The sequence below is a fragment of the Squalius cephalus genome, assembly GCF_949319135.1.
Source record: "Squalius cephalus genome assembly, chromosome: 24".
NCBI classification, from domain to species: domain Eukaryota; kingdom Metazoa; phylum Chordata; class Actinopteri; order Cypriniformes; family Leuciscidae; genus Squalius; species Squalius cephalus.
The window spans coordinates 8,102,369-8,163,316 of NC_137145.1; the positions used below are offsets into that span (position 1 = coordinate 8,102,369).

At 35.7% G+C, this 60,948-nt stretch overlaps 4 protein-coding genes and 1 pseudogene across 7 annotated transcripts in view; all 5 read right to left on the minus strand.

Annotated features, from left to right (window-relative positions):
* The window catches only part of dscama (Down syndrome cell adhesion molecule a), a 79,040-nt gene extending 78,599 nt beyond the window's left edge, over nucleotides 1–441 (minus strand). The window contains exon 1 of the mRNA XM_079861783.1: nucleotides 327–441. Coding sequence (XP_079717909.1) covers nucleotides 327–369 — 43 coding nt within the window. The 5' untranslated portion in view covers nucleotides 370–441. The remainder of the gene's footprint in view (nucleotides 1–326) is intronic.
* A 22,796-nt stretch (nucleotides 442–23,237) lies between these two features.
* tmprss2 (transmembrane serine protease 2) lies at nucleotides 23,238–34,329 on the minus strand. 2 transcript variants are annotated; one of them, XM_079861467.1, is made up of 14 exons: nucleotides 34,198–34,329; nucleotides 33,980–34,079; nucleotides 32,336–32,612; nucleotides 29,121–29,213; nucleotides 28,927–29,043; nucleotides 28,684–28,813; nucleotides 28,017–28,124; nucleotides 27,557–27,600; nucleotides 25,712–25,874; nucleotides 25,470–25,639; nucleotides 24,436–24,531; nucleotides 24,146–24,288; nucleotides 23,875–24,027; nucleotides 23,238–23,736 (listed from the first exon to the last, which is right to left on the minus strand). In XM_079861467.1, exons 2-14 carry the CDS (start codon nucleotides 33,995–33,997, stop codon nucleotides 23,728–23,730), a joined length of 1,521 nt encoding a protein of 506 aa, XP_079717593.1. In that variant the 5' UTR covers nucleotides 33,998–34,079; nucleotides 34,198–34,329; the 3' UTR covers nucleotides 23,238–23,727. The 2 variants fall into 2 exon arrangements, with proteins under 2 accessions (XP_079717593.1, XP_079717594.1); XM_079861468.1 differs by lacking the exons at nucleotides 32,336–32,612; nucleotides 33,980–34,079; nucleotides 34,198–34,329 and adding an exon at nucleotides 30,110–30,164 and having other exon boundaries at nucleotides 23,405–23,736.
* Nucleotides 34,330–36,958: 2,629 nt separating this feature from the next.
* Nucleotides 36,959–43,943, minus strand: acat1 (acetyl-CoA acetyltransferase 1). Of its 2 annotated transcripts, none has more exons than XM_079862022.1 (12): nucleotides 43,778–43,943; nucleotides 43,523–43,570; nucleotides 43,299–43,416; nucleotides 41,724–41,819; nucleotides 41,483–41,583; nucleotides 41,248–41,391; nucleotides 40,919–41,069; nucleotides 39,922–40,017; nucleotides 39,479–39,592; nucleotides 38,408–38,472; nucleotides 38,172–38,329; nucleotides 36,959–38,075 (listed from the first exon to the last, which is right to left on the minus strand). In XM_079862022.1, exons 1-12 carry the CDS (start codon nucleotides 43,847–43,849, stop codon nucleotides 37,955–37,957), a joined length of 1,284 nt encoding a protein of 427 aa, XP_079718148.1. In that variant the 5' UTR covers nucleotides 43,850–43,943; the 3' UTR covers nucleotides 36,959–37,954. The 2 variants fall into 2 exon arrangements, with proteins under 2 accessions (XP_079718148.1, XP_079718147.1); XM_079862021.1 differs by having other exon boundaries at nucleotides 43,523–43,573.
* A 673-nt stretch (nucleotides 43,944–44,616) lies between these two features.
* mmp30 (matrix metallopeptidase 30) lies at nucleotides 44,617–48,107 on the minus strand. The gene is made up of 10 exons (XM_079862285.1): nucleotides 47,969–48,107; nucleotides 47,633–47,877; nucleotides 46,448–46,596; nucleotides 46,205–46,330; nucleotides 45,957–46,118; nucleotides 45,648–45,816; nucleotides 45,449–45,576; nucleotides 45,202–45,361; nucleotides 45,005–45,108; nucleotides 44,617–44,893 (listed from the first exon to the last, which is right to left on the minus strand). Exons 1-10 carry the CDS (start codon nucleotides 48,068–48,070, stop codon nucleotides 44,790–44,792), a joined length of 1,449 nt encoding a protein of 482 aa, XP_079718411.1. The 5' UTR covers nucleotides 48,071–48,107; the 3' UTR covers nucleotides 44,617–44,789.
* A 2,879-nt stretch (nucleotides 48,108–50,986) lies between these two features.
* Nucleotides 50,987–60,697, minus strand: LOC307152092 (collagenase 3-like; annotated as a pseudogene). The gene is made up of 13 exons (XR_013824116.1): nucleotides 60,623–60,697; nucleotides 60,225–60,463; nucleotides 60,012–60,146; nucleotides 59,847–59,887; nucleotides 58,549–58,653; nucleotides 56,182–56,358; nucleotides 52,391–52,444; nucleotides 52,087–52,248; nucleotides 51,887–52,003; nucleotides 51,660–51,787; nucleotides 51,397–51,556; nucleotides 51,190–51,293; nucleotides 50,987–51,109 (listed from the first exon to the last, which is right to left on the minus strand). The product of XR_013824116.1 is annotated as a collagenase 3-like (transcript).
* Between the last annotated feature and the right edge of the window lie 251 nt (nucleotides 60,698–60,948).

The following is a 60,948-nucleotide window of genomic DNA, read 5'->3' on the forward strand; positions in this document are numbered from 1 at the left end:
GTAATAAAGTGACTAATCATATAAAACAGACGATTTAAATGCCTATTTAGGAGTCTGCTGCTGTACTGGTTTCACCTGAATTACTTGCACAAATTAATTTGCGATATAACTATTAAGGAGGGAAATTGCATGCATGATATTTATGATAAGCACTGAATTATATGTGTAAACCTTTTAAAAGAATATACAAATGGTGTTGTGAATGAAAGAGAGACTAAATCGACTGGACCAGGATGCATCGTATTTCAAACGTGCTTAAATGTATTCCTAGTGCATTGCGATGTTAATTAATTTCAACGAAGTTACAATAAAAAAATAAAACTCACCATTCAAAATGCACTGGAAAAAGATGATGGCCAATATCCACATGCCCCGCTCCTTTCAATCTCCAAACTAAGATTTTTCTTTGCCCACTGCACACTTTTCCTCCAAAAAAAGAAAAAGAAAAAAAAAAAAAAAAAAAAAAAAGAAAAAAGAAAAGAAAAAAAAAAACCGTTGCGCAGGAATATGAATATCTGTAATTAGTAGTTCCAGTGGAGAGGGTGCATATCGCTCGCGTGCGCTCCCAGGCTGATTGTCTCCGAGCTGGGATCCAGCTGTGGCTCGCGCGAGGTGGTGAGCGGCGGGCAGGTGCGATGCTGAGTCAGAGCGCGCGCTTACTGAGAGGGCACTGCGCACAGGTGTAGTCTCGTGCGAGGAGTAAAACAGCGGGAAAGTAAATCCACTGAATTATTAATGATTACAAATCATATCGGAAAAGTTTACAGAAAGGAAAAAAAAAAGAACAAAAAACAAACTAAAAAGAAAAAGCTCTTAAAGTCCAGCGCGTGAAGGGATCGAGACGATGGCTGTTAGCTGTACTCAGAGCAACATCCCTCTTCACCACCTCGCACCGTCCAGCAGTCAGCAAGCACGCGCATCTTCCCCTGCTGCACTGATCACTCCAGAGCTCAGCATCAGCACCAGAGCATCACACAACACAACACCCCCCTCTACTCTCTCTCTCTCTCTCTCTCTCTCTCTCATCTGCAGCCTTAAAGGTGCAGGGGTCCTGCTCTTAAAGAGAGAGTCCAAACACACCAAAAGCAATCCTAAGAAATCATGTGATCATTAAGTATCATCACTCACATGCAATAAATTAGGGTCAATGATGAGGTTCGTTTTTATTTTCAAGCTATTTAGTTACATTGCATTGCAAAGGATACAAACCATATGGTGATAAACCTTATTTAAATGTTTTTTTGAGTGTGCGTGACAAGTAAAAGAAGTTTTAGCGTGTAGCATCTCCATATTGTAAAAAAAGAAAAAAGCCTAATTAAAAGGAAGCCATCTTGTTGTCATGTGACAAGAAAAACATAAGACCACCAATAAAAATATAAATATGAAAATGTTTTGTTCAACTCTTTTTAACTTAATATTCATGAAAATAATAATAAAATCTCTCTCTCTCTCTCTCTCTCTCTATATATATATATATAATGAATAATGTTTCACATGTATCCAAAGTGCAAGAAAAATGTTACAAATTTATTTTACTTTAATTTAATTACACCACTGAAAATTTTTTGCAAGATTTGTTTAGTAACATTTTACAATAAGGACTCATTTGTTAACATTAGCGAATGCTTTAACTAACACAAACTAAAAACGAGCAATATATTCTTACAGCATTTATTAACCATAATGTTAGATCATAAAAATGTTCATGCTCACAGTAACTAACGTTAACAGACACAACTTTTGATTTTAAAAATGCATTAGTAAATGTTGAGATGAACGCAGGTTTTTGAGTTTTATTTGACCCGTTAAGAAATTGCACACCATACATGTATAAAAGTAAAAACTAAACAGCGTGGAATGAAGGTAACAGTAACATCACAGTTGTGTATGACAACTTCCAAATGATCTTAATTGGATGACATGAATTCATGTCATTTAATGCGGTTTATGTTAGGATTCAGGACCCCTGAGGGCGTGCGAGTTTTTTTTTTTTCGTCCCTTAAGCTGGCTCCATTAATTGACCTTGACAAATCAGAGCATTTGCCTCCTGCGCAGTGAGGCGTTGGTGCGACTCATTGCGTTTTCATGAAAAACATTAACCTTTCATTAAATTTGAGTAGCCTATGTTCTGTCTAATAATAACACAATAAACTTGATGTTTGTATATATTATTAAAAATAAAGAAATAAATGTGATAACTATTATTATTATAACCTGCAATTACAATTAATAATATTATTTTAAGTAGGTAACACTTTATTTTAGTGTCCTTGTTACACGTTACATGTAGTAACTATAGTAATAACTATAAATTATGCATAATTGCATGCAACTAACCCTAAACCAAACCCTAATCCTAACCATAACACTAAGTACATGTAGTAAATTAATATTACTCAGTCCTTAAATGTATAATTACCCTAAAATAAAGAGTAATCTTTTATATATATTAAATTCTACATAATTTTTCATATATTATATTGTATTTAAAAAAGAAATACACTAATGTGATATTTATTATTATTGTAATTATTAACTAAACAATTACTACTGCTGCTACTAATATTGTTTTAAGTGTTATACGTGTGTGTGTAAGTGTAATACTTAATTCATTTTATTATATTAAAAATAAAGAAAATGACAATTACTGCAATCACTATAGTATATCCCTTAACAAGGCCACATATTAAGGTCCGGGTAGATAAGATGGTGAGCAAACAATCAGTTTTCGTATTGGATGCAGGAGAAATGCAGGAATAAAGATCTGAGCGACTTGGACAAGGGCCAAATTGTTCTAGCAAGGCGACTGGGTAAAAGTATCTCTGAAATGGCGGGGCTTCTGGGTTGCTCACTACCAACAGTGGTCCGAGGAGGGACAAACCACAAACCGGCGACAGGGTGTTGGCCGCCCAAGGCTCGTCGATATGTGAGGGCAACGAAGGTTACCCCGCCTGGTCTGAGCCAACAGAAGGTGTACTGTGGACACACAGTCACACAAAAATGGTTATGGGAGGAATGCGTCACAACACACAGTGCATTGCACTCTGGTGCATATGGGGCTAACCAATCAGAGTGCCTATGATGACCCCTGTGCACTGACGGAAGTGAAACTTCTCTCTAAAATGCTTTATTCTGAATGGTAAAATCGTTTTTGTATAAATCAACCATTGTTGTTAGTTTCACATGTGTCTTATCACGTGCTCTCTTACTTCTTCACAGTAAATGATAGTAATAATTCAATAGCATTTCTATCTTTCTTCAACTGCAGATCTTCTATCTAGTGCGATTTGTAGACAATTTGCTCTTTTCTCGTGTGTACAGGCTCTGCCTGTGGTTTTCAGATTCAGCACAGATCTTTGCATGCTGCAGAATACAGGAGCTGTCACTCGTCACTGCCAAAACCACGGCACATCATTAGACTCAGCCACCGCAACACGACTAACCCTCCGCTCCAGGCTGCTTCTCCTTTATCCTGATACATTTACACAAATCCCCTCCAAATACACAACTTACTAGAAAGTGTGCTGTTATGATTAACTCAACAGGCAGCGTGAAATACAAATTCCGGTGGCAAATGAAGCCAAAAATCGGAGAATCGGTCCAATCTCTTCTAGCCCTGTGATTTTTAAGGCGCCCGTATTGTTCCCGTTCACAGTGTCCGGTAGTGGGTTTTTTTTTTTTTACACGGCTGCCTGCTGTCTTCATGAGCTGCACAAGTCATTTCATCCTCCTCGGATCTTCCTATCCCCCCACCCACCGCCCAGCACAACCTCTGCACCATTTACTGAATTAGAGATTTTTTGTTTCCTCAGGATTCCCTTTAGGTGTCATTTTTGTCTTATCTTGTTTATAAGACATGTCGATATCATTTAGCTATTTATTTTATGCGTGAATGACAAGACTTGTGCTCTACCTTAAATGGCAACACATTCACTCTGATTCTCTCCATGCATGAGGCGCTTCACTGCAGCATAGCTGAGCTCCCACATGCATGTTGTGCACTGTAAGCTTGTCTAAAGCAGCCATTGATTCACAGAGCATCCGCTCAGACCAGACAGGCTTTTGTCACGAGATGCGAAACAGAGAAAAAGCAATGGTTTCGTGTGCCTTTGTAGCCAATAACAATGTTGGCGCTCGGTTTGCACAGCCCACGCGAGACAGCCGCAGTCGGTACGGGAGTCATGTTGGCTGCTATCACAGAGCAGATATCAGGGCGGCTCTCGCTGTTCTTTCTCAGGGGGCGAGTCATGTGCACCAGGCACGTCGAGGAGGTTGTGTCCACGGATAGGCGTTGCCCATGGACACGTCTCCTGCGGTTTGCTCTCTCGGAGTGACTCCAGCCTAGAGGATGGGAGAGAACCTCGGGGAACGGATAAAACAGAACAGCTAATTATGAGCAGGACAGGCAGTGGTCAGGAGGGATATGGGATGATGTTTGCATGTGCTTTAGTTTTGTAAACCATTTTATGCATTCTAAAATAAAATAAAATAAAATAAAATAAAATAAAATAAAATAAAATAAAATAAAATAAAATAAAATAAAATAAAATAAAATAAAATAAAATAAAATAAAATAAAATAAAATAAAATAAAATAAAATAAAATAAAATAAAATAAAATAAAAAATACATTTGTTTATAGAATAAAGCAGAAAATAGTCCAGGAAACATTTTCAGGATTCTCTGGGATTTGGGATGTTTGCATGTGTTTTAGTTTCGTAAAAGGTTTATGCATTATTGAAAACTTTATATTAGTTCTATATAAATAACATTTTGAATAAAATAAAATAAATCATCAAATAAATCTTTTATAGAATAAAGTAAAAAATAGTCCAGGAAACATTTCAGGATTCTCATGGGATTTGGGACGATGTTTGCATGTGTTTAGAGAAGAATAGAATAGAATAGAATAGAATAGAATAGAATAGAATAGAATAGAATAGAATAGAATACAGTAAACATTTGCAAGATTCTCAGGGATTTGGGACGATGTTTGCATGCGTTTAGAATAGAATAGAATAGAACAGAATAGATTAGAATAGAATAGAATAAAGTAGAAAATAGTCCAGGAAACGTTTGCAGGATTCTCAGGGATTTGGGACGATGTTGCATGTGTAGAATATAATAGAATAAAATAGAATAGAATAGAATAGAATAGAATAGAATAGAATAGAATAGAATAGAACAGAATAGAATAGAATAAAGTAGAAATTAGTCCAGGAAACATTTGCAGGATTCTCAGGGATTTGGGACGATATTTGCATGTGTTTAGAATAGAATAGAATAGAATAGAATAGAATAGAATAGAATAGAATAGAATAGAATAGAACAGAATAGAACAGAATATAGTCTAGGAAACATTTGCAGGATTCTCAGGGATTTGGGACGATATTTGCATGTGTTTAGAATAGAATAGAATAGAATAGAATAGAATAGAATAGAATAGAATAGAATAGAATAGAATATAGTCTAGGAAACATTTGCAGGATTCTCAGGGATTTGGGACGATGTTGCATGTGTAGAATATAATAGAACAGAACAGAACAGAATAGAATAGAATAGAATAGAATAGAATAGAATAGAATAGAATAGAATAGAATAAAGTAGAAACTAGTCCAGGAAACATTTGCAGGATTCTTAGGGATTTGGGACGATGTTGCATGTGTAGAATAGAATAGAATAGAATAGAATAGAATAGAATAGAATAGAATAGAATGGAATAGAAAATAATCCAGGAAACATTTGCAGGATTCTCAGGGATTTGGGATGATGTTGCATGTGTAGAATAGAATAGAATAGAATAGAATAGAATAGAATAGAACAGAATAGAATAAAGTAGAAATTAGTCCAGGAAACATTTGCAGGATTCTCAGGGATTTGGGACGATATTTGCATGCGTTTAGAATAGAATAGAACAGAATAGAACAGAATAGAATAGAACAGAATAGAATAGAACAGAATAGAATAGAACAGAATAAAATAGAATATAATAGAATATAGTCTAGGAAACATTTGCAGGATTCTCAGGGATTTGGGACGATGTTGCATGTGTAGAATAGAATAGAATAGAATAGAATAGAATAGAATAGAATAAAGTAGAATATAGTCTAGGAAACATTTGCAGGATTCTCAGGGATTTGGGACGATGTTGCATGTGTAGAATAGAATAGAATAGAATAGAATAGAATAGAATAGAATAGAATAGAATAGAATAGAATAGAATAAAGTAGAAAATAGTCCAGGAAACATTTGCAGGATTCTCAGGGATTTGGGACGATGTTGCATGTGTAGAACAGAACAGAACAGAACAGAACAGAACAGAATAGAATAGAATAGAATAGAATAGAATAGAATAGAATAGAATAAAGTAGAAAATAGTCCAGGAAACATTTGCAGGATTCTCAGGGATTTGGGATGATGTTGCATGTGTAGAATAGAATAGAATAGAATAGAATAGAATAGAATAGAATAGAATAGAATAGAATAGAATAGAAAATAGTCCAGGAAACATTTGCAGGATTCTCAGGGATTTGGGATGATGATGCATGTGTAGAATAGAATAGAATAGAATAGAATAGAATAGAATAGAATAGAATAGAATAGAATAGAATAGAATAGAATAGAAAATAGTCCAGGAAACATTTGCAGGATTCTCAGGGATTTGGGATGATGTTTGCATGCGTTTAGTTTCGTAAACTGTTTTATGCATTAAAATGTGCTCTTTATTAATTCTTATTTTGTGCTTGTTCTGGAGAAGAGCAACAATGGTAAACCTCTTGACGTGATATTATCTGTATACAACGGTTTAGAATTATGCTTTTGGACAGCATTTTTTTTTTTTTTTGATACAATAAGTGTTTCCCATAAATTTGTATTTTCAGCACATCTCTCGCTCTCTTTCACTTGCCTTTTTTTTTTTGTTGACGTGGTTGATACCCATTACAGTTATGAATAGTCACTGTGTCTGGATGGTCCCTGGAGCTCTGGCTATATTCTGCCCTAACAAGCATTTCTGTGCCGGAGCATCAGCACCGGAGCTGCCGCTCTTGCAGCTGTTGGGCTGGAGAATCCCTTACAAAAGCACACATGCCTGCAGCTCTCCCCGGACTCTTCTCACATGCTGCTTTATTTCATCTAGAATGTGGCTTACAATAAATGACAGAATCCTACCGGATGTCCGGATGTTCCTCTGCATGTGGAGTGGTTGTTATCTGTGACAATAGAGATAGAAAGTACAAAAGGAGTCAGAATCCAATCCAACCACTAAAGTAAAGAAATCTTATAATTGTAAAATCGAAAGAGATAAAAACGTTTGTCTATATTCATGCTATAAAAATATTTTAAAATCTATAAGAAATGTAATTTCGCTAAACATATATTATAGATACAATTACAAAACAATGTAATTTAATCAGGGGTTAAAGCAAAAACAAATCTTTTGACTGAAAAATGTTTTTTCTTGGCCAAATCCCATTCCACAGCCAGTCACACACCCAGTTTAAGAGCACTTTTTTTCTTGTAATTAGGAGAATAGTGAGTACATGCTTTACCTTCACAAAAGAAAAACTCAAAGAACATTTGCATTTAAAGAAAATTTCTATTATTTACACACTTTTATGAAATGTCAATGTTTTCAATCTAATGCTTTTACCAGACTCGCTGCAATTAGCGGAAATCCGTCGTAGCGACGGAGAACTTTAATCCCCGTTTAATTTAGTTGTTACATATACTTTCCCTAAAAACATACAGACGTTGTAAATTAGAATTAAATGCAATACATTTTAGTCAATATGGATCTCTTAATGTTTTAATATTTCCTGACAATCAGAAATCATGCAGTAATATTCTACATTATTTTACTGTATATTATCAATAATATTCTAAAGTTTTATATAAATTAAATTGAACAAAATTATTAAACGTTTAATTAAAGTTCATTAAAAATGGACAGAATACACTTTTTTCCAATGTGGTGGAATATTTACTATACATTATCAATAATATTATATAGCTCTATATAAATTAAATATAATAAAAATAATTACAAATAAAATAAAATAATCAAATTTAATTAAATCAAGGAATCTTTTAGAATAAAGAAGAAAATACTCAGGATTCTCAGTTACACTTTTTAGGGAATATTTCATTGTCATAGAGATTGAATTTTAAAGAGATTACATACATCTTCTGAATAAAGAACTGAAGAAATCATGCTCAGATGACTGTAAATGGTGGCTACAGTCTGTACTTTTGTATGGTATGTGCTGGCATTAACTAATACGCTATCCCTCTCTCCAGCATCGCCACTTCTGTGTTTCTCACAGAAAATGGAAGAACTGGTGTATGCTGGAACCAAACTATCCCACTCTTTTGCTGCAAGCCCCCAGATACCAACCAAAAAACGGCAGGCACCATTACCACCCGCACCAAAGCCTGCAGGCCCAGCTCGCCCTCCCCCTCCTGTGAGAGCTCTTCGGCCTCTGCCACAACGCCAGGGCCCACACCCACCTACATCTGCTCGAGGTGAACCAAAAACAACTGATACCAGCTCTCAGTGATGTGTTTTGGGTCCCCGCTCTGATAACAGTAACTTTCTCAAATGTTTACAGAACAAGCGGGAACCCAGTGTGCCGGTATCTTTCTCTATTGCTGTTTTATTACAAGATAGAAAATCTAAGGCCTTCAATAGCCGTGCAGCAAACCTAACTAATCTGGTGCCTATTACACGTCAAAGTAAGATTGATGTGGGGACAAAAAGTAAGACTGTTAAGTTAGCACTTTTAAACATTCGTTCACTTAAAAATAAATCACTTCTAGTCAACGACTTAATAACCACAAACAACCTGGATTTTATGCTTCTAAATGAAACCTGGCTAGAAGACAGCTGCAGTGCAACAATCCTCAATGAAGCAGCCCCTCCTAACTTTACTTTTATGAGTGTCTGCAGAGCTGTTAAGAGAGGTGGGGGTCTAGCTGCTCTTTTTAAAGATATCTATCAATGTAAGCAAATATCATTTGGGAATTACCCTTCTTTCGAATATCTGGGTATTGTGTTAAAAGGTGCTCCACGCATTTTACTTATCATTATTTACAGGCCTCCAAAATTCTCTCTAGCCTTTGCTGAGGACTTTACAGAACTGTTATCAGCAATTACCTCAGAGTTTGACTGTTTTGCCATTGCTGGAGATTTTAACATCCACATAGATAGTGCAGAGAACAACATGGCTAAAGAAATCAAAACTGTTTTAAAAACTTTTGATCTGACTCAGCATGTACATGGACCCACACACAATCGTGGACACACTCTAGATTTACTTATCAGTAAGGGTCTTAACATTTCATCGATTGTTATTAAGGATGTAGCACTGTCTGATCATTTCTGTATTTTCTTTGATATATTGATCTCTCCTGCCACTGAAGCTAGATCTGTGTCTGTCAAGAAGAGATGCTTAAATGAGAACACTAGTGTACTATTTATGAAGGCTATATCCTTAACACCAAGCATATCTGCAGACTCTGTTGATTTTCTCCTTGATTCTTTTAACTCAAAAGTTAAAGGTGTAATTGATGATATTGCTCCTGTTAAAGTCAGGAAGAAGAGTGGCAGACAAAAAGCACCTTGGAGAAACTCAACAGCAGTGCAAAATATGAAAAGACAATGCAGAAAAGCAGAGCGCATGTGGCGGAAGACAAAACTTGTAGTCCATTATAACATCTACAAAGACAGCCTTCATGCTTTCAATATGGAACTAGGCAAAGCTAGACAGACTTTCTTCTCAAATATTATAAACAGTAATTTAAACAACACACGCACTCTTTTTGCTACTGTAGAGAGACTGACAAACCCCCCAAGCCAGATTCCCAGTGAAATGCTCTCAGAGAACAAGTGCAGTGAGTTTGCTTCTTTCTTCTCTGAGAAAATCAATAATATCAGAAAGGTGATCAGCACATCCTTGAGTTGCCCTGGGGTCAGACAGATCAAACCACCTGAGAAAGTAGTTACTATGTCTGACTTCAAAGAAATTGATGGCAAAATTTTGGAAGAAACCGTACGACACCTTAAAACATCAACCTGTGCTCTTGACACACTTCCCACATCATTTTTCAAAAGTGTGTTAAACAGTTTAGAAGCAGATCTTCTAGAAGTGGTAAATGTCTCAGTTCTCTCTGGGAGTTTTCCAAACTCCCTAAAAACTGCAGTTGTCAAGCCCCTCCTGAAAAAGAGCAATCTGGATAAGACCATATTAAGCAACTATAGGCCGATCTCAAATCTTCCTTTCATAGGCAAGATCATTGAAAAAGTTGTCTTCAATCAGCTGAACAAATTCTTAAGCTCGAATGGATCCTTTGACAATTTTCAATCTGGTTTCCGACCGCACCACAGCACAGAGACAGCGCTCATAAAGATAATAAACGATATTCGCTTAAATACTGATTCAGGCAAACTATCAGTGCTGGTGCTACTCGACCTCAGTGCTGCATTTGACACTGTCGATCATAACATACTTATTGACAGGCTGGAAAACTGGGTGGGGCTTTCTGGGATAGTCCTAAAATGGTTCAGGTCATACTTAGATGGGAGAGGTTATTATGTGAGTATAGGAGACCATAAGTCTGAGTGGACATCCATGACATGCGGAGTCCCTCAAGGCTCAATTCTTGCGCCACTCCTGTTCAACCTGTATATGCTCCCAATGAGCCAAATAATGAGAAAGAACCAAATTGCTTACCACAGCTATGCAGACGACACACAGCTCTACTTAGCCCTATCGCCTAACGATTACAGCCCCATTGACTCCCTGTGCCAATGCATTGATGAAGTCAAAAGTTGGATGTGTCAAAACTTTCTTCAGTTAAACATAGACAAAACTGAAGTCATTGCATTTGGAAACAAAGATGAAGTTCTCAAGGTGAACGCATACCTTCACTCTAGGGGTCAAACAACTAAAAATCAAGTCAGGAATCTTGGTGTGACACTAGAGTCAGACCTTAGTTTCAGTAGTCATGTCAAAGCAATAACTAAATCAGCATACTATCATCTGAAAAATATTGCAAGAATTAGATGCTTTGTTTCCAGACAAGACTTAGAGAAACTTGTGCATGCTTTCATCACCAGCAGGGTGGATTATTGTAATGGACTCCTCACTGGCCTTCCCAAAAAGACCATAAGACAGTTGCAGCTCATACAGAACGCTGCCGCCAGGATTCTGAGCAGAACTAGAAAATATGAACATATCACACCAGTCCTCAGGTCTTTACACTGGCTCCCAGTTAAATTTAGGATTGATTTTAAAGTATTATTACTGGTATATAAATCATTCAATGGCCTAGGACCTCAATACATTGCAGATATGCTCACTGAATATAAACCCAACAGATCACTCAGATCACTAGGATCATATCAGCTAGAAATACCAAGGGTTCACTCAAAGCATGGTGAATCTGCTTTTAGCTATTATGCCAGCCGCAGCTGGAACCAGCTTCCAGAGGAGATCAGACGTGCTCCTACAGTAGTCACATTCAAATCTAGACTCAAAACACATCTGTTTAGCTATGCATTTACTGAATGAGCACTGTGCCAATGTTCGTCCGACTGTTTGTACTGTACTGTATTTTATTTTTTTTATTTTTCTTAACTGTTTTAATTAGTCTTATTTCTTTTTATTATTTTAATTTCTTTTATGTAAAGCACTTTGAATTGCCATTGTGTATGAAATGTGCTATATAAATAAACTTGCCTTGCCTTGCCTTGCCTAATATTATCTGTGTCACCAGCTTTCAGACACCAGAATATGATCAAACCAAAAATATGTAACGTACACAATGATTTCTCTTTCACTTTCTTGTCTAAAATGCTTAAGATGTGACGCGTGTTTGACTTCATTAATACCAGCAGTCGGGCGCTCATGTGAATGAGCTCGTTTTACAGGAGAGGTCCTGCCTAATAAGGTAACTCCCATGAATCACTGGAAGCTAAATGAAACAGCGAATCTCTCCCACACAGGAGAATAAGCGCTTGATTGGGCTGAACAGTCTTAATGACCTGCTGTTGGGAATCCATGTATTGATCGTATATATTGAATGCTCAGAGTCTAAAGGCTCAATGCAGCATCGTCTTCATTCAGATCTCATCCTCTCAAGCAGGACATCCAGTGCAGAGCTGAATAAAACCACTTTCATCTGTAAAATCATCTTCTTTGATCTCTGTTCAAAGGAAAAGGTGAGAGAAACCAACTAAGATCTGTCGTTTTGCCCTTTTGGAATTATTTTTTTATGATTATTTTGAGTGTGTTTTCTGTGTATGAATAAAGAACTGCTGACCCTTTCTTTAATTCTGATTATGACACCCCACCCTGCCTCATTGGCCACTGACCACCACCCGCCCGCCGGCCTGCTATTGGCTGTCCACACCGATCCACGCCCAGCAGGACTCTTCAGGCGCAATGCAATAAAACAGGGCACTGTAGGGGAGAGAGAGAGAGAGAGAGAGAGAGAGAGAGAGAGAGAGAGAGAGAGAGAGAGAGAGAGAGAGAGAGAGAGAGAGAGAGAGAGAGAGAGAGAGAGAGAGAATGAAAGGAGCCATTGAATGAAAGAGGCATTAAAAAGCATCATAATAGTACCTTTGATATGTCATTGCAGCTACAATTTCATTTTGTGACACAGGCTCCATGTTTCCACTACTGTTTCAAATGCTAAACAAATAGAAACATAGAAACATATAGAACAAATAGAAATATAAATGTAAAAAATAAATAAAACGGCAATCAGGTAAATGTAGTAAAACTAAATATTTTTACGTTGTGAATTCATAAGCGCACTATTATTTTGGGGGTTGATTTTTATTTTCATTTGATTGATTTTCTTATTTTTATTAATGGTAATGCCTGCATCGTTTATTTTTCCTATTCAGATCTTTAATTTAAAGATATCATTGTTTTACCCTTGTACCAGACTATCTATCTACTGAAAAAAATAAATAAATATGGAAATTGATCACAAAAAATATTTATTTACGACTATTATAATCTTAACTAAGGGTGCAAATCATTTTAATAGTTATTTGAGAAAATTAGATATAACAATATTTACATACATTTGCTCCTAAAATATTTTTTACCTTTTGAAACTTGAAAATCTGAGACATATGATGAGGAAATGACAAGGGAACGATTACTTTTTTTTTCTTTTTTTTTTTTTTAATCATACTGTATCTTGCATTTGACTTATTCAAAATGTATGAAAAACTATTAAATGTTTGTATTTAGGATACATAAAACACTAACTATGAAATTAGCCTCGACAAAGCAATTTTGGACACTTTATTTTTAAGTCTGCTTGTTATAGTGTAACTATACATTAGAACTGAGTCATTTTAATTAACAGCATGTACTTACTATATAATTAGTTGCCTGTAATTATGCATAATTTACAGTTATTACTGGAGTAAGTACATGTAACAAGAATACTGTAAAATGAAGTGTTACCACAAATTTCTGCCTGAGAATGCTATTAAACACAAAACATAATATGGTGGAAATTACATTTATTAGACTGCATGGTTCAGAAACAAAAAATGACCAAATTGACCAGTGATGTCCACTATTCCTTAATAATTTGTGAGGTTCTAGTGAATTTTTGAGCAGGAGACAGATAGGCTCAGATGAGCTCATAGGCAGCTGCTGTCGGGCTTGACACTGCACAGCAATCAAAGCCTGATTGTTACTCTCACAGCCGTACAACACATCTGAGTCAACTTCTGACAAAACCCTCACACAGGCTTGCAGTGTTGCTTAGTAACCAAAGCACATGGCTGACCTTATATGTGTGGTCATAAAAATGTATGAAGTTCCTTTATTTATTTATTTCTCGATTTTGTTTCATTTTCTCCAGCTGTATATCACCAGAGGCAGAAGCCCTGTGTGCACATCATCATTGACTGATTATATTTTTATATACATATTCATTACTGAATATTACTGTTGCATTTCTTTACCTCTAATTTGAACACAAAAATAATATACACGATTTTCCTAAATAATTCTGCTCATATTACATTATATTATATGCTACTGTTGTTATTATTAAAGGGGTTCTTCACCGCTGGCAAAATGGCCTTTCAATAAAAGTTGGATGCCTACAGTAGGCTTTTTTTTATTTTTTTTTTTTTTTTTTAAATCGGTGCTACCTGACAAGAGAAAACAGAGAAAAAAGGCTGTTGTCTTCCCTTTTGCAAATTTGGTAGGAAAACTTCAACACCCATAATGCACTGGGCATGTTGCCGTCCAAGGCCACTCCCACCAGTCTGCTACAGATAGGCTTACATGAGTTAAATATAGCTTTGCTTTAGTAGGAAATACTTCTTAGCAAACTTTTAGTTATAAACTTTTACTTGTATTGTTCCGGGGTGCAAGAATTCTAAGAGCACATGTTTACCGGGAGTGAGTTACATTCAGTTTCCAGTGAAGGATCTTCCAGCACATTGTGCTTTTTAGTGGCTAAAGGGAAAGAGTCGTAAAAACAGAGAGAACAACGTGACAGACAATCTGAAAAACCTCAGTGTTTGTAGTCAATATTTCAAACTGGATGACCACGAACAGTGTGTTATGCCAAACGGAGGGGTGAAACTGAAAGAAACTGCAGTTTTGTCAATTCCGCATAATACCCGAAGCAAAACGCCCTTGCATACAGGTAAGAAAGCTGTTGCATAGTGTTACATTTTTACTATAATGCTGTTTAAAGGAGCAGATATACCGTAGTACAATAAAATTTTCAGTGATAAACCTACTCTTACAATAACTGTTCTGTTAATAACCCTCTGTTGATCCGACTGTCTGTGGGTGTAGATACAAAAATGCAGAAGTATAATCTGTAGTTTTCACGAAATCTCTGGAGCCGGCTGACTTTTGCTGACAAATAAACATGAATTTCTCTGTCCAGGTCAAAGCGTGTTGAAAATTGGCAAACTTACAATTTAATTCTTAATTTTCATGTTTTTTTACTTATAAAACCATATAATATATAAAATCAATTTTCCTAAAATAATTCTATTCCACCGGACGGATGGACAGACAGATGGACGGGATAGAAAGATTAGATAGAACGATAGATATAACGATGGAACGATAGATAGATAGAATTGATAGATAGATAGATAGATAGACTATTTTCAACTATTTTCAACCTTGATAATAATAATAATAATAATAATAAATGTTTCTTGAGCACTAAATCATCATATTAGAATGATTTCTGAAGGACCATGTGACACTGAAGACTGGAGTAATGATGCTGAAAATTTAGCTAAATTACATTGATAAATACACTCACCTAAAGGATTATTAGGAACACCATACTAATACTGTGTTTGACCCCCTTTCGCCTTCAGAACTGCCTTAATTCTACGTGGCATTGATTCAACAAGGTGCTGAAAGTATTCTTTAGAAATGTTGGCCCATATTGATAGGATAGCATCTTGCAGTTGATGGAGATTTGTGGGATGCACATCCAGGGCACGAAGCTCCCGTTCCACCACATCCCAAAGATGCTCTATTGGGTTGAGATCTGGTGACTGTGGGGGCCATTTTAGTACAGTGAACTCATTGTCATGTTCAAGAAACCAATTTGAAATGATTCGAGCTTTGTGACATGGTGCATTATCCTGCTGTAAGTAGCCATCAGAGGATGGGTACATGGTGGTCATAAAGGGATGGACATGCTCAGAAACAATGCTCAGGTAGGCCGTGGCATTTAAACGATGCCCAATTGGCACTAAGGGGCCTAAAGTGTGCCAAGAAAACATCCCCCACACCATTACACCACCACCACCAGCCTGCACAGTGGTAACAAGGCATGATGGATCCATGTTCTCATTCTGTTTACGCCAAATTCTGACTCTACCATCTGAATGTCTCAACAGAAATCAAGACTCATCAGACCAGGCAACATTTTTCCAGGCTTCAACTGTCCAATTTTGGTGAGCTCGTGCAAATTGTAGCCTCTTTTTCCTATTTGTAGTGGAGATGAGTGGTACCCGGTGGGGTCTTCTGCTGTTGTAGCCCATCCGCCTCAAGGTTGTGCGTGTTGTGGCTTCACAAATGCTTTGCTGCATACCTCGGTTGTAACGAGTGGTTATTTCAGTCAAAGTTGCTCTTCTATCAGCTTGAATCAGTCGGCCCATTCTCCTCTGACCTCTAGCATCAACAAGACATTTTTGCCCACAGGACTGCCACATACTGGATGTTTTTCCCTTTTCACACCATTCTTTGTAAACCCTAGAAATGGTTGTGCGTGAAAATCCCAGTAACTGAGCAGATTGTGAAATACTCAGACCGGCCCGTCTGGCACCAACAACCATGCCACGCTCAAAATTGCTTAAATCACATTTCTTTCCCATTCTGACATTCAGTTTGGAGTTCAGGAGATTGTCTTGACCAGGACCACACCCCTAAATGCATTGAAGCAACTGCCATGTGATTGGTTGATTAGATAATTGCATTAATGAGAAATTGAACAGGTGTTCCTAATAATCCTTTAGGTGAGTGTATATTAAAATAGAAAACAGTTTTAAACTGTAATAATAATAATAATATAAGCAATAACTACTAATTTTTCATATTGTAGAATTGTGCAAGGTTGGGAAAAGTTCATTACCAAATACTGAACAGCATTTCAGTGCCTTTCCGTTTTACACTTACATAGCGGAAACCCGTCTTGTCCGGGGAACTGCCGGCCCGTGGCTGTGTTTAAGGCCGGCAGCAGCTGAGTAGATCAGCGGGACATTCCTCCCCGTCTTTCCCACAGGACACACAGATGTTGGGCTGGCTGTCTGCACAGCTGTAGGCCTGCCATGCATGGAGGAACCTGCAACTGTCTGACGGAGAGACGGCAGGTTGGCACAGATGGCGAGGAGGTGTACGGAGGGAGTGAGCTGGCAATGGAAATGGGAGGGCAGGTACCAACATAGCCTCCATCTGGACTCGTGACTGGAGAACAGCCACGGGACGTTAACATCGCTGCCGCTGAAGACCTGTCAACATGACAGACAGATGAATGTACAGCGCTGCGTTTGGTATGTGCAGATGCTGCTCAGTGTAGACGGTCTCAGCTGTGAACTTGAGCAGAAGAAATAATACTCCAATTATCCTCATGAACATTATAATGTGCTGCACAATTAGGGGGTTTTCAGTTGGATTGCATACAAGCTCCAATTTTAACTCAATTAGAAGTAAATTGAAAAATGTGAAATGTTCTGTAAAAATCTGTAAAATAAAATAAATGAGACAATATGCAGTTGCACAACTAACTTGTTCTTGATAGTGTTTGAATTCATCTGGCAATTTCGGATTTATAATATAATTAATTTAATATAATATAAATTAAGAATAGTAAAATATAATAAAATAAATTAGACAAATAATGTGAAGCAGTTGCACAACTAATTTGTTCTTGAAAGTATTTGAATTCATATGGCAATTTCTGATTTATTATTATTAATAATATAATATAATTAATATAACATAACATAATATAAAATAATATAATTAATATAACAATATAATATAACATCATATAATTAATATAACATCATATAATTTAACATAGTATAATTAATATAATACAAATTAAGAATAGTAAAATATACTAAAATAAAATATAAATGATACAAATAATGTTCTAACAAAACTAACTTGTTCTTGAAAGTGTTTGAATTCATATTGCAATTTCTGATTTATTATTATTACATAAATAAATAAAATAATATCATGTAAAATATAAAATAAAGATAAAAAACCTCTAGAATTCATATTGCAATTTCTTATTTAGTATTATTAGCATTATCAAAATAAAATAAATGATGTGAAGCAGTTGCACATCTAATTTGTTCTTGAGTTTGAATCCATATTATTGCAATTTCTGATTGCAGACTGTTGTATTTTGGTTAAAACTGTGTACAGTGTGAGACATTAATGAAACATTTTCTAGAACTCTAGAGGAGAGACACATTAGGAAATTATATGGAAGGAAGGAAGGAAGGAAGGAAGGAAGCATTTATATATATATGATCTATTTCTCAGGAGGAAAAGCTGAGAAGTAAAAGACAAAAGTCTCACATTCTTTCCATTTAATCTCATTGCTGTCGAAGAGACACAATGAGAGATTGAAAAGCTCTTGTACGATTTTCCTTTCACACAGAAACACTGGGAGAGTGAGATTGACATGCAACGCCACAGCTTTTACTCTGATCTGAAACCAGATTCTTCTTCCCTTTCATCTTAAAGCAACACAGACGGACTTCAGATCAACAATAAAAGGCCATTCAAATCCAAGCTAGTCTCTCTAAAGAAGGGAAATTACATTTTGCAACAGAAAGTCTATTGTTCTATAGTCCTAAAAGACTTTCAGGTGTTTGCAGCTGAATATAGTGCAAGATGATCTATATACCAAACTTCTAAAACGGGGTATAATGGGCTTAATGACACCATGTTTAATCTATTTTGGGATTATAGCTGATATGGATAGTGTAAATTGAAAGGCAGATGATGAAGAATTCTGGTGAAGTCTAATCTAGATTTAAAGGTCATTTACGTGGTGGTTACACACGCCAGGCTACAGCACAGTGTAAATATGCGATGTAAGATATTCTTGTTTTTATTTGTTTACCTCTCAATTTAATTCACAATCCATGCTGTTCGGTTCAGTAGGCCATAAAATGAGGTGTTGTTTCATTAAAGGGAAATAAAAGATGATTGCATCCTAGAGGAAAAAAAAAAGAAACACTAATTGTGTTATTCTACAACTGTCTCAATTTATTTGCCTCAATTACAATGCATCACATAAAACATTAAATTAAAAATATGAGATGAGGATCGACCGTCAGTGTGCAGCGCTGGTTTATTATTGTGGCTGGAGCCCAGAGAAGCTGGAGACTTCATTCGCCATCAGAGAAGGTGTCAATCACTCCTGTAGAGGACATGCTTTACTGCTGCCCGAGGGCTCCTGTGTGACCTAAATACAAAACTGTCAACAGAAAGACTGACCAACACAGAACAAGCTGAAGAGAATCGCAAAGAATATTCTGTCTTTAGACACTCACATATCCAAAACATACACTATTTATATTGCATACACAGGAGAAGTAAAAATCAACCACTGCTATTTATATTAGGTTCCAGTGTGTGTTGTTTCATCAATTTACATATATAATACTGGATGCATTTTATTTTACAGTATGTGCACTTACCTAAGTACTGGTAATAGCCTATAAGGTATGGGTTAAGGCTAGGTTTAGGGGTAGGTTCAGGGTTAGTAGCCTAGTTATTGCAATTATTATAAGAAGTTCATAGTATGTACATGGGTAAATGGAATGTAAAATAGTAAGTGAAGTGAAATGAAGTGCTACCATTATACTATACTGAAAATGACATACATGTATCACAAATATGCTATCCTGGAAAACAAGTTTGAAAACTAAATCAGTATAAGCTGTACTTACATGTATTCAAAAGGTACAGAAAATCTTTCTTGATGGTTCATTAAATAAAAAATTAAAAAATGTCAGAAATGGTATATGATAAAAGATTACAAGTAACGTTAAATGGCACATGTGTAACGAATGGTAACAATATTAGCTACCATTCTATAGTAGCCAATATTGTCGAAAACACTTGGTTATAATTACTAAAAAATTATTAATTAGCTTGATTTATCATATTTAATCTTGTGAGGCGTTCAAATGTTTAATGTTTTAAAGAAGGTCTGTAAGTGAACACGAAGGGAAACCCCACAACTTCTGAGGTATTTTATTGTCAGTGGTTTGTTTATCCTGTCATTGACGCCCCCTTCTGTTTGTCAGGAGAACTACATAAACACACTGGCGCATTAAAGACTATTCGCTTTTATTCTTCCGTTTTAGTATCTAAAATTATCCGTATGTGAATATCTACCGTTTAAATGAAAAGCATCTTAATTTTATATATAAAAAGTAGTCTATGATTAAAAAGTTTGATTCTACCTGGCCTAAAGCCGTTTTCAAAACACAAGTACTAGCCTACTTAGGATGCAACAGACGTTAAGGCAAAGACGCTGGTGCAGAGTAAAAAAAAAAAAAAAAGACTAGAAAACAATACAAATATGAATATATCCTTTGACATTCCCTATATACAGAAATAATCTGAAGTCAGCAGGTAGTGTTCCTCTAATAAGCCTAATATTGCTCGTGTTGCTGAGGTGAGCTGATAGTTGATGCTATTAGCTGATCTTAAAAGCAGCACAGACTGCTGATGTTCAGGAGAATCGCACACAGCAGCACAGGGAATCTATGAACGCTGATGTATGACATCGACCTCAAGAAAAGAGAGAGAGAGAGAGAGAGAGAGAGAGAGAGAGAGAGAGAGAGAGAGAGAGAGAGAGAGAGAGAGAGAGAGACTCTAAACCCATAACTGCCCAGTAACAAGCTCTCCCCCCTCATTGGCTGCAGAAGCAAGTGTATTTGATCAGGCCCTCAGACTAAATGACACACTCTGTTTGATCTGAGGACACTAAACCTCATGTGAGAGCGAACAGTAGACCTCAGCATCTGTCCTCTCTGGAGAATCTGTGCCCTGCTGCTCACACCTGGGTGACTTCTTAAAGGCATAGTTTACTCAAATATTACAATCCTGTCACTCACGCAATGTCGTTCCAAATTAACCCTATCTGTCTTTCCTTTAACACAAAAGTAGATGTTAGGAAGAATATTATGGCTGCTCTTTTCCATCCAATAGAATCGAATGGGTACTGGGGATGCTGAGCTTTGACTGTGACACAAAAGCAACTTAAAACAAAGTAGGCCTACAATAAAACTATTTCAAGTCTTCTGAAGACATAATATATTTGAAAATGAACTATCACGTTTCATGTCAGCCAATCATATTGGTTCTCTGGTAGCTTCTATCTGAATTGATTTCAAACCTGCTGTGTGACCATTTTATACATTTATGGTCCTTATATCATTGTCAGTCCATTATTTACTTTCTAAGTTGTTTTTGTTTGTGAGTGAGAATTTCATTCCCATTTTTAGCCTTTAAGTGTATAGGCAGGGGTTTACAATCATTTAATCCCCAAATATGATCATCCTCATGTGAGGAACCTGGATATTAAAATATAAAAGGCATCTATCCTTTATCAACACCCAATTCATACACTGGAAAATTAATATTATAAATCTAGTGATTGTTTCTATTAGTTTTTATTTCTATTATTACATTATTATTATGTATTTTTTCCACTCACTAATGTACAGTTAAATATATTTTGAATTTATCTAATTTTAATCAAATCTTATTTAATCTATTTAACATTAAGTAATAATTTAAATAACATTTTAATCATTTATTTATTTATTCTAATCTAATTTATTTATGTTTAGTTTATTTACGTATTAATGGTACAGAAGACTAATAAAAAAGAATATAATGTAAAAAAATTAAAATAAAATAAAATCCCCTTTATACCATTCAAGATCATCAGTAGTTTGTGTTAAGTTTGTTTTCAAAACCTCTTTTACACAAAAAGGGTTCTGACAGAACCTAAGCTGAATAAAACCATTTCCTGCGCAATATTATATATTTTAAAATCTCATTTATTATCGTAACCAAGCTCTCGTGTAGCTTGAGTCAGGCCAGACTGGACTAAATCAGACTGACATTTTTGAGTTTATGGACCTCTCAGCATATTTTTCCCCGGTGGAAAAAAAAAATCACGGGAAGCAGGTTTGTTTGTCAACACACCGTGGGTTCCCTGCCAACACTTCCCTCTTACAGAGACCGAGAATAAAGCTGAAGATGAAATGGGTTCCCAGGCTGCCGTGTAATTGCACAGCCCTTATGTTGAACCCCTTGAGCATTCATTCAAATGAGGCCGTAATTGCCACATCTGTTAACCCTCTGAAGGGCCGTCAGCCGAGTGTCACGCATCTGCTAATTGGTACAAACAGGTAGCAGACGCTGATCTCCTCCACTGAGCATCTGCCGATTAGAGTCGCAGATTCAATGAGCGCTGATTAAAGGTCCTGCTGAAATGGCAAAGGAGAGGTTTAAATACTGCTGCTGAATATGCTATAACACTTCATAATGGTGATTAACCGAGAGCCAGGAACCGTGAGGGCTCTGTGGGTTGGTGTGAATTCATTTTTTTAGGCGTGAAGAAAAACTGAGGAAAATGGGTCATAGGACTTTTACTCTTGTGGTTTGGTCAGCGGATTGATAACCTGAATGCTTCATAAAGCCATAAAAGATACGTACTGTATACATCTAATAGGAGGTTCTCAGAGTTATCTGGAAATAATCAAATAATCAATTTGTTAGCAGTCACAGGCAATAAATAGTATAATATAAACAGTATAATATAGTCCTCAAAATGTAAAAAACAAAACAAAACAAAGATACAGTATAGTAATATCCATGTTTCTTGTCAACTACCCATATACAAACTTAAATACTGCGTCACATATTTCATGCTACACATTTGAATTTTGTTTTTATATTTGGCCTTTGACATTTATTATATTTTAAAAATAATTTATAAGAAACATTTATTATATACATGTTTATATTTTTATGTTTTAACAATTTTATATGAACTTGGATTCTAATTTTTTTTTTTTACAAATTTATATATGACTGGATATTATTATATTTTGAGGAATACATATGACAATATCAAAGTTCACATATAAAATCTTTAATTTAATTAAATTATAATAAATGATATATTTTAATAAGATTTTATATATGAACTTTGATATCATATGTATTCCTCAAAATATAAAAATACCCAGTCATATATACATTTTGTATTATTTGTATATATATTTGAGGAATATATTATATTACTATATAAATGTTTAGATTTGATTTGAACTTATATATGAACTTATTTTTTGTTCAAATTTATATAAGGCAGGATAATATTATATTTTGTGGAATACATATGATAATATCAAAGTTAATATTTCATATAAAAGCTTATTAAAATATAATAAATAATGTTAAATTCCACATATAAATTAAAAAACATTATAAAACACAAATGTGTAGCATAATTGACTCAGTATTTTAAGTAATTTTATATGTTGAAAAAATTATATACATAAAAATTACTTTCATGTGAAGGCAAAACAAGTGATTAAAAATGGTGAAAAGAATTAAAGTATAGTAGAAAACCTAAAAATATTGATGTAGTTAAAAACAAGAACAACTATCCATAAAGCTTTATAATAAAAGTATTGTTTTGCAATACAGTCTGTCCACAGTGCTGATGGGAGCGGTAATATTGCCGTCACACCCTGTTACATTGTCAAATAGCCTATTGCAATAATGTAAATATGAACTGTTGCAATATCAAAGAAACCCAGAAGACAGAAATTTGCCAGTGACGCACGACACCATCATCAAGTGTACATTTTTATGAAGTCATTTTGTACAATTGTGTTCTTTATACAAAACATACATTCAATTTTTTTTTAAAAGTGCATATTATAGCATACTGTGGAATTCACTTCATTGGCACTAGTGAAAATAAATAAATGGTTCTTTAAAATTGATCGGAAAACATTGAAACATGAAAACAAAAAGTAAAATGAGCAAAAACAAGACTACAAAAAAAGTCTCATGGACACGGTTACAGTTCCTTCGTTTCATTGGTTTGGATCAGTGGCTCTTCTCAAAACTTCTTTATATAAATATAAAAGCTAATATTTCTGAAAAAGAATGAAAAGAGGTGTTTTAATAATAATAAATATTATAAATTAATTGTATATTTTATAAAATAACTACTAATAATAGTAATAATAATACATTTTCTGTGACACAGTTTGGATTTTTATTTGAATTCTTACCCGCATTTGTTCATATATCCAGTCAAGGAAGTAGGTCACATTTCCGTAGACTCCGGGCTTGTTTCTGAAAGCACATCCATCACCCCAGCTAGTGTCCCCAACCAGCCACCATAGAGAATTCTCCTTTGTGACCAGAGGACCCCCACTGTCCCCCTGTGTGGAACAGCACTTATTTAATTGTAGCACATATATTACATTTACAGTACTCTAATTTACTCTTCTGAATGATTGAGTAGCATCTAAGTGTGTTTATCCAGAGTGTGTTTCTGACCTGACAGGAGTCCACGCCACCCTCCAGCTTGCCAGCGCAGATCATGGTGTCTGTGATTTGTCCGTTATACACCGGTCGGGTGTTACATGTCGTTCTGTCGATTAGCCAAATTTTGGCTTCTTGTAGGGATTCTGAGGAAGGTCCTTTAAGAAAACAAAGAATTTGCTTGTCAAGCGTTTCAATTTCTGAGATTTTAGAGAGCTGACATGACTTAAATTCTGTCCGATTTTATTCACTGCACATGCATTTGGATCTGTTGCGATTTGCTCTTTTCAAAAAAAGTTTCAAACCTCCACTTCGCAGTGCCCCCCATCCTGTGACGTAACTTTCCCGCGGAGCAGAGAAGTACATGCCTTTATTGGGCAAACACACTGGCCTGACGTTTGCTGAAACAAGATACATACAAAACAAAATGAAAAACTGTCATCATCCAAACATTTCTTCTGTAAACACAAAAAGAGGTATTTTGTAGAATGTTCAAGCTGCTCTTCATTTCCACACAACGGAAATGGTCGGAAAAAGCTTTGTAAAAGTGGTCCATACGTCTGTCTTTCTTAAGTAATTTGTGTGAAGAACAGGTCATCATATAAATCGTTATAATTAAAATAATTCTAGAGCATAATACTAAATTTTAAAGCAATAATAACAAAATAATTAAATGGTTTGAATAGGGTAAACTTAAACAAATTAGTTCAATCAAATGAACTTTTATGAGTATTTCGTACTTTATTTTTAGAAAATACTTTTTTTTATTTATTAAAAATGTATATTTTTTTAAATACATTTTTCTTTTGTTATGTATTGTTAAATGCAATGTTAAATATTAACATTAACATAAATTAACATTTTTAATTTATAAAAAATGTGTCACATTTAATGAAAAAACTATCAGAGCAAGCTTGAAACCAGTTATGTTATGTTTAACTAAAACTAAAAGTATATAAAAAGAAATGAAAAGCTGAAATTAAATAAAATATGATTTTTTTTATGGAAAAAAAATGTAAAAAAAAACAAAAAAAAAGAAATTTGGAAATGTCGACTTGGTGAGCAACTGACATAAAATACGCTTACGATGAAGTACTGAAATTGGAAAAATTACTGAAGTACTGAAATTGCAAACTAAAATGGGAAAAATATATAATAAAAATATCAAATTAAACTAAAAATATAACCAAAATAGTAATAAACACTATAATAGTACATAAATAATACTAAAATAACACTGCATGAAAAAAATGCTTGTATTTCCTTTATTGTCAGTATTATTAAATTATAATGAAATTTTCTTACTGGCTGGGAAATAAACGTGAAAATTCAGTCTTACATGTAATTGTGAGTGGACTGTTTAGCTTCATCAGTGCAATGTCATTTTCGTTGGTTCTCGGATCAAAGTCGTGCTTGACAATTCGGCCAACAGAATTGCCGCTGGCGCGCTGCATCTCGCTACGAGTCAGATATCCAGCATACACGGTCCAATCCCTTGCATTTGAAATCCTACACAAGTTTGTCATTTATTAGAGTTCATCATAGCTTGTTGAATGAGATGGACTAAATGAAAGCACTTACTCATGAACACAGTGAGCTGCAGTGACGATCCAGTACGGGGTAATGACAGACCCGCCACACAAATGCCTTCCGGAAGCTTGCAGGCTGACCTGCCATGGCCACACCCCCTTCGAGTTCACCTCGACTCCCCCCACGATTCGGCTCCCGCTGCTCCGTCCACAATCTACAATAGAATTCAGAAAACAGCATTTGTATATGTGAAAATGTTATTTTCCAAGCTACAAACTATACTTGTATAGTTCACCCAAAACTGGAAATTATCACATGTGAGTTAAAGACAATGACAAATGTGCAAATTAGGATCAGTGTTATTTTAATACAATTTATAAACTCTCTTTTTTCTTTTTTTTAAAGCTACAATATGTAATTTTTTTCGCCGCTAGGGGTCGCTAACCTCTTACAATAACAAAGGCGTAGGTTGATGATGCATAAGCGGAATTATGGAACTTGCCGTCACGCCGAAGGATCTAATAATGTTTATGGATGAGTGAATACATTGATGTTTTTAACATGACTGTGGTATGAAGCAGGGCGTGATTGCTAATGAGAGACAGATATCAGCGCCACACGCGAGTCCCGCGGATGTAAAAGAATAAGGACATTTCATTCTACCAAACCTCAGCTTATAATGAAACTTGTGATGTCACGCAGCGCTGTTTCACTTGGTCTACACTATCACACTAAACTGCATTTGAGTGTGTTGAAAGTTATAATGTTATTCTATGTTAGTTTGTCTGTATGAGACTAGCAGTAAGCTAGATCAACATTAGAATAACCTACTGATCACATTCTAAAATTTCATCTCATGTTGAGCTATATAACATTGATTAGTTTCATGTACATTTGCTCACCTGTCTAATAAAGTACATGCAAGAGCAGCGTCTCTGTCAAGTCGAAGTTAGTCGCGGACGTGGAGCTCTCGGCATCTCGAAAACGCCACGCTGATACTGATCCTCGTTTTAGTTCTCCTTTTGTCCCAAAGTGTGTTTGCCATGGTCCATAATGTTTGAGCGAAACAACAACAGCGTGAGCCGCTAGACCTAACGCAGTTTTCCACGTCTGTCGCCATGGTTACTATGGCAGTACGAGCGGAAACCAGGGATAACGCGGATATTACGTCATTGACAGGCGACAAGTGAACATGGACGAGCCATTATTTAAAATTGGAATTTCTCTGAAATTAAAATCTTTGGGAACTTTTGGGATATTGTAAGTACACAACTGCAGGAAATAAATCACACTGTGCAAGTGATTTTTGGATATTTTATTACAAAATTCTTACATATTGTACCTTTAAAATTTTGAATTAGCTTTTACTTTTCAATTTTATTTTTTCCTTTTAATTTTAGATATAGTAATGTTTTTATGTACTTTTGTTATTTTTATTAATTTTTTTATTTCAGTTTTAGTAATTTTAGTACTTAAACTTATTTATTTCAGTGAGCTGCCAAGGTATTTCTAAATTTCGGTTAAGTTTTTCTTATATTGTTATTATATGTAATATTTATTACTATATTTTTTTCAATTTTTTTTCCTAACTATTTTTTAAATCGTTTTAGTTTAGGTTTTAGTTAAAGCTAACAACAACAATAATGACTGGGATGAATTATTCATTGAAAGTAATTTAGCCACAGTCAAACTAACCTAACCAACCAAAGAAGTGTGTAGCAAAAATAGCTATCTACATTGAAGCTCCCTACAAGGAATTTTATTTTATTACATTTTTTATTTGATTAAATAGCATGCAGAGAAAATAAACTAATACAAACCCTAAATATTTATTTCATTAAAAAAAAAAAGAACTCAAAAAATTAAAAATAAAGAGATGGAAAACTATTATCTTACCAATACATTTGAGTGCCACAGCTTTGTTAGATGGACAGTCTGAACTGAATTATCATAAGAGAAACATATAAGGATTTTTAAACAAGCTGATTATAGGGGATAAAAAACATAATTAACCAATAATTAATGTAAACCATAATAAAATAACCAAAAAGTGTGAACAATGTGAAGAACTGAACAGTCTGTATAAAAATTCAGTAACACTTTGCAATAGTCTCATTTATTAACAAAAATATTCATGTTCATGTTAGTTCACAGCATTAACTTATGTTAACAAATACAAATTTTGATCTTAAAATTGTATTAGTAAATGCTAAGAATAACATTAAAGATTAATAAATGCTATTTAAATATTGTTCATTGTTAGGTCATGTTAACTAATGTAGCTAGCCTATGTTAAATGAAACCTTACTGTAAAGAGTTAGCAAAAATTCTGTGTAAGCTGAACTCTGTGACACACCTTTTACTGAGGAAACTTTGTGTGGACATATTCAGAGAATCTGTCTTCACCAGCATGTAGTCCAGCAAATCTCTAGAGTATATCTCCTCGTAACCCACATATCTGTCCCTGAAGATAAACCACAAACAAACACACAGCACATATTACAATTCATTCAAAACACATTCAGTAAACGTATTAAACACGTCACTGAACGGATACACTTCTGTTTAGAAGTTTGGGGTCGGTAAGATTGTTAAATGTTTTTGAAAGGTATCTCTTGTGCTCACCAAGACTGCATTTATTTGATCAAAAATACAGTAAAAAACATAATATTGTGAATTATTACAATTTTAAAAAACTGTTTTCTACTTTTTACTTTAGTCTTCAGTGTCACATGATCCTTCAGAAATCATTCTAATAAGCAGATTTGCTGCTCAAGAAACATTTATTATTATCATCAATGTTAAAAACAGTTGTGCTGCTTAATATCTTTATGGAAACCTTCGATGAATGTGCAAATGAACAGCATTGATTTGAAATAGAAAACTTTTGTAACATGACAAGTTTCTTTACTTTTAATCATTTCAATGCGTCCTTGCTTAATAAAAGTGTTAATTTCTTTGGGGAAAATGTCATACTCCTTTAATTGTAGTACTTCCACTGAGATGAATCACGCTATCATTACCTCTTGTATCCGATCTCCTCACATGCTTGAATTCCGAGTTTGTCATTCCATCCATCTGAACACACATACTCCCATTTTTGGTTCACATTTGAGTACATCTGAAGGAGGAAATTAGATCCATACAGGCGAACTGCAAAAACAACAACAAAGAAAGAAGTATAGTTGTATACTGGGTTTACTAAAGAGGGCATCATCGATTGGGATCGGGAAAGTCATGGTTTAACATATGTAAGGAATTCTTACAACAATGAGCTTCATCTCCTCCTGATGGACAGTCCAGCTTTCCGTCACACCACTGCGAATAGCTGATGCATTTGTTATCTGCTTTACAGAGTCGCCCTTGCAAACACTCAAACACACCTGTTGGTGCAGACAGAGGACATCAGAACAAGAAACAACGGGTGGATTGTATGAAAGCCAATGAGAGAGTTTCTTACCATAAAACCAAAGCACCGCAACTATGATCCCAGCAATGCCCAGTAGGGTGGTGACTGTGCCAACGATCCATGGCCATTTTTTTCTCCTGGAAGCTGTCAGAGAATCAAAGTTCATAAAAACCAAAACTAAAAAAAAGCATTAAATAATAAATACATTAAACGGCTTTAAAATCCATTAAATATTAGGGCTAGTTTAAAAATACTGATTTCTTGATTCTCATTTTGATAAACCACTATTGATTATTATTATTTTTTTAGTCTGCTTTGTTTTCAGGTGATGCATGAACAAAACTTCACTAAACATTATTTGTAGCACGCCTCACATCCAATAAATCGCATTAAGCTTTGAGCTTTGTTACTTTTGATAAGAAACAAAGTCTCGGCTTTCAAATTTTGGAAATTTTATAACAAAATGTAAACAATAAATACCGTTTTGGCCAGGCCTGGCTCCAGCTTTGAGAAGCAAGAACCAAGTGATATTCCTGGTGGACCAGAGGTGTTCCGTTAACTGGGGATGGGCTTTTTTTTTTTTTAAATATTGTATTCGAATATTCGTTTATTTAAATGTCGTTTAACGAGAAATACGTTATTTTTTAGTTTTATGTCACCATTTCTGAACAAGCTTACATTAGGCAACACAACAAGTTTACAATACATCGAAAGGTTTTTTTTAGTTGAAAACATTTAACTATATGTTAAAAATATAAAGAAAAGCATTTAACGTTAAGCTCAAGCAGCGCGAACGGAAAAAAACGTACATGTAACGTTAACGTTACTCGAGTCAACATTATCGTGTTTATATTGTTTCACGTTCATGTTGAGAAAAACAATAATATCCACATGCTAGAGTGAGAAAACGCGCTGCAATGACAGACGCAGAAGCAGTGTGAAAAGTTAAGTTACTAACAGCACTTTGCGTTTTCTGTTCTTAAACCTGTCTCCCTCAACGAAACTTTAAGGAAGCATATGTCTCAAAATCATTTAGCTACCAGGAGATATCATCTCGAATCACGATTCCCTCGGAGTACAGCGCTTCGCTGCAGTGATGGACACTGTTTCCTCGGTCGACTGGTGTTTGGATTTCATGTGATTTCTCATGGTGGTGGTGATATTATGCTAACTCAGTTTCATTAATAATTGATTAAAAGTAATCCCATTGTATATCTAAGTAATTCCAAACTTCGCGAGGCAGACGACGACATTATGCGATCAAATACAATCCACTTGTTAAACACGCTCCACAGCGCCACCCAGTGCATTTAATTATAACTGCGGGGGAAAAAATCGAATAGTATTTTATTTTTTGAATAATAATTACTGATCGAATATTAGTGCACATCCCTACGTTAACTAGATGCATTTCCCCCCCAACATTTTTAATATCGTTTTTAATAATTTTTTTTCCTAATAACAAATGTTGTATTCATTTTGTAATTTCAGATTTTATTACAAAAGGGGCAAGTTATGCATTTTTCCCAACATTTTGTATATTTTTTTCCTAATAATAATTGTTCTATTCATTTTGTAATTTCAGATTTTATAACAAAAGGGGCAAGTTATGTATTTTTTCACCCAACATTTTTCATATAGTTTTTAATTATTTTCTTTTTTTCTAATAACAAATGTTGTGTTCATTTTGTAATTTCTGATTTGATAACAAATGGGGCAGGCTTTGAAAGGGATTATTAGTAACATTGCTATACTATTTTAGAAAAATAAATTATTTGCTTTATGCTTTTGTTTAGCTTCCTGCTTATTTCAGTAAACTCACAAATTCAATGATGCATTTTTCTATAATACTTCAAAACTAATCCCACAGCTCTATTATTAACATTATACATTTCTGAATAATAAATTGTTCTTTTATATCTGTTGGTGGTGGCAGGGATTAAAACAGTTAAAAGAACAAAAACCAAAAGCATTTTTGCTTCGCAGAACATAAATATAATTTTTTTTACTAGATAATTTTTCATAAACAAGTGGATTTCTTATACCAGACCCCCCCCCTCCCTCCCTCCACTCCCTCCAAAAAACAAAAGAGTAATATATTATACTATATTATATCATATTAATTTGTGTATGCCGGATAACACCGGTTCGTTCATTTGAGTGGTAATGCGTCTTGGATGACTACTTGTGATCGGAAACGCATCTTAAAGGTGCAGTAAGCGATTTTTGAAAAATGTTGTTGATATTTGAAAATCACCAAAAACAAACACGCCCCTACCCAAATCTTGATAACTGTCCCCAAATTCACGAACACGCTAAGCAACACAGGCACCTCCCCCCTAACGAATGTATACGCCCCATACTGCTGATTGGCTACAAGTGTGTTTGGGCGCTCGGTTCGATCCACTTTCAACAGCGTTTCTCAGAAATCGCTTACTACACCTTTAAGGGCCTGCTCACATATCGCGTCTTTTGCGCGCGCAAGTTCGTTATTTCAAATGTAGCCGCGCGGTATGCGCGCTCATAATGGAAGCGACGCGGTGCGACGCGCTCGTTTTTTCCAAGCGCGTCCGCGCCGCATCGAGATAAAAACATCTCAACTTTTCAGAATGCCGCAAGCGCACCGCAGGTCACGTGACAAGAACCAAGCTTAGCAACGACAGACGCCTCCGAAGCGCAACCACCTCGAGCGCTTTGGAAAAAGGAGAACGCGGCGCGCCTAGCGTTTTCGACGCGTTTTTATGCGCGATATGTGAGCGCCGCCTAATACCGCTTCTCTTTCGTTTGGTCGATTTCTGGGATAAGTGTGAATAATTTGCGCGTGTCAGGGAGCCGCTATCAATATGTGCGTGACTCCCGGAACTTCCAGAAAAGGTGGGCTGTCTGTGATACCAAGTGGTTGAAAAGCATGATCCCTCAAATCCCTCAAAAGCATGATCCCTCAAAATCTGGTTATTATCTTATTTGGAGCTGAGCCTGGTTTTGGCTCTCTAGTGGCATGACAAATTGCTGTTTCACCCTGATAGCGTGACGTGAACTGATAATCTCATCATCTTTACTACTAGTCATAGCACAAAATAAATATGAATGAAAATGAGAAGGTATGTTGAAAGAAACAGTACAATTTACCAAAATCAGTATCATGTCTCATGTAATCACTCAATTCGTGTTTAAAGCATGGAAAGACGTGAACTGTAAACAAAATGTGGCATAACGTTACATTTCCCTCAGAAAAGCCATTCAGTGCCTTAAAAAGCATTAAATACCTCTGTGAACTAGTTTAGCGCCACGGTGGGGTCCAGGTGTGGTCGTGTGGTAGGTACTAACAGGTGCTGTCTGAGGTACATACTGGTGCAGGTTCTGAGCAGGTGAGTATCTCTCTGAAGGATATGGCGGAGAGGGGTTCTGGTATAGAAACTGTGGGTTTTGGGGACCAGGGTACTGAGGTAACGCTGGGTTTATTCCAGAAGAAGGTGCAAATGGAGCGGGCCGCTGCTCCTCATGTTGGAAACCATGGTTCACCTGAGGACCATTGCCGTAGATCTGAAAGAAATTAGAGTTCTGTCAGTTTCTCAGGTTCAAAAAGCATTCGAAAACTATTTTGCTTCCATATTGTGATTTAATTCAGTGTGAAAAGGATATTTAACATACTTAAGGAAATTACGAAAAGACTATTATAGACAACAGTGCCCATGTTTATTACAGTATGACTAACAATATCCATGTATAAACTGTTCCAGGAAATGATTGAATATTAAATGAAATGTTAATTTATGAAATGTTACATTAAATGTTCATTATCTGAATCATTGCTCGCTACTTACTTTCAATGATACTAAAAAGACAGATATTTAACATGCCTTAATAGTAATTCAAATAATTCATCTGTTAAACATGTAGTTCAACATTATACAAGCAGTAGACACAGGAAATAAGCTTTACTTGCTTTTATCTTACAACACTGGTAAAAATTTCAGATTTCATTTAGTCCACATGTCCAGTACAGGTAACTTGATATTGAATATATTATATACTGTAGTTTCCTCCAGGAATTTTTTTTATTTTTTTATATTTTTTTATCAATGTTAATTGCTGAGTATAAATTAACATAATGACAACAACTATTATCATTAATAATAATATAATTATAATAAAGAAAGAAAAATGGTGGCAGGAACTATATAACATTCTATGTTAACATAAAATCCAGTGTTAATAAATTGCTGCATATCAAATACCATGAAAACATTTAAATGACATTGATAGTTCTCACCACAAAAAAAAAAAAATAAAAAAAAAAAAAAAAAAATCAAATATATATATATATATATATATATATATATATATATATATATATATATATATATATATATATATATATATATATATATATATATATATATATATATTATTTTCAATATTTAGCAATTAACATTGTTTAGTTACACAGTGTCCAATACCAGTACTGAATGAGTTAGAGTTCATTTTGATTTCAGTTTCACTCAGGCACAATAATTAATCTATTCAAAAAACACTTCCCTATGAACATGACTTATGAAAACAGCACATTGCTGTCATAGACCAAACAGAAACTCACATGACCAAACACTTAAATCAGGCCATCAACCATTGTCTTGCTAATGCGTTTCAATGTTATCTTTACAGTGTTTTTCATGCATTTAAATCAAACTTCCTTTCCTTTTTAAAAAAAGATCATGATTAATTATTCATTAGGTTCGTCTTTGGTCAGGATAGTTAATGCTTTACAAATATACCTTATGTGTTGACTGACAGTATCAACTCCTGCTTTATGAAATCGACAACAAACAAATGACATTGGTGACAGAAAGAAGAGGATAAACATGTTCAGATAGAAACTAAGAGAGAGAAAAAATGTATTATGTCATTACCGGGTCCTTATTCTTCATCTTTAGCCTTTGGCTTTGTTTGGACAGTTCAACTCAATCCCAAAAAACTCTCGAACTTCAAGCTCAAACTAAAATCTGCTGACTGAACATACAGCAAAACAAACATTATTAGTCACAGAAATGGCTATAGATCTGTATGAAATGAGTCTCTCTCTGACTGATACAGATTATAAATTAGAATTATAGATAGTAAAACTTACCTGACAGAAGGTTCTCCTACAGTGTTTGAGCTTTAGCGGACTCTGCGTCTGCTGTGTGTGTGTGTAATGAGCAGCCAATGCCACACCTTTGCTTGGTTAACCAGCTGAAACTCTCAATAGTCAGGTGTATGCAAATACAAAACATCCCCTGCTGACCTGAACTAAAACTTTATAACTACTGTAAGAGCATTGCAATGTCTTACTACTAAACAAATATAAGACGTCTTATCAATACAGAACATATAGATAACACAGCATTGTATTTAAGTTTACCAACCAAATGAGGTGAGACAAAAATAGGCGGCACGATATATGTAAAACATTTTTCCATGTAAAAACGCTTCCTTCTGGCTCACTCCACGTTCACAGCTTTGAACATGAGGCATGATAGCAATATAAGAGATTTAAAAAGATTGTTTTCTAGGCTTGAAAGCGCACATTTTCAACTTCCCTGTTTCTTAAACATGTAAATTCTGCCATCATAATTCATTCATGCCAATAGCCTAGTTACTAATGACTTTTTTACATATAGGAGATATGATGTATTTTATATTATTTAAGCATCTGGAACCTTATCGGCTTGACAGAACTTTCAACTTCCAAGTGATGGGAATCCAAACTAACTTTACTTAACATTTTCTTATATTGAAATGGTTTATGTCCTACTCCTTAACAGTTCATCAGGCTCTTAACGATTTTTTTCCTAATATCACACATCATTAAAACAGAACACATTTCATGCGGAAAACATATTGTTTGGTCAATAATTCAAGAGGATCCACACTTTAAAGCTCTTGATTCTAACTTGTATTTGTACCATTCTTGTAATTGTTTACCTAGCATTTGTTACAATAAGGCTATAGTAAGAACATTATGCCTGTTGACTTTTTTCCCATTTTTCTTATTGATCTATAGCATTCGTTATGAAAAATAGCAACCTACACATTTAGAAACTCTGCAACATAGTTGTAATATAAATCTATAAATAGCCTATATATTTAATAAAATTACCTGTTATAAATTCTACAAGTTAGACAAAATTTACCACAATAAAATGTGATCAATTCTAGTATGGGTGGTAAAGCTTTCTAATTTATGTTGGTGCAAGATGATGTTTTCCCCTCTTTTCATCATGATTTTAGATCATGTTTGACTTTCTCTATAGGGTTGTAAAGTTGTAACTTGTCAATAGAATTTAAAGGTTGGGATGGTTGTACCTGCTAGTTGTAGTTATAAGGAAATGAAAATGAATAAGGGCAGCTAACTGTAAGCATCATAAAAATCACGAGAAATCATTTTGTACATTTTCAGGAATCACCTGAAAAATAGCTATAAAAGCTATAAAATCATTACAAGGCTTATGTGATGAAGGTTTAGGACGCAACTAGACTTCCTGTTCAATTTCCAGATAGATGGTTCAAACATTGAGAAATCACTGTATTAAAAAACAAGCTGTAAATATAATCTGTTGACTACGATAAAAAGGCATTTTCCCAAACTCAGCTATCACACAGGGTCAATAGTGTCCCTGCTGTTATTCAGTAACTCAGTCAATGGGTAAATACTTTGACATCACAAAGCATCCTGTTAATATTTGACTCGATCCTCTAGACTGAAGCACAATGACTTTTCAATGACAAATAGAAGCAACTGATAATTATAAGCTGGTAAACAGTCTCTGTGTACTTGGCAAAACTAACATACAGTTATGTGACGTGACAAGTGTGGCGTCAGAAGGTGGAGCCAGAATTTGTTCCGCTAGGTGGAGCTTTTTGCTGTAACAGGTTCTCTGGAAGAAAACAGGATTCTTGGTTTCAGCCAAGATAATAGCTGGGACAAAGTTAACACATTTGTGTTAAACAGTTAACAGGTGTTGGTAACATGACTGAAAAACGTCTCTTCAGAACAACATACTACTCTATTTCTGCAGTATAGTATGTATACGGTGCACAGCATGCACATTTTCCATTTCCAGTAACAGCAAGTAATTAAACATTTTCAAAGCTCTTCTTGAATCATTATTTGATTGGGTTAAAATGCAACATGAGGAGGTCATTTTACAACATAGCAATCAAGTCTGAAACGTGACTCAAGTAAAAATGCTTCCGGCCCATTTAAAGACAGACGGTGTACTACAGGTGAAAAGGCCACATTTAAAATATGCCAATTAGGCATTGTATCAAAAACTATATAGATTTCACAGAAAATGTCAGAACTTTACAGGGATAATCCAGCCAAAAATTGTAATTCTTTCATCATTTACTCAACATCATTTCATTCCAAACTTGACTTTTTTCTGTGGAACATAAGAAGAAATGTCTGTTTTTTGTTTTGTTTTGGTCCATACAATGGAAGTATTCTTCTTTTGTGTTCTGCAGAAGAAAAAAAGTCACAAGTTTGGAACGACATGAGGGCGAGTAAATAATTATTTTAATTTTTTAGCGTAGTTTATGTTTAATGTGATCAACACATCTTAGTTAACATCTCATTTTGTTTTCTAATTGACAGACCATTTGTCAAGACATTTAACAAAATATCTAATAACACAGGAAAATGAATAAATAAAGCATGTAAATAAACATACAGTAGTGGCCAAAAGTGATGTCTGGAGGGGATTGGTGTTTAATGAGCCGTCAAGTTTGATTAAACCATAAAAATGAGAAAAACATTTGATATTTTTAAATATTTTAAATATGAGGGAAGAACAAAACACTAAACTTAAGGTTTAAGGTATTTATCTGACAAAATTATTAGGCAAAAAGAGGGTAAACTACAGCCAAGGGTTTTATTTTACTACGCAAAAAATGCATAGAAAAACAAAAAGCTCACAGGAAACATACATTGACTCCAACATAATCAGTTAATAATATTTAGTTTATTCCCTCTTGTTTTTGCATGTTCATAATTTCTTTGCACGACAGCCTGTCCAAAAATCATGTCCACACAAATTGACATTTCACTGCGTTATGACAAAACAATTGCACTTAATAAAGATTATAAGCAAAATATCATTTAAAATGGGATTGAAAGATGCTAATCAATCATAATATAATAAAAATAAAATGTGTGTGAGTTCTGCTATTATCATCATCATCTTTATTATTTTTAAAGTGGATGTTTTTTTTTTTTTTTTTTTGAATGAATGGGGCCAGGGGTAAATTTCCAAAATATCGTGGAAAGTGAAAATTTAAGCCCAAACCGTCACTTATGCATTGTCCATATTACCACTTATGCCTATAGTATCTGCAGCTTTCAACAATCACAAAGTAATAACTGTTTGTTCAATTTACAACTTACTTGTGGCATACATTAGTTTCAGGTCACTACTAGTCAGGTTGCCTCAATGGACCCTTTTCACATTTCCAGGGTTCTCAGTAACAGAAGTCATCATAATGTAAACTTCTATAGTTTACAATGTTAATTATTGGCAAAATGCATCATCACAGTCTGAAAACTGAAAAGGGTTCATCAGCAGCAGAGCTCGAAGCACGTTCTCCATCTGGTGTTCATTCAGGGAAACTGCATTATGTCTTATCATGAGTATAATCATCACACTCATCATCAACAAAAACAATTAATAGCCTCTTTTATTGCAGTTACAGATTTTAACAATTATAAACACTTTCATTACACCATTGACTGCACAGAATAAATATTACCATTTGGGAAGCATTGATAGGTTTTCCCCCTTTTCAATTAAAAAAACATGAATTACCTTTTCTGACCTTTGATATGATATTAAGTGCAATCTCAAGTCCTAATATTTCTGGATCAGAATGGAGGAAGCGCCGCCTCCTCCATTGCAGATTCCAGCCAGTCCGTACTGTCCCGATTTCAGATTGTGCACCATGTGTCCTACGATTCTCGCCCCTGACATTCTAGAAATCGCAAAACCGTCACATTAATTATCACACAAAACTAATTCCAGTATGTCAATGTAGTGAACGGTGATGCATGAGAAGGATGTTGCTTACCCAATTGGATGTCCGAGGGAAACTGCTCCTCCATTGATATTGACTTTGTTGGGGTCGATGTCTAACATCTTGATGTTGGCCAGCACCACAACACTGAAGGCTTCATTGATCTCCCACATGGCAATGTCTTCTTTCTTCAAACCGGCCGCCTTCAGGATCTGCACAACATAGATGTTATTACACTGAATGACTTCAAAAACACGTCAGCTTTGCAATTAAGACAACTACTAGCTCACCTTAGGGACGGCAAAGGCTGGAGCGATAGGGAAGTCGATGGGGGCGACAGCAGCATCAGCAAAAGCTGCAAATTAACAAAAAATTGCGGTCCAGATGTGTAGGAAAAGCCAGCAAACATGCATTATCCAACAAAATATGAGTAACTCACTATTAGTAGGAATGCAACCAACTCAACTATATTTTTCGGTAGCATGACAGTAACACAGCTGTTTAGTCAAAACAGCATAGTTTTCCCAGCAAAAAGCAATTTTATCCAAGACGCAGTGATGTAGCCAATTAAAAATGCTAAAAAGAAACATTACTGCCCTTCAGGTAGCTTTAATTATTTGTAACTATCCCCAAACTTTTGTATTAGCCAAAAATGTGTCTTAGACCCTTATCATATTAAGCTTATAATTAATGTATTACTATTCCTTGCACATTTTACATTCATAAATGTACATTTTCAAAGAAAAAAAAACAAGATATTATATATATATATATATATATATATATATATATATATATATATATATATATATATATATATATATATATATAATATCTTGTTTTTTTTTCTTTGAAAATGTACATTTATGAATGTAAAATTCATTAAAGAAAACTTTAAATTTACTTGCTTCTATGATGCGAAATTTATAAGATATTATGCTTTAGATTATTTAAAAATGTAATGTATTTTAACCCTCTAGGAATATTTAGGTTTTTTTGTCTTTAGGCAAATGTTGTGTTCGTTCCTGCAAAAACTATATAAAATATATGCAAACATTCATCAAAAGGGTAGTTTGACTGTAGCTTAACAACTTTATTGAAATTATTTACATTAAATTATTAAAGTGCCTTCAGCATGGTGTTGTTCTTCAAGAAAGAATTCAGGTGGATGTTTCAGACATTGGCTAACAGCTAAAAAACTGTGATATATACAATGGGACTAAAACATGTGATAAAAACATGAGCAAAATGTTGGGGTAATAAAACATTCCTACATAACTTGTCATTCCAATCATTGCAGAATCTGCTGAAATGTACAGAATACACCATAAAATGACTTAAACAGGTGTGTATTGCCTCACCAACAATCTTCGCCAGCGGTGTGACGTTGAGTCTCTTTGCCGCGTCTGCTGTCATGAGCACGAGAGCAGCCGCTCCATCATTCAGAGTACTAGCGTTGGCTGCCGTCACTGTGCCTGCAAAAACAAAGGTCTGCTCATCTTTTGAACTGAAAACAATTCTTTATATCCTCAAAGCATACGTTTAAAAATAGTGACACATGCATGACAAGAGATTATTAAAACAATGATTGAAAATGTACTTTACAGATATTTTACAATATGCACTTTTTAAAAAGCTACAATCTTTAAGTACACTTAAGTGGCCTTTTATTTCAGGAATATTTTATCATCTGCAAGTATAGTTTTTTTTTTTTTTTTTTAAAGATTTGAAGAACACTAAAAGTGCATGTTAGTAGAATTATGCAGACTTTTTCACAAAGACTAATGAAGTGATGATCTTGTACCGTTCTCTTTCTGGAACACAGTTTTCAGTTTGGGGACTTTGCTGAAGTCAACCTTCTTATATTCTTCATCTTCCTTCACAACAATGTCTGGTTTTCCTGAGCAGTGAGAGAGAAGATTTTAAATCACAATAATGGTGCATTATATGTGTAAAAAGTAAAAAGTCAAAAAGTCCATTTTAAAGTAAAAGCAGTAAAAAGTCACGCCTGATCCTCTTCCTCTCACTTCTGTCAATGGTGGAAAGAGGATCAGGCGTGACTTTTTACTGCGCCGAGTCGAAGTACTTCCAAAAGTGCTATTACGCCATACATTATAGTTATCCTTTTTAACCCGCTTAGAAAAGCGCCGCGTTTTATTTTGTGTCACCATACTTGGTCGTATAACTACTCGTGTAACTGTTTTTAAATAGGGAAAACGTTGATGTGTTTGGTCACTTCTAAATTCATTGCTGTTAGATACCATTGAATATACTGGGGTAAGCTAAGTGCTTTCAAAGTGTCGCCGCGCGCTAGAGCGATTAAGTGCACGCACTGAGATGAGAGAGGTATGTATCAACTCGTCTTAGATAAGGGAATAACATAGTTTAATATGAAAAAACGGTGGAGTATCCCTTTAAGTCATTTTAGAAGCTATTGTTCACTTGGGTTTATTTTTATTACCACAAAAATTGTCCGGTTACTCGATTAATCATCAAATTAATCGATTGATTACTCAATTACCAAAATAACAATTAGCGACAGCACTAGATTAGTTCAAACATTTCAAAATGCACCTGCATTGTTTTGTATTTTGTGAAATTCAGTCGAATAAAAGACCAGTCATATATTTCGTCATTGAAGATTTCTTAAAAATGGTGTTAAAATATTTTTTTCTTGTGAACCCAATATTGTGTAACATCTTGTCTCATGAGATAATTATATCGTCACATCCCTAAAGTATTTTAGCTCATATTAGGCAATTTTTTGCGAATAATAACTGGAATTGAACAGCTAAACCGACCTCTCTGAGGGATGCTCACAGGAACCACTTCCTTGGCCAGGATCCCAGACTCCCACGCTGCTTTGCTGCGGCTGTAGGAGTTGATGGCAAATGCGTCCTGCTCCTCCCTGGAGATGCTGCTGTTCTTGGCTGTGTTTTCAGCACAGTTTCCCTAAAAATGGGGAAATATGGTGGCGTTGTACACAATCATGACCTCTCCAGTGTTATATGTCCAATGTTTCCACACAAATTAATTCACTTCCTTTATTCACTCAATACTTATTATCAGGCTAAGCTATCATGCAAATACAATGCAATCGGTCTTACTGGTTTATAAAAAATGTACGTGCCATGTGGAATTTGTTGTAGACGTCCGTCAAACCGTCCTTAACAATCAGATCCTCCATCTTCACTCCACCATAAGGGGGCGCTTCCCTGGCCATGACATATGGAACCTGAGACATGCTTTCCATTCCACCAGCAACCATCACATCCTGGGAGACATCATGTAGATTCACTCATTTTGCTATTAGCACGCTAAAGGCTCACTCTTTCACTTTGTGAATCTCTGGTCTTCCACACTACCTGATGGCCACACATGAGACTTTGAGCGGCCAGCATGATGGACTTCATCCCAGAGGCACACACTTTATTGATGGTAGTTGCCTCAGTGGACAGAGGGAGACCTGCATGAGGAAAACAAACATTACACAATCCTAGCAGAACCAACATTAGCACTAAAACTTCTCTTTGAGAAGTTGCATTTTTCATCTCAGGCAAAGCACAAAAAAATGAAAGAAAAAAATATGTATTATAAATCCCTCACCTGCACCCAGAACAGCTTGTCTGGTTGGTGCTTGTCCTTCTCCTGCTTGCAACACATTGCCCATGTAAACTTCCTTCACCTCCTCCAAAGGGATTCCTGTAGATGACATGCAAACCTCCTAACATCAGGGAATTTTATCATACAGACAGCTAGAACAAATAAGACTTAAAAATGTAGATTTAATGACACTTATTTCATGAATATAATTGCATTAAATAATAATAAAAAATATCAAACTAACTGGTATTTATTATATAGGCAAATAGCACACCTTTCTGATTTAAAGACGTGTGTTATTATTATATTTTACATGATTATGTATGCATATAACGTGCACTACTGTTCAAAAGTTTGAAAAGTATCATCAGTATGATATTGAAAGAAGTCTTATGTGTTTATCAAGGTTTCATTTATTTGATCAAAAATATAGTAAAACAGTAATATTGTGAAATATTATTATAATTTCAAATAACTGTTTTCTATTTTAGTGTATTTTAAAATGTAATTTATTCCTGTGATGCAAAGCCGAATATTCAGCATAAGAATTATCCAGTTTTCAGTGCCACATGATCCTTCAGAAATCATTATTTATTATCATTATATGATAATATAATGATAATAATTATATGAATTCATTATATTTTGAATTCATCTGTGCTGCTTAATATTTTTGTGGAAACGAATACATTTTTTTTAGGATTCAAGTTCAAAGAACAAACTTTGAAATAGAAATCATTTATAGCATTATACATGTCTTTACAGGCATTTTCGATTTAATGCATCCTTGCTAAATAAAAGTATTCTTTTATTTGCTCTGAACCCAAACATTTAAAAAAAATGTTAATAATAATAAAATTTATAATGGTATATTAAATTATTATATTCTTAAAATAAAATATAAAATTATATAAAATATATCAAATAAAATGTGTATTTCTGCTAAGATTATCAAGGGCCGGTTGCATTAACTGCTAAAACTAGTCTTACAAGTTTTAGTCATCAAATTTTATTTAAGAATGTTCATAATTTTTTTTAAGTCAGTTACATAAAATTGTAGATTGGTCTAATTTGATACAGAAATTTGAAAAGTAAGACTGATAGAAATGCATAAATGCAAGTCTGAGAACATGAACAGCTTTGAGTATAACATCCATGGGTTGCCATCTCGTAATTATGGTTGAACACAGCATAAGCTTGTTGCTTTGATTTAGGAGGAACTGTAAAAAACTGTTTGTTTACAGCACTCAGTGACTGTGTCTACAAAGTGTTGATGACTTGTGATGTCTGTGCGAGCAGGGTGCATGGAGGTATGGAAATAGATATGTTGAAAGGCAGGTAGGACATCGGACATTCGGACCGAGTGCAATGACTGGACAAACATTTTTGGTCCTGCGGCTTCCACAGAAGATATTTTATGTACATGTTATGATATTTAGACCACTTCTATTATTGATTGCTATCAGGATGTAGAGAGAGTTTCAACCAGTTTAACAAAAAGTGTTTATAAAACAAATTGCCTACCTTACATTTAACATAATGGCTATGTTTATCATGCATTTGGCCCCAGAACTCTACCTGCTTTCTCAATGGCTCCTTTAATAGCAACTGAACCGAGTTTGGTGGCAGGTACTGTGGAAAGGCTTCCTTTGAAAGACCCCATTGGGGTCCTGACAGCACTGACGATGACAACTTCCTGTCCAGAGACAAATGAGAAAAGAAGATCATATTCACTGAATGCCCACCTGACAGAAACAGTTCTGGCTCCATGAAGTGATACAATCGTATAATATTTTACTCACATTTAGAGATGGTCGTGTGCTGTAGGTCCTGCTCAGATATTTATGTGCCTGCTAAGACATATTCATAAAATGGGTGTCCGTTGACATAATATCTGGTTATAGCATTTATATCAACAAAGACGACCTACAGTTTATAAAGAGAAGCGCAATATTTTAAAAGGTAAACAATGAAACAGGCCTGCAGTCAAACTGCTGCATGTGCCGTGAGTCGCAAAAGTTCGGCTATGAATAACTATTTATTTAGTTCAAACTCACCAGATGTCTGCACAGGTGTGTGCGTGTGCTGTAAAGGGCACTGGATGCCATAATTGCGATGAAAAACTGCATACACAGAAGAACAAATTTCACCTTCAAACCTCCGAATGGAGTGAACGTTTGCAGAGAGCAGCCAATCACGGCAAGAGGTGTGTCTGCATCACATGGCGACGGTCCGAAGCATTATGGGTAGTGTAGTTTATATCATAGTTGTTGAAAAACTTGCAAGTAGAGCATTACATAGGTGAAATCTTTTTTAAAACACTTGTAAAAGGTTCTAAGAAATGCAATATTTGTCTCAATGTTGGTTTCATACATCTTTGAAAGACTTTTATACCATTTTCGTGGAATAGCTCAAGTTATGTTGGATTTAACAAAATGTGCCTTTTCATAAAAGGTTTTTAAATGTGTGATTTTGACAGACAGTCCTCTCTAACTTTGATTTGGCAAAGAAAAATCTGATATTAATAATATAAAATAAAATTGCTTCACTGCTTTATTTATTTATTTATATTATTATTTATTTGTTTATTTATTATTTATGTTAAGTAATAATAGAAGATTAGGAAACTATGTAGGCTATGCCACTATTTAAAAAGAGATTTGTGCCTTTTTTATAATCTTAAAGTTACACCATAGACATTTTTGACTTTACACTCCACAGTGTCTTATTCTATATTCAGAAACTGAAATATATTCATTATAAAAAGAGTGTGTTTTTTTATTCAGTTTTAACGTATTTTTAAACAGGTTAATAAGTTATATTGATTTGCATAAATGGTTTGTTCAGTTTGCAGGAAAAAAATGCATCCACTTTTTCTTATATATTTTTATTTATTATATTAGAAGATGAGTTAGAACTGAGTTGCAAGTTTTTGTGAATATTAATCATATTTATTTTTTTTAAAAATCATACATTCATACATTGTGGCATTGTCTGTACAAAATAGAAAATATAGGTACATTATTTGGAATACTGAGACAGAAAATGTCTACATTTTCAGTTTAATGTTTAGTAGCAGTTCAGCCATCCATAGTTCAACAGAACACGATTCACTCGTTTTGAGGAGAAATCATACTCCGTTTGCCTTGGACCTTCTGAGAAATACAGATAACCTAAAAATGAGAAAGAAATTTTTTTCCCGGGGAAAATACAAAAGGAAACAGCATTAAAAAATGAATGATTGAATTGTTAATGTTTTTTGTTTTTTTTGTGTTTAAGCTCACCATAATTTTCAAAAGCAGCGTCCACCTGTGAGCCAATGCCAGGAAAATGATGCTGAATAGTTTTAGGAAAGCCTCTGTCCATCTGAGCGGTTCTTTCATTGAAGCTACACCATTGTTAAAATTATGTTAGTTTAGTTTTGATGTTATTTAAAAAAAACAACTATTATAATCACCACAATATTATATTGTTTTCTCACCTCCAGTATTTGCTTCCAACAAAGAACAAAGTGCGTCCGGTTGATTTCACGTGTACAGCTGCATCAATCTTTTTCACATATGTGGGAAATCCAAATTTGGTTATGGGTTTGGGATATCCAGGCAAAGTAGTGCTGCCTTTTACTCCCCAGTACTGCCTACCTGAATGTGAAAGACCACACGCACAACTACATTTACTGAAGCCTTTTTATACACCACTTCAAGACTCTATAGGAAATGAGACTTTACCACTGAAAAGGAAGCTAATGTCTCTGTCACTGAACTCATAAGCAGCATCAACAGAGTCAATGGATGGCCAGGTAGATTTTATTTCATGCATTGCAAGTCCACTGTAGTAGCCCTTTTTCCAGTAATACCTGATGGACATATTTAGATTATTAAACATATGTATAATATTAAACAATTTAAATTAAAATTATATTCTTACCTATCTTTAAAGAAGTACAGTTCTCCACGAACGCTGGTTGCTGCATCAAATACTAAGTCACGCTTGCACGGTTCTGGTGGGCTTGGTTCAGGATTGGGTTTTGGTTTTGGTTCTGGTTCTGGTTTTGGTTCTGGTTTTGGTTCACGTTTATCTATTGACGTTCGAACACCTGAAACATTATAGAAAATTGGTGGAAAATACATATTTATTGATTGTTTTATCCATAATAATAATAATAATAAGTATTGTATTTAATTTATTGCAATTACAGTATAGTTCTCATCACAAAAAAAACAACAAAACATTTACCATACAGGGCCTGGACCCCAAGTCGGTCATCACGAGGAAGTGTATAGCCATTCGTGTTGACGTATCGGTAAGTTGGATACATGAGAGCTGAAGGGTCTTTGGAGTGATCTAGTCCCAGTGCATGTCCGAATTCATGAGCAGCCACCAAAAGCAGGTTTATACCTAAAGCAATTAATGATTCTTTTAAAATAGCTTCTAATAATTTACATACACATAAACATGTGATTTTATGTGATTTGTGCATTCACCTCGTGAACTTAGGGTCCACGTCTCATCATCATCAAAGTGTGTGTCTCCTCCCTGCTCTGGACCGGGTGAGTTGGCATGAGCCAGAACCCCATTAGGCCCGTCAAATGGGTAAAAATCTCCATGATCTAAAAGGAAGAAAAAAAGAAAAAAAAAATTATATATATATATATATATATATATATATATATATATATATATATATATATATTTATTTGAAAATGAAGGATGTGTTTAGAACCTACATCCAGCTTTGAAGAGGATCATGATATCAGCTGTGCCACTGTAGATCTGTTTGAAATCGAGTGGAATAACATCACTGTAGAGCTGGAAAGCTTTGGCAATAATGGCATCCACATCTCTCTGGCTCAACTGTGATGTATATTCAGTAATTCTAAGAGACAAAGAAGCAAATCATGTTTAGTATCCTTAAAAGTCACCATGACACCAATTGACAATTCATACTTTTATGGAATATTGCAGTGTTTATTATAAATTATTTATCCATGCACATTATCATTTCCATGCGCACTCATAGTGTTTAATCAAAATAACTTCCTCTCCTTCTTGCAGCGACATAGGGCCCTATCATACACCCGGCGCAAGGCAAGTGTTTTTTGCTAGTTTCAGCCCGACGCAGTTTTCATTTTCACATCCTACGCCACGTTGTTTAAATATCAAATGCATTTGCGCCCATTTGTTCGCCAATGGGCGTGCTAGTCTGAAAACGAGGTGTGTTCTGGCGCAATGTTGGCGCGTTGCTATTTTGAGGCAACTGAAATAGACTGCGCCATTGACCAACTGAAACCTGGTCTAAAGTCAATAGCGCAGTATTTTTGTTTTTTATTTAAAGAGCACTTTAGTAATATGAGTCTAATAGGCGGGTGCACAACGCGCGTACACTCTGCTTATTACACACACAGGGACGCACAGCAGCACACAAACATATAAAAAAATTAAGGGATTACAATGTAAAAGACTATTATTCTGTACATAAAGATATGGTGGAATCCGGCTTGTCCCGTAGATGCATTTTTTCTTGTTCAAGAAGCAGTTTCACTCAGATATACGTAACAATAGAGAAGAACTACAAACGTTTTTCTTTCTTTTTTTAACTAAAACTTCTTTTGGCTCCCAAAGTCCCTTCAATGACAGTCTCATGCATTTTGCACAGAAAACTGGAAAGCATTTCTATATATGGCAAGGTCTAATCTGATTGGTTGAATTTCTGGGAACAAACTTGTCTGATTTGTTATTTCATTAAGGAGCTAAACATTTCACATTTATGCATTTGATTATTTTATCCGAAGTGACTTACATTCAAGGTTCACATTTTATCACTTTTTGCTTTCCCTGGGAATCGAACCCATGACCTTGATGTTGCTCTACTGATTGAGCTACAGGAAGGCACAGGTACATGCTAAACCAACCTGTATGTTACAACGCTTTGCTTCCAACTGGGTCTCCCCTGGAAGTGGCTGAATTTGGCCACATCAGTGACTCCACAGCGTGGCAGCTTCATCGTCTCAAGAGTGTTTGAGTCCAGCTTGCCCGTGACCTCCAGTCCAAAAAACGCCTGCATGACCTTCAGTTCATTTTCTAGATCTGGGAGGATCATCGTTCTGCTGCGGGATTTAGTTGCATTATTGTCCCTGTAGAACTGTGACAGATAAGCCTGGGGAGAACGAGGAAGGAACGTTTTATAACATTAATGTATAGATTAGATAAGAAACATATGAGTACATATAAGGCATTTGGGTACTGACCTCTGCTATTTGATGGTCTTCTGATGATGGAGTCGTAGGTGCGCCATCACAAAGTGACAAATACACCACAAGTGTCAGAACAAGAGCTGTCAAGTGCCCCATACTGCAGTCCTCTTCCTCTGCAGGGAAAGTGTCCTCCAGAGTCTCCGTTTCTGTCTTTTATAAGTCTAGATCGTCTAAAAAGGGGCTTGTCCCGTGTTTCATCATTTCCAATCAGCAGTGGTATTAGCGGGGGTGGGAGTGGGAAACTCTCAAGAGTTTCAGGGGTTTTAAGCTCCTGTCTAAACATGTCAGACAAAAGTTTGTATTGACGATGACTTCACCTATGAATCAACTGAATAGGCCGCTTTAGGAAGATTGTGGTTTTTGTATTCACTGCCTCTGCTTTTGATATCCCCCTTCTGGTCATTTTCATCCCTGGAGGAAATTTATTTTATCCGCGTTTCTGGTTAGACGGGATGCATTTCCAATTTCCGACTGGCATTTTTGCTTCTGAGTGGAAAGGTATGATTAATATTATGTTATAACTTTAGATCTAATTTATTTATTTTAGATCTATTTTTTTTATATCTTCAACATTGCAAGCAGCCTAAAACACTATGACTTGCAATGATGGAATTAAGATTCTACTTTTTTTAAGGAGAGATGGCTGAAATGTGTTCAAAATGTTTGACAGCTTATCTTAATGCAAAACAAAGTCAGCACACTGTTGCTCACACACACACAAAAAGTTCAAAAGTAAAATCACCAGAATACTATAATGTGATGTTTTGAGCAAATCAGCTCTTGTTCAGACAGTGAGAGCAACAATGTGCTGACTTTGTTTTGCATTTCTATGTACTTTTTTGTCATGCACCTGGATTTGACATATTTTTGGATACGCTGGCTTTTCATGTTCCTTTGACAGCTTGTCTTAATCCCTCATTGGGCCTGTAAATTATTTTAATACATTTATCATCAAAAAGTTAATTGTTAAAATTTAGTTAGTTAACTCAACTCACTTAAACCGTTTTTTTGTGTTTGTATAGCTATACATTACACTACGTTTCTACATTGTCTAAATTTCTACATTAAATTTCAAACACATTAGAAATCTGCAGGGTATTCAGTATACAGCAGTTTCCATTCAAAGTTGCACATAAAAAAATGCGAATAAAGCAGGGTTTCCATCACATGTTCAAGAGAACACATGTAAAAATATCTGTAATAAAAAAGGACGTTGTCTACATCATAATTGACTTGCATCAGACGAAACGAAATAAACGCTGTCATCTTGCATCTGGTGTTTAGGAATGCAATCATGTGAGACAGTTCTGGGAGGTAATTATACCTAATCATTGTGATGACAGACTTTGGCAGGCATTTCAGAATGATCAAACCAACATTTGAAGAAGAATAAGAAGAAGTTTTGTTTATATAGCGCCTTTCTGTAGCTCAAGGTCGCTTTATACCAGTTGTGTTGTGCATCGAGGGATTTGATCAGTAATGCTCACTTCATGTTATCGATAAAAAATGTATCTGCCTCAAGTGAGCACATCAATTTTTTTTATGCGCATTTTTAGAATGTATGCACGTCTTGGCGTTTCCATCCAGAGTTTTTATGCGATATCCCAAAATGTCATGTAGAATGTCAGCCAAGACATCTCACAGCCTTTAATGATAAGGTGAATGAATACATTTGACCAAATTCATCTCAAGAGTCGTGTCCTGCTGTGGAGAGTATTTCTGTCCCACAAACTTTGATGTTAGTAGGCTAATATACAAATATTTACTAGTCGTGTATATATATATATATATATATATAGTGAATGCAGGTAAAGTGAATGCAGATAAAGTGGGCTGCTTTTTGTTAAACATGTCATTTAGATACCCAGATGTTTTTTGTATTTTTATTTTTTATTACTTTTCTTAACTTAAAGGTCCAGCTATAATATTTAAATGTGAATACAGTTCATAATGTGTTATTTGCAAAGTATATACCAATCATTATTTTTACATCATGCACTCCAGACAAATTTATTTTCAAAGTGGGCAGAGCTTGTGGCCAGTAAATGTTTAATTTAATAAGCATTACATTTTTATAGACAATGGCAGGACAGAAGCGATGGTCTTTTTTTTTTTTTAGGCTTTGATTGAAGTTTTACATAACCACTGGAATTCCCTTCAGGGCACATGCAGTGCCTATACGAGTTTTCTAAATCCTGACATGAATGACGAATGAAAGACGCAAATGCAAAAACACAACCCTGAGGCTGTTTAACAGAGGTATCCAAAACACCCTTACTTATACCCTAAACCACAGGAAGTTTGTCCATATATGTCCCAGTGATCCTTTAACAGAAATTCTACTTGTTTTTATTGAACTACAAACACATAGCGATGACGAGACTAATCTATCCCTCATAGCTCTATACTCAGAAACGCCTAATAATATATCAACTTCAACAAGCATCAACATGCCTTGACAAAAAGTATGACCTTTTAGAGTTAAGATGGTTTGATATTCAAGATTTTACAAAGCCGATCACTGATATTGGATTTACAATCTGAGTCTGCTCAGTAAGTCGTCTCTGAACATTAAATTCAAAAGTATTTAACCTGGAAAAACAATTATTGTTTCCAATCTGAACATGCTCACATATACTACTCTTCTTGAGTTGAATTAGGCACTTTAGTTTATTTGAAAATAACATTAGATTCTGTAAATATACATTCTTTTAAAATGAGTTAACAGCTATATTAGAGTCCAATAACAAATTTGAACAACAGACAGATTCAATGAACAATGGATTATGCACATGCATTTCTTTTAAAATAAAAGTGGTATACAACGTTAAAAAATATATATGATCAATAAGTTATGACAACAACATATGTTTTTACATTGCTTTAACTAATAAAAATAAGTAATACAAGATTCAACTAACTTTTTAAGTCAGTTTAATGTGATTTAACTTGAAATGACCAAGTTGGTTGTACTTTTTTTTTACAGTGTAGTTTTAAAATAAACTGCTGCATTCCATTTTTAATTAAATCCTGACTAACAGGACAGGAAGTAATTGCTCCTCAGCACACGGAGAAGCCTCTTACTGTTGGATGTGAACATATACATCTTTGTCCCGCTGTAGAGATAAATGTAACCTGGAAGAAAAAATCATTATCTTTATGAGGTCTAATCATTGTACTTTAATGCTTGTAGAAAATTGGTTAAAAACACTTACTTTTGGACAGGTGGGCTGCTGTAACCTCTCCGGTCATCCCTGGAAATCCATCTGCCAGTCGTTTGGGATACCCTGTGTCCATCTTCTTTGTCCTCTCATCATAGCTACCCCAAAAAAGAGAAATGTAATATTCCAACCGTTTCTTTCCAATAGTTTTTTCAGAGCAAAATCCAAGGGTTTTTGTTTATGCTTTGGCACTTGACCAACCTGTAGTACATCTTGTCAACGAAGAGAAGTGTTTTTCCTGAGTTTTTGTCGTGGACGGCAGCATTAACTTTTCTTACGGATAATGGCAGACCAAAGCGGCTGAGAAGCTTGGGATAGCCCGGCTCAACGTTGTTTCCATTAAAAGCCCAGACTTGTCTACCTGTAAACAAAGACCAGCTATGCTAAGAGGTTTTCTGAGCATGGATACAGAGATTTTAAGTGTGATTGTGGTTTAAGCATTCCCAGATTGTTTGGGAAAATACCTTTGAAAAAGATAACTTTTCCTTGCACTGGATTTTCGTAAGCAGCATCTATATTGTCCGGAGAGTTGGGCCAGAAACTCTTGATCAGTTGCGCCACACCTCTGCTTCGAGAACTACGCCAGAAAAAGCTGTAGGAAGACACATGAAGTTATTTCATTTAAACTTTTAGGTTTAAATTTTAGGTCTATATAAAAATCCACAATTTTTTATTTGTTTTTGTGCATTACCTGTCCTTGAAGAACATTGTTTCTCCCCAGCATCAAAGATCAGGTCAGGGTCACAAGCATTAGGAGCCGTTTGTAATTTTGGATCAGGTTGGATGGGGGTTCTGTCTCTGTTTGGGCCTGAAGGAAATACCACATAGTAAACAAACGACTGAATATGTTTGACACAAACATTATAGATGTACTCTTGAAGATCTTATTACCATAGAGCGACTGAATCCCTCTGATGTCATCAGAGGGCAGAGAGAAACGACCCGGATCCCTGAAGCTGTATGTGGGAAACATCAGAGCGCCAGGAACGTTGGAATGTGCAAGACCCAGAGAGTGACCAAATTCATGGGCAGCAACCAAGAACAGGACATAACCTGCAGAGAATTTAAGTAGAACAGATTAGGTACAAGTTAAAAACACATTTAAACAAATCTAAGGGGTGCCAAGGTAATGAAGTCATTGCACTTTTTCAATCACTAAAATCAAAGAAAAAAAAAAAAACCTAGCAAAACTTACCTCTTGATGAGCGGAAGCTGAAAAACTCATTGTAATAGCAATTTTTTAACCTTACTGAAAAAACAGCATCAACTGGTGTAAGAAACATTCAAGAGGCAAATTGTAATAAAGAAGAACAGGCTTTATTCTCTGAGGATTCATTACAGAGCCGCAGCCACCCAGCTTGTAAGCAAAAATCCTACAAACATAATAAAACTGAGACATTTTATACAGGTTTCTAACATCTTGACCACACCTACTTAGTTTTCTGTAACTTTCCAAAAGATACCCCCTATCTTCAACTGGCCTGGACTGGTTTTCTACCCCCCTGAGCAGGTCACACTGTTCTTTGTCCCTGAGAAGCCAAAAGGCCTTCATCTGTTAGAAAACCCTCACAGAAGCACATGGTCAGATGCTACTACACATAGTTAAATGAAATCAACAAGTTAAAATGAATAAACACAAGAACAATGAATTTTTCATTAACATCTCCCCCCTGTTTATCATTCTCTGATAACCAATAAAATAATAAAAATTCATTTCTATTTTCTAAAATTAATTAAACCCATTTTACTATTGAATCCCCAAGAATACAATCACTTCAAGCTTTTCTTTACATCACAGTTATACTCCTTCATATTTGATTTTTGTATACCTGATCACTCTTCTTTAAACTTGTAGGAAAAGAAAGGATTAAAAATGAAATAAGCTTAGGCTGTTTTTGTAAGGATAGGCCCTTAATTTTGTAGCAAGCAAGTAAAGGTTTATATAAGGCCGGGCTAGGTGAACAAGCACTGTTATTGCACCCCCAAAACTATAGTTCGGACCCTCGGTCACCTCAATATAAACAAGAAATAGTGTAGTTATATTTAGTAGGAAAACAAAGAAAAAGGAAAAAGTAGATACAAAAATATCCCTCAATTCAAACCCTGTCCTTGTATGCCACCTCGTAACACGGATGGCTACTGTTTTTAACCCTCTTTATACATTATCATCGTCCTCAGAAAGAAAGAATTTAGAAAGTAAGAAAATCCGAAAAATGAAAAAAAAAACACCCCCCAATTTACCACGTTACTGTAGCTTCCGCTACTTCCACCGTATGCCTAATTTTGTCCATCCTTGGGATAAACTGAACAGACATTCCAGTACTCGTATTCACCCATGGATAACAAAATTGTCAAAATAACACATACAATCATAACTCCTATAGCCTACATTCAGCCCTTTCCATTAATCCACTTTGGTTGTTGAAAATTAACTCTTACTTTTCCATTGCAGACCGACTGTCTTTTTTTGTTTATGACCGTACTTCACATCATTGAATAGATTTTATATTTTTCCTGAAAACATTTACACCAATCAAATCATTAGATCTATATCAATACTAAGCCCTAGTTTGATTTAATCAAATAAAATCATCAACATCATCACAAAACAATTTATTCTGCTAAACTTAAACCATTAGTTGGTCCACATCCTCCTCCAGGTGTGTTGACCATCTCGTTCGCCCCATGGACATTCCGTCTTCACCAGGGTGACTCTTTACGAACCGTTGCAATGGGCTTTCCATCGTTGGCAAGGGAGGGTACGTTACTAGCACGTCCTTGACCCCTCACTGTCCTTCGCGTCGGCGCGTGGGGTTGCTGAGGTTGGTTGGTGTAGTCTAAGGTCAGAGGCGTGGACCCAGGTGTCACCCTCTCCAACCATTTTCTGATCATTAAAAGATTTTTCCTTATCCCGACCGCACCTCTACTGGAATTAACCATTTCCTGCCTGCTGTCACCTGTGAATGCAGACCCTAGCTATTTTGTTATTGACCGCTTGTCTGGCCGGTCGTCCCTTTTGGTGTGACCTGTTGAATCAACAGCCTGAAACATATTGTCACCAGATAATTTTGCTCACTGAATGGCACTGAAAACCCTGAAAGGAAAAAACACTCAACCCACTTTGCCCATGTTAACAAAACAATATTTATACATTTGGAACAGAATCAGTTCTGTTCGACACAATCCATCCTGATATCCTGCAAAAGGAAAGTTTTAAGTTATGCGCTGCGCAAGGTGTGGCACCTCTCTGTCACAATAATAACCCAGTTTACTGGGCACAGTCTGCCCTGTATCAAAAGTCAGCATGCTCTGTAAAGAAAACCAACGTCGAGGTTATTGTCAGATAGTAAAGTACACAGTTTCTTTTGTCTTTTGTGCTGCCGCGTCCTTCGCTGCCGAATCTGCACACTTACAGACAGCAATTTTGTTACGGAGAAAAATGACTTCTTACAGGGCTTTTACCCAGTTAAACGCAGTGTCCTCCCAACATTTATCGTCCTGCTGCAATTCCATTCATCAAATTTGAACCCCTTGGTATGGCAATTGTTACCATCCCTTTTGATGCATGATGCACTTAAACTTCTTGCATCAATTTAACATAATGGTGTTTGGGTAAACAAAGTTTTCAACACTAACCCAAATGTTGTCCTTCAGCCAAATTTCCCCCAGACATCTTTCTCTGAAACAAAGTATTACATAAGCCACAATCTCATCTTTTTATCTAATAATTTGAAGGGCACCGGCCCTGAGTCTCACTGCTTTTCAGGCCTGTTATTTGGTCTCTTAAGTCAGTCATCTACAAACATTTTCCAATGTCAAAGTCATCAATTGTTTCTATCAGGTCAGGTCGTCGTGTACAGACTTGGTCAGTATCAGTCAAACAACATTCTCTCTCTGTTCACAATAATCTACAGAGCTTGATGACCAAATTTCTTTCAAATTTGTCATTTGCCTTAACCCATCTGTAATGATAAAACTCTCGTTCCAGAGGTTAATGACACAATATACACACTATAGGGACAGAATAGCTCCCCTAAACTAACACATACCAAACATGAATCAACACTCATAAAACATACAATGCTGTCACCATCCAACACACACACATACCTGACTATGAACCGCTCATATTCTCATATTCATATCTTTGATTTTAACTCTAAGCATATTTTAAATTTTAAATAAGATTTTAAACTTCTCATTTTCCTGTAGCTTTTACCTAATTTTACATGGTCTCTTTACCAGTTTCAAAGCCCGTTTGTTCATTATTCATTTTCTCTTAGAAAAGTCAGCTGGGTTGTTTTGATTCATTATCATTATTTTGCTTCATCTTGCTTTAGCATGCCGATAACAGAAAGACTGACAGAATACCATCCGTTCCTTCACTCAAGCAGTCTCTCTCACTATAAACAAATAATCTTTTCAACAGCCTCCTAAGACTGTAATTTAGACAAAATCTAATAATAAATTCATTTCAATAACCTTTGACCATTAACCTTTATCCAGACTTTTCTTGAATCTACAAAAGCTGTCTTCACTTTTAGCCACCACCATCTCTAACGACCTTCAGGAGTTAAAACCATCTTATTGGCATATTATTTCAATATCAACATTTCCATAATTTTTTCCCCTTGCCCATAAGGCAACCATCATCATGTTCCTGACATAAATTAAGTTTTGTTACTGTCTCCACAACAAATAATGACAATCACCTCACGGTCTCAGCTGGCTCTTGAAAGCCCATTCCCATCAGCTCTTTATCTTTAATCTCCATCAGGGTGTTGTCCCCTGGCATAGTTTCAAACACTTGTCATAATGAAAAACAAGCCATACAATGAATGCGGTTTCTTGCAAGTGGTATATAGAGGAACTCACATTTTCTGGGTCAGACATGCCGTAACTCCTCACAGCTCATCTGGCCTCTCAATGATCTGCTGATGCTGGTGGCCACTCAGTCAATCAGCGCCACTCTCATACCCAACTCACATAAAACACCGCCATTCTGCAGATACCCAGTGTTGGCGTGACCCTCTGTCTTAGGTTGACCTCTGGCCCTAGAGAATCTTACCCGTCTTTGAGTGATATCACTTCGTGCACACTGGTAACCGCTCTTCCCCATAACAGAATCTTTGACCATTTTCTTCAACATAATCAGTTCTGGAGCTTAGGAAAGGCACACTCAAGAGTCACCAGAGCCATTCGGACTGCCTAATAGTGTTAACACAGGGAGACAGGTTAATAACAACAGTATTTAATCACTTAAATATTTTAAACATCTTCAAATCAGCAAAATCGCAATACTGAGCTTACACTCAGTGAATTTAGTTATCACAACGTCCATTCAGTGTACTGTTACATCTGTGGCCGGAGCCATCGGCCCTGCATGGTGGAGACTAAAAATGAGACAAAGTTACTGGCCCTGAATTAAACTAGTCAAAAACGTCACTTCTATCGTTTAAGACTTCTTTAAAGTCATTCAGTTTTACTTTTAAAACATTTACAAATTTCCCTTTAAATGTATGAAATCTGAACTGCATTGTAGCATGATTTCCTTTAACATCCATGTCTATGGTTTTCAACTAAAACAATGTGCCTTGCACAGGCTCAGACAACAGCTTACAGCTGACATTGAATGAGAGAGACTCTGAGGCATTCAGGACTGGTACACTGCATTTCTCTTCTAAAATCAAACTTTATCTACCATCTTTTAACTTAATTTGACTTAACAGGCGTTCATAAATTGTTCCATGAACTCTATCTTCCCCTACATGCTAGTTCCTTCTGCATCTGTTCTCTTTTATCTGCAATCCAACAATTCTCTGTTTATAATTTCCATCAGGAAAAACATTCTATCTTTCCCTACCTTCTTCAGTTCAACAAACTACTGTCTGTTCACAGTTTTACACACATGCTTGACACACACACAACAGCCTCTCCGTTTCCCTGCGTTCTATTCCACTGACTCTTTCACGACATTCAGTCTTATTTTACTCAACGTTCCCGCTTCAGGGAAATCATGATATTTGATCAGTTTCTGTATGTCAGTCATACATTTACCACCATAATTATTTCTCATTTGACAGAAAATTGGTGTATAAAAATTATCTGTTTTACTGTTTGATGATCCCATTTTGGCTGAGTCCCCCCCTCCTGGATTTTACTATTCGACACGTGTCTTAGTGTCTGTCAAACGTCTTCGACAGACCCGATCTTTCCCTTACCCCAAGATCGGTCGGGTGGTTTGTAATTACGTTTCACTCAAAAACTTCCTATAAGCACTTTCCAGCGCTCGATTATTTCTGATTTGACGTGGCTCTTCCGTCCACCTAAATCGATTTGATGTGGCTCTTCCGTCCACCTAAATCGATTAATTTTTTTTTGGGTTACTAGCGCTTTTGAGTAAAACTAATTAATCAATAACTGTGATTCCCCTGAATCTGTGATTCCCCTGAATCACCTGTGGGCTTTCCGTCCACCAACGAGCTAAGTGAGGTAGAAACTGATCCGAATTCCTCAGATCAATTCTTTCCCTTACCCCCAAAAAATTGTGATTCCCCTGAATCACCTCTCGCTCGTACCAAAGGCAGACACTCAGCCAGAATAGTTCATGTTCACTCACAATTATCAAATCACACTTAAACTTCAATAAAACAATTTGCCGTGTCTTACCCAGATGCTTTTTCTCTGTTTTTCCCGCAATCGCCGCGGATTCTTTATGGTCCTGGTGGGAGCTTCCTCCACTGGCCCTGAATGCGGTATTGGCTCTCTCTCCCGTAATCTGTTGAGTTTCTATCTCAAACCGTCGAGGTATGAGACGGCCGCCTGGTGCTGCCGAGGTTGTGCACTTTCCCGTCAAATCCGTTCTCAGGGCCAGGAGAAGAAGCGTCCGCACAGGATCCCAAACTTCTGACACCAGCTGTAATAGCAATTTTTTAACCTTACTGAAAAAACAGCATCAACTGGTGTAAGAAACATTCAAGAGGCAAATTGTAATAAAGAAGAACAGGCTTTATTCTCTGAGGATTCATTACAGAGCCGCAGCCACCCAGCTTGTAAGCAAAAATCCTACAAACATAATAAAACTGAGACATTTTATACAGGTTTCTAACATCTTGACCACACCTACTTAGTTTTCTGTAACTTTCCAAAAGATACCCCCTATCTTCAACTGGCCTGGACTGGTTTTCTACCCCCCTGAGCAGGTCACACTGTTCTTTGTCCCTGAGAAGCCAAAAGGCCTTCATCTGTTAGAAAACCCTCACAGAAGCACATGGTCAGATGCTACTACACATAGTTAAATGAAATCAACAAGTTTAAATGAATAAACACAAGAACAATGAATTTTTCATTAACACTCATCATCATCGAAATGTGCATCTCCACCAAGTCCAGATGAGGGAGCGAAAGCATGAGCCAAAATGCCTTGTGGTCCATCAAATGGGAAAGCATCGCCATGATCTGTAGGAAAGATGTTTTACATTTAATGTTTAATAAAGAATTTAGGTCTTCTTTTTTAATTCTTATCAATCAAAGAATGGGCTTCAGATAAGACATACTTCAAAGAAATATTGATGCGATTAATAATCCTGCTGATGCATCTATCTTCATATATGGCTGTTAAATCATGAATTTTAAGCTATTTAAAGGTACCCTAGAATTTGAAATTGAATTTATCTTGGCATAGTTAAATAACAAGAGTTCAGTACATGGACATGACATACAGTAAGTCTCAAACACCATTGTATTCTCCTTCTTATTTAAATCTCGTTTTTGAAAAACACCCCTGAAAAATAGTCATTAATATGTACCCTTCCAAAAATTTGCATATGCCAGCCCATGTTCAAGGTCAGGCGGAACTCAAGCCGAATCATCGTCCGAATCATTTTTCTTCGAGAGACATCATGGCTTGCAAACGAGCGAAGCATGGCAATTGCTCAGTGTTTGGATGTACAAATGAACACAAAGGTATTTTTTTACCTTTTTTATTTATTTGTTCCTTCATCCGAGCCTCTGAAGAACCAGTGGGTTATGTGAATGTCTGATGTGTAATTGTTCAAGTTCAGACAGATAATCTTTCTCTCAAAGTTGTTCAATACTGTTTATGCATCAGTAAATCAAGCCAGTGACTAAACGATCAACTTCACATCGTTTCTCTTGGTAGGGTGAAAATAATCTTACTTAAACTGTGATTAATATACAGATAGCGATCAAAGAACAATCCCACAGTCGCCCAAGCTGTCAATCACACAGTGCGAGTTTATCTGGACACTTGCCAAAACTCGCTATGAAATCAATGACGATATTACGCTGCACAACGAAGCTCTTACTGTACGTACATCATGTTTGCATTGGTGAAATCATTAGTGAGAGTGCATAAACTGCGTTGCAATGATAAGATCTTCATTCACGTGATCAACAGGCTTACACTGAAGTCTCACAGCAGCCAATCACAGCAGTGGGCGTTTACACTGAAGTCTCCCAGCAGACACGCCCCTTCAAACAGAGTGTTCAAATCAGAGGCTAAAATCAGGCTAGGAAAAATGCCTTTTATTTCTAAATTATAACAAATTTTGATCTAAAAAAACATACTAACACTATAAGGGCACCCCAGGAAATATTCTAAAATAATAAAATAATCCATGCAATGGCACCTTTAACCATTTGAAATGACACATTCAAGTGAATTTGGATTCTTCAATTTGGTGTACAGTAATTAAAACAGACATATATTCAATAAATGATTTTACAAGTGCAATTTAATGGCGCCATTGTGTTGCACTTCACATGCAGTACCCGTTTTTTAGTTCCGCCTTTACGTTATTGCTCCCACAGCTGTGCCTCTGTAGATACGGGTGAATCTCAGAGGAGTGACGTCTGCCCACACTTGCAGGGCTCTTTTGATGGAATCATCCACCTCTGCTACTGACATGTCAATGGTGTAGTTCACAATCCTGAGGAAAAGGACCACAGTCAGTTTCTGCTTCTCTTTTTTCTGTGACACCAAAAGAAATGATATTTAATATACACACTTGTATGTGAGCTTGTTGGTCTGCCATTTGGGTCTGCCTCCAAACGTGGAGAACGCAGCAACATCTGGAACTCCACAGCGGGGCTTCTTCATCACCTCCAGTGTTTCTTTGGTCAACGTTCCAGTGACCTTGATTCCAAAAAACTTCTGCATCTCTTTCATCTTCTCAGTCAGTGGACTGGCACTTCATTGAAAGACAGTTTTTACATCTGTTAGATTGTAAAAACTCTTCAGGTAATGCTAAAGAGAAAAAAAAACATGGAATTATAGGAGGAATTGTAATGTAAGAGTAATGACCAACAAAATTATTAGTCCTATATGAAAAAAAAAGAACACTAGAAGTCAGTGAGTCTTTTGTATTGTTACAGATCTGTAGAAAAGGAAGTTAGAAACACCTACCGTCGATCAGATGGGCTCCTGTAACTTCTCCAGTCAGTGCTGGAAATCCATCAGCCAGTCGTTTGGGATTTTCTTTGTCCATCTTCTTCATCATCTCATTATAGCTACCAAAAAAGGGAAAGTCTTATGTCTTTTCGGAGCAAATCTTAAGGGCTTTTGTTCATGATACGGCACTTGACCCACCTATAGTAATATATGTCAAAGAAGAGCAGTGTTTTTCCTGAGTTTTTGTCGTGGACGGCAGCACTAACTTTTGTCACAGATGGTGGCAGACCAAAGCTGCTGAGAGGCTTGGGATAGTCCGGCTCAACAACGCTGCTTTTAAA

What these genes read in the sequence shown, in the direction of transcription:
- tmprss2 (XM_079861467.1), bottom strand. An exon ending in CGCTAAACTAGTTCACAGAG is followed by an intron (nt 29,214 to 32,335) that starts GTATTTAATGCT and finishes ATTCTCTGACAG; the next exon opens with CTTCCAGGAGAAAAAAATGG. An exon ending in GAGGAGATCGGATACAAGAG is followed by an intron (nt 28,125 to 28,683) that starts GTAATGATAGCG and finishes GTTTATCTTCAG; the next exon opens with GGACAGATATGTGGGTTACG.
- mmp30 (XM_079862285.1), bottom strand. Translation starts at nt 48,070, where the DNA reads ATGGGGCACTTGACAGCTCTTGTTCTGACACTTGTGGTGTATTTGTCA. An exon ending in AAGACCATCAAATAGCAGAG is followed by an intron (nt 47,878 to 47,968) that starts GTCAGTACCCAA and finishes CGTTCTCCCCAG; the next exon opens with GCTTATCTGTCACAGTTCTA. An exon ending in CGCTGCTTTTGAAAATTATG is followed by an intron (nt 44,894 to 45,004) that starts GTGAGCTTAAAC and finishes TCTCATTTTTAG; the next exon opens with GTTATCTGTATTTCTCAGAA.
- acat1 (XM_079862021.1), bottom strand. Translation starts at nt 43,849, where the DNA reads ATGCAGTTTTTCATCGCAATTATGGCATCCAGTGCCCTTTACAGCACA. An exon ending in AGGAGCCATTGAGAAAGCAG is followed by an intron (nt 41,820 to 43,298) that starts GTAGAGTTCTGG and finishes TGTCATCTACAG; the next exon opens with GAATCCCTTTGGAGGAGGTG. An exon ending in TCTACAACAAATTCCACATG is followed by an intron (nt 41,070 to 41,247) that starts GCACGTACATTT and finishes CCCCATTTTTAG; the next exon opens with GGAAACTGTGCTGAAAACAC.